Raw genomic sequence first — 72,089 nt, forward strand, 5'->3', positions numbered from 1 at the left:
GCGATACTTTGTTTTGTGATAAAATTTACACATCTTTATATATTTGGAAGATTTTCGCTAAGGAATGATCTGCAGTGACCAAATAGTTTATGAAAATTTTGTATGATTCAATGATACATGTACATGTATAACACCTGGTTATTAGAACCATAAATGAACTCAACCTTTTTTGCAATTTGTTAAGCAAACATAAATAATTAGCAGTGGTATATAAATAACAACAATAATTGTAACGAAATTGTTTATTTTATAATAAACTTAATGTTTAATGTGTTTACATTTTACTGTTTCAAAGCAAGTACTGGCATGTAAGTTTAGTATAACATACTACATTAAGATACATCTTAATACCAAATACAAAAAGAATACTCATAACATCATAAATATCTACAATGATCAAATACACTCCATAGAAAGTATTTCTTTTAAAAAACACATACAAAGTCATGACACATTCATGAAATTAAATAAAGGAATCATGACAAGAAAATATTGTAATTTTGACGTTGTCAAATAATCAATTTTTTAATAGTTGTATTTTTTTGTACGAAGTAAAACAATATGATTACAGATTGTATCCTTATAACTGGATCCAGATTTATAAAATGTGACGCTCTCTTGGTGCAACAATTATTACATTTCTGCAGTAAAATTTTGCTTTCGAATGAACAAACTTACATTTAATTCTGTGGACTGGTATAAATAATGCAGGCCCTTCTTGAACAAATAAGTCTGAAGACCGTATTTCAATCGGTTTACCATAATAGTGCTGTACAGAAGCAGGTAAATTCTTGTACCAATTGACTTTTGCTAAAAAACGTGTCTGTGTTTTTCCATTTACAATAATAATATGGATATACATTTGTACAATTTGTCCTGGATGAGGAGATAAATCGAAATTGTCAGTGTCAATTGTCCCTTCGTTATTACACCAATAAGCTGTAATATAGGATGATCTAACACTTCTGCTCATTTTGCAACCAAGCATTGTTCGATTTAAATACAAGCTTTTGCACACTTTGACTTTGACTCTTCATAAGAAACCAGTTTACTCAGAAGTAAACAACTACAGGTCACTGTACTGTCTTCAATAATTAGCAAAGACCCTACCGCATACTCAGCAATAAAAGGCCTTGAACACGTTGAACAAACAACAAGGCGTTTAAAGTAAAATTAATCACCATATTCAAGGAGACCCCAGTTAAGATTATTCAGATGCAACAATATATTAAAAACTTGCCATTGGACAGGTGATTACGCAAAAGAAACTTAATTCAAATGCTTCATTGAGGGTTAATTCCTGAACACATTAAAACAGGTAAACAAAAATAGTACACACATTTTACTACAGGATAGACCACTGAAGAGGATATAGGAGAATATTGAAGCAGGGAACATTATTAATTGACTAAGATATTAGGTTTGCATTTGTGATATGACTTGACCCCTTAAGACGTGCAGAAGTACAAAACGGCTGCATTCTGGTGACTTTCTTTAAATTCAACACGCTAGAAAGCTAAAAATTAAGGTCTCTTTTATGTCAAGAATTGCTTTGAACTTGCTGTGTTACCCAAACATAGTTTCTCCCTGCATATTTCATCAACAAAAAAGAGGTGCCATGCATATGGAAATCTTGCCTACCATGCAATTCTTTTGTTCAAATTTTATCAATATTTTGTTTCTAAATATAAAATTGTTATTTTTTTATGAAAAAGGTACTCTTTTGAGGATCAAATTTAATCAAAAGTCCAACTTCTGTTTGATATCGACACATTTGGAGTAACTAAAAGTCCATCTTTGATATAACTATTGTCTTCTTTTTTAAATACTAAAAGTTGCCCTTTTATACCCCTTATGACAAAAAAAGTCCATCTTTGATATAACTATTGTCTTCCTTTTTGAAAACTAAAAGTTGCCCTTTTATACACCTTTTGACAAAAATAAAGTGGGCCATTTCAACTGCCTTTTGAATCATCAAAAGATATACAAAATGTCTACCTTTTGTAACTTTTGTTTTTTTTTTAAATGTGAACAAAATTGGATAAAAAGTAATCGAAAGAGGGCCTTTTCTTTATCTTTTAGTCACATCGAAAGCCAAGTTTTGATGCAGTGACAAAAGTTTATAGTTCATCAACACGAACAATACAATACGTTGTATCTAATTTTCAATTCGCTTCCCTTTGTTGTAGATCAGAAAAGTTTTAAGTTCTGTAAATTGACAAATCATTTCCTATAATTTCCTCTTTCTGGTGGTGTTTATCTTATCAAGTGTTAAATCGGAGAGATAAGTATGCGTGCTTGACAGGAGAATGTTATCAAGGAGACACATCCAGTCGTGGTATTTGGAGATCAGATGTTTTAAAACAGTGAATTATTGATTTTTGTGCAAAACAATATCAATATTTTTTGTCACTATCAAAGTTTTGGTCTGGTGAACCATCTTATTTTCATACATTTTTTTTTTCTTTCATTTATTCATTTCTATTCTATTTTGCAGAAACCCAAGAGGATTTATATTTGTTTTACTGTTCTAATCACGAAATTCGCATAAACAACATTCAAAAATCGTCGCGAAATGAGTTGGTTTAAAATATATACTATGCGCATAATCTTGTAAACTAAGCATTCTAAGCGATGTTGACAGTTCACACACTTCCCTTTACTGTACTTAATAATGACTTTCATTTCTTAAATAATGCAAAATATTTTTTTAAGTTTTCTAACTTTTAAAGAATAGTGACAACAGAATTTTTGTTTGTCTGATACTCCGTAAATACGTTGATTATATTGTAAACAGGTTCAGGGTGTATCTTAAAAAAACACTCTGTGCTGGCAATTAACGTGTTAAGGAAAACAATCATTTGATACTGCAAGCCAGATGAAAATGGAAAGCGTCAGACTATCTAATTAAATAATTAACTTTTGTTCTGGTCATGGCAATGGTTTCTAGAGATAACCGATAATCTTTTATTTTGATACGATGTTGTTATTGCCAAAGTGAGTGATAAACTTTATTGTATAAAACAACCTGCATTTTAATTACAATTCTCGTTAAAATGTTGTGTATGCGTGTTCTAATGGTTCTCTACAGATGGTTCTAACTATGTTGTGAATTAGTATGTTCTGACATTTCTGTTTAATTATTGTATTTATGTACATAGGAGTTCTGTAATTGTACAGTAATATACATTATGATTGCATTTATACTTTGTTTTGGACTACTTGGGCATGGATTAGCTTTAAATAAAAATCCAGATACGGAAGTTGAGATGCCGCTTATTAGTAACGATGATGTTCCATTGGTTGCTAAGCTGGATACCAAAAACCTGAATAAGGCAATAAAGACCTACATAAATAAAACTTTGGAAAGGGTAGTTATGGAGAAATTTTCCAAACTAAAATCGGATATATCGTCTAAAATTATGACAGGTAATTTTGAATAGATTTAGTGTTTCAGTATGCTAAAAGTTTAGAACTTCAATGAAGTTTATTTTATTAAAGAGTTGAATGATCAATGTCATCAATATGTTATCAATTGAATATAATAGTCACCATTATTTCCAATGAAAACAATATTGTGATTATCTTAATCTTGTTAATGTATCGCAATTACGTCTCTACCTGAGCCTTACTTTTGCTTTTACTTTTTGGGAGGAATTTTTATGACCTATCTCAACAAATTGTTTCATGTGTGAACAGATCTTAAGGCAGCAAATATTTGTATTCCCGTAGTTCATCAAAATTCAGAAATTCGCATGAAATTTGGCAATGTGAAAGAATGAATTTAACAAATTACGATTTTTTACGGTTTGTATCACATATCTATATCTTCAAAATGTTATATAGAGCTATTAATTGTTTTTGAGAATAATTTTTGTTAGAACTTCACAATGTGTACCTGTTTTTGCACAATGTGTAATAAGAGGTATCGCTTACCAACATCAATAACGACCATGCGCGTCGGACCATATGAGTATAATATTCGTTTGGTTATGAACGGGCCAGACCATATGAGTATTTGGACCATATAGGTTTTTTTAAATTACATTATAAAAATTTCAATAATACAAAAACTTTATCTAAAAAAAGTAATATTGTTAATTACAAAAAAAAAATATCCACATAAATTTATTTTGAAACATTTACCAGGCATGCGCCGGAAAGTAAACATCAGTACGTTGATGGTTTTCTGTAACAAAAGAAGAAAAAGAAGACATGACAATGTATTATTTTCATAATTCAAATACTACGTATACAAATCAAACACAAATGCCATCGTTAGTTTTGTATCGCTAATTACATTCTTACATGTATGCTTGAGTTGACATTTACTTCTACATGGTATCATAGATTTTTTGCACTTCCAAGTCTTGGTTGTCCACGATCCTTTTCATTTACATCTTTTGTATGCGTGTGAAAAGATAGCTTTTTGTAGCTGCGTACAGTGAAACCGAGGTCTTGGGCCATTCCGATATGTCAACGGTGTTTTAAAAAACTCTATAATTCTCAAATATCGTTACATGATTGCAATACACCATTATTCAAGACAACTTAGATAAACTATGTTAGTTTCCAGTGACGTTTTTAGTAGTAGTTCATTAAGAATTTTTTGGAATTTATTTATTTAAGTCGACATAATGCCATTCACTCGTAATATCAAATCGGTAATGACCATCGATCTAAAATATTTTTATTATAGTTTTGACAAGTAAGAACAATTAACTATGTGAAACTTATAATCTTTATTTAGCTAATCTTTTTATAATTAAATAATAATACAATTACCTATATGATAGCGTCTTTTTAATGAACGTTCATACCGTATGAAGACTTTCCAAGTATTAAAAGGAAACTGTAACATATTGTTAATCACCCCGACCATTTCAGTATAAACCCATATGGACATGACCATACGCGTATGGTCATGTCCATATGGAACCGGAACATATACAAATTGTTTGGTTTTTTTTAGCTTCACTTGTAATATACATTTTTTTTAAATGATCCTTTTGTAAATAGTTTTGTTCTGAATAATGACAGTTATAAATGTGTCTTGTCATCGTTTAAAGGCGACTATGCAATATGGATTTTCCTTAGTATTGATATAACAGAACAAGATACAAAGTCCAAATTCCATAGTTGACCATAGCAAATAATATCACAGTTTAGATCTCAATTTTTAATATTTGTTGACACCGCTTCTTTTTAAAATTCATTGTTGAAACAAGTTAACAAAAATTGAAAAGAGATACATTTAGTTAACTTATGTAGCAAGTAATATTTGAACTCATAGTACATATTTTTTTTTCTATGGGAATAGAGTACTGTAATTTCATAATTTATTGAGAGGTCATCATAAATGCGAATAATAGTCGAATATTCATTGATTCAGGTCTGTTATCGATTAGAGATAACTTTTATATCAATTGAAAATAGTTAGGCTCGTCTTAAAATATCAGAAATAAATCATTGTAATTGTATGAAGGTAGTTTTCACGAAATTCCAATACCTAATCTCTCATTTTGATAATCCTTCAAAAAATATCAGTAATAAATGCCCTTAAAACAAATTTGTTTTTACTATATCAAGGCCATACGAAATCTAGTAGTGTACTGATTTTGCCTACAAAATTCAGAAACCCGACTTTACTATCGAATGTGAGAACCCTGCTTGGGTTAATAAAATAGTAGATTTGATGTTAGTTGACTATATATTATTGATTTATAATGATCATATGTATTTCATTCCTTAAAAAGTTAACGAACACTATGAATAAATTGTAGACTGTAACTTAACATATCTTGTGTATTTCTGTGCAGATTATCCCAACTAAGTCAAACTAATAAATTTACAATTCCATCATTCTTATACGAGTTTTATATACTGTGGATTCATTATTATTCGTTGGATACCAATTTTCGTGCGTGTCGTGGTTACAGGTGAACCACGAATTCAAATGTTCATCGAATACACTTATTAAATAGGTTTTGTATACATGGATTGGCAAAACCACGAAATTAAATATCCACGAATATGCAAATTTTCAGCAATTCACGAAAATTGATACCCACGAAAATAAATGAATCCACAGTAATGAGTATCATTTATTACCGGGATTGTACTTGCATGAACAACGACATATGTATGAGAATGTTAAGCGACGACGGGTGCCACATGTGGAGCAGGATCTGCTTACCCTTCCGGAGCTCCTGAAATCACCCCTAGTTTTTTTAGTGGGGTTCGTGTTGTTTATTCTTTAGTTTTCTATGTTGTGTCATGTGTGCTGTTGTTTGTTTGTCTTTTTCATTTTTAGACATGGCCTTGTCAGTTTGTTTTAAATTTATGAGTTTGACTGTCCCTTTTTCTATCTTTCGTCCCTCTTTTATGCTTTTCAGAGAGATTAGTTACTTTATTTAAATATCTATACGTAATTCGGGAATATTGTTAGTGTTGTTTGTTATTCTGTTTAAATTTGGTAGCAACGGTTTTGTAAGGTTTTTTATTTCTCTTTTCTGAAATGAGTACTCTCTGTCAATCTACTACTAATAGTTTTATTTGCTAGTATCTGTTATTAAAGATACGAGTATTTGTTGATTAAAATACGGTTATTGATTGATGGACTGATTAACGAGTGTTGACGCAGCTTTCATCACTTATGTCTTTCCGGTTGTTACCAAATGTTATAGTTGGAGGCAGTTGACGTGATCAGAAAGACCTATAACTGCAAAACTGTCAAACTTTGTCAGTCGAACGCACCTGACAAACAACTCAGTTTGAAGAGGGTGATTATAATGTTGATGAGCCACTCAAAACACCAAACACAAAATAAATATTCCAAGCACAAATACTTATACGTAAATTTGAGATATATGAAGTAACACTAATTGTAAAATGTCATCTACAGATACATATCCAAGGGATTGCGAAGATATCACAGAGTCAACAAGTGGGATATACCGGATATATCCCTCAGATATAAGGGGATTTGAAACATACTGTGAAAAGAACATCGAAGAAGGTGGTTGGTTGGTAAGTTATTTAAGCTGTTTTTACACCACAGGTTCGATGCAACTGCTGTTTGACGTTTCATCCTAGAGAGTATCACCGGCCAAGTAGTCAGCACTTAGGTGTTGACATGAATATCAATTATATGGACATTTTGATTGATTTTTTTTTTAAAGACTAAAGATTTTCCTATCCCATGAAAAGAATACATAAGCCATATTTTGCATAACATTTTGAAACTTTTGGTCCTAAATGCTCTTCAACTGTGTACTTGTTTGGCTTTATAAGTGATCTGAGCGTCACTGATGAGCCTTATATAGACGAAACGAGCGTCTGGCGTATCAAACTTTAATCCTGGTACTTTTGATACTATTTTTTTTTCGACTGAAGTGACATATGTTTCACGCATTTCCAAATGTGTTTACTTTTTTCTGATTTTCTTATTATAACAAAACAGACGTCCATGCCTATTGAAGTAACATTTTTCTAGTCAAAGACCTTATAGGCAACTATAGGTTATGCACACATCTAATTGCTTATCCTTCAAAAAACAATTTCGCGTTACTGTTTGAAATCAAAGGTTGTGATAAGAAAATAACACTATGTAAATATTAGACCAATCTAGGAAGTATTTAGCTTGTTACTGTGTATGCAATTTCGTTATATTTGGATCATGATTTATCTTGTATCTCTTAATCGAGTGTGCCTGCATATCGATAAAAAGATATTAGAGAAACATCTCACCACAAAATATTGTGCAATACGATATTCAACCACTCTTGACAATAACATTTTAAATATTGAAGTTTTAAATTTTGAGTTTGAAAAGTTAACCGTCACGAGTGGATGAATATCCTATAACACTTGATTTAGTGGTGGGATCTAAAAATATATATATATATATATGTGAGAGATCTCACAAACATGTTTAACCCCGCCGCATTTTTGCGCCTGTCCCAAGTCAGGAGCCTCTGGCCTTTGTTAGTCTTGTATTATTTTAATTTTAGTTTTTTATGTACAATTTGGAAATTAGTATGGCGTTCATTATCACTGAAATAGTATATATTTGTTTAGGGGCCAGTTGAAGGACGCCTCCGGGTGCGGGAATTTCTCTCTACATTGGAGACCTGTTGGTGACCTTCTGCTGTTGTTTTTTTCTATGGTCGGGTTGTTGTCTCTTTGGCACATTCCCCATTTCCATTCTCAATTTTATATATATGTAAATTCACTGGTTTGACAATTCAACAATATAGCGTCACTTAATTTTGGCAAAAGCGAATCCCCTCCTCCTTGTATTCCAAAAAAATGGATGATTATATAGGGTATCACTAAATGATGACTGGAATGGGCATCCACTTAGAGTAGAAGGTAGGTCCCCCTTATTAGTATTTCTGAATCCACCAATGTTTGAATTGAGTATAGTTTATAGTGTTATTTTTCTTATTAAATCAACTATGCATTTCAGCACGTTGCTTTTCTGCTTGTTATTCATATTCTATGTCAATCCTTTAAATAAAAAAATGTATCCGTGTCGTGCCAATCACAAAGTTTAAAACAAATGTTCAAAATAATCTTATAGGTTATGTTTATATTCGTGAATCCAAAACAAACTTATAGAAACATATTTCTAAGGAGCGAGAATATTGACAATTCACTTGTTAGTTCTTTCCAGAAAAAATGACCTAATGTCAATTAAAATGTTAAAAGTTAAGAAAGATACAATATGATCGGGCTATTTTTAAAAACCTAACTAAAATTATTCAATTGCTATCTAATATGATTTGCAGGTGTTTCAGCGGAGGCAAGATGGCAGTGTTGACTTCTATCGGAACTGGACGGATTACAAGAACGGATTCGGTGACCTGACAGGAGAGTTCTGGTTAGGTAAGCCATCTTATTATCTGACTTCACATGCTTTACATGAAATAGGCTTTATTGTTTTATAGGTTATATGCCATCTTAGTCAATCAATTTTGGCTTTGCGCCTTCCGCATTAGTAATGAAATATTGGTCATAGAGAATATGCAAATCAAAAACTTGACTTAAACAGTTTTCAATTTCAGACAACTTAAAATATGTGATTTCACAAGTACAATGGTATTTATATGAAACGTAATTACTATACTTATTGTTGTTTAAATTATGACAATCTAACACTTACCTTAAGGTAATTCCAAAATCCATGAAATGACAACAAAAGATGAATATGAACTGTACATACTTATGGAGGATCTTGAAGGAAAACAGAGATATGCGAGGTACAAGACGTTTTATGTTGGAGACGTACAGTCAAAATTTACCCTACAAGTTGGAGGATACAGCGGGAATGCAGGTCGGTACCTTTAGTGTTCTTTTTTTGAAATATTAAAGCAAAACAAAAACACAAAAAAATACAATATATGAATAAATCAGTATGCCTTTTCCTGACATGCAAGCAACTATGACTATAAATAAGTAATCATTGTACTTAATAAATTGATGAGTTGTCTGCATAACAGTTTTCTCATTTTCTGTTATTTATAAAGGGAAACATTATTGTCATTGAGCAAACTATTTTACCTTAAATAATAGAAGAGCAAGGAGTGCGAACATGCAACAAACAATTTATAAAACTGATCTAAGTCCATCTTAAAATAAAACATTCTTGACATTTGCCTTGAATTATTTTCTCCATGTACTTTGGAGGTAAAATTTAACTAATTAAATTCAGATTTTATCATTTGCATATATACATCATTGTTTCGTCTCGATCTGATTGTTGTGGTGGGAAATCAACAAGTCTCACATTTTCCACATTGAAAGAAATACTTTTAGAAATAAACAATATCAAAGCAATGAAAAAAAGTATCTAGAATTAAATACAATCAAAATTTTAAACTGATAATACTTTTTAAATATTAGGATAACTTGATTCTGCATAAATTGAAAATAATGATTTCCAATATCATTAGGAAAACATTCTGAAAACAGGAATTAAGTTAAACTTTTGAATATTTTATCGTGATGTAACTCAAATTTGAAATTAAATTTTTACTGTAAATAAACAAAAAGATAAATCTGTGCTTAAATGTTACACGATTAACATTCATACTCACAATTGGTATACATTTCTCACCATTTCACTTATATGTTGTGTCGTCTAAATTTTATAATACAATTCATCATAATTTAAATTGGGATGTAACGCGTCTTCTGATTGGCTGACGTCGTTTTGTTTATCAGCTTACAGACACAATTTTATCATGTGACCATGACGTGATAAATGTTTTTTTCATAATTTACTCAGGTTTAAAATGGATTTATAAATTAAATTTTAAGAAATGACTGTAATATTTTTTTCTGCATGAAACATGAAAAATGTGGTGCACACTTTAAATAACCCGCTACACGGGTTATTGAGTGTGCACCACATTATTGATGATATTTCATCATAGACAGAACCAAATGTTACAGTCATTCCTCAAAATTATAAGAAAGTCCTAACACCACTAAAACTAATCCATAAATGAATATGTCTAAAAAGGAAGCCACCATGCTACAAACATTGCACTGACGATGATAATTATTCTTGAAAACAACCAGTCAAGAGATCATTAGAGCCTTAAGCAATTTATAATATTCAAGTTTATGATTATCCCTTTATTCATGATAAATAGTCGCTAATACTCGTACGTGTTCATGAAAAAGGGATTATCATTCTTTCACATATACCGTTGAAAACAAACTGACAATGTCAGGACAGAGAACAAAAGATAAAAAAGACAAAGGACAGTGTATAACGCTATACATTCTAAACATAATAGACTGATAGATATAGAAAAATGTATGAGTGCCAATGAGACACTCTCCATCCAAATAACAATTTGTAAACGTAAACCATTATAGGTCAACGTACGGCCTTCAATGCTGAGTCTCGGCTCACATCGAAAAAAAAAGCTATAAAGGGACCCCAAATCACTAGTGTGAAACCATTCAAACTGGAAAACCAACGGTATAATCTATATAAAAAACGAGAAACACCTATAAATAACATAAACAAACGACAACTACTCATACCCAACTATATCAGTCCTATTCAGGACCGATAACTCTGTCGATAGATATTATCGGGTATATAATATTGTTAAAACCAGACCAATCGAATTATACGTCTCTGTTGGAAAGTATACAATAACTCTTTTTTTTTTACACAATTTAAACTTTATACCGATTCATTGCCTGGATTTAGCTTTAAATATTGAATAAAAAAATAAATAACAATAAAATCATATTCAATGATCGAAATTCATTTAGATTAAAATTTGAATCAGAATATTTCTTTGAAATAATTATAGAAACATATAAATATTTGAATGCCTTTTAAGCAAAAAGTATTTTTTTAAAGAAATTTTCATAATATTCATATTTTCCTAAAGTTTATTATGAAACATACTTCTTCTGATTTGACACGGGAAGGAGAAGATATTCATTTGTACATTTATGAAAACTTTTGTATATCACAATATTAAAACTCTGGTAATACATGTATACACACTGAAAGGATGTTAAATGTCACCTGGTTGCTTTTGGTTTGCACGTCTACCTGACAATATATTATGATGTAACATTATTACCCAAGTTAGATTTCACCTGTTCGGTCAAGGAATGAAATTTTAAAGGTATAGAAAATTAATCTATTATAATTGGACATTGTTTTTTTTTTTCTCTTAGGATGAAAACATTTTTTTGTTCTGAAAAGAATGTATAAATATATTTCTAAAGAAAAATAAAATATACAGAAAACTTGAAAAACACCTTTAAAAAAAGAAGAGAATTTTTTTTCTTATAGATATTGTAAACTATTTTCTGGTAACAGTATCTCCTGGATGAATATCTGTCAAAATAAATGTTCCCGTGTCACACTTAAAATATTTTTTTTTATTAAGAAATTTTGAAATCAATGATATCGAAATATCACTAAAGGAAAATGACAGAAACATTAGAGATTCTTTATGAAAAAGTAAATATAATCTAGGAAAGTCTTACTATAGAAATCATTGATTTGATGCAACATTTCCATATGATACATCAGCCGCCATTTTGAAAAATTTCGGAAAATTCCCTTTTTTAAATCGATGTTTGACCGAATTTGCCCTGAAATTAAACTGTTTTAAGTAGTTTTCCTCGCCAGCTTTATGTTTGAATATACTTAATCGATTTGCAAAGTGTGTGTTTTATTTACAGAATTTCTTTATTTGTTGTAAAAGTAGACATGGGTATCGGTAATTTAGCGTTGAGTCAACGGAGAAATGACGAGAAAAAGTGCATGTTTTACGATTCCGATTTGACCGAAATTAATCAAAAATTAAACTGTTAGGACCAACATTGTTTGATAGAAATATGTTTGAATATCAAGGATTGATTTGCAAAAGTAAGAAAACGGATCAGGTTTATGATAAAATTAAACTTTATTGAAGCATATATGCATTTTATATGGGGAAATATAATACAAAATGGCGGCTATTATACGTCACAAAAGTCACGTGATGTCTGACTTAGTTGGATATGGTACATTAGATTCCTGACTTAGGACAGGTGCAAACATTTGCACCAGGATTAAACGTTTTAATGGTACCAAACCTTCTCCCTTTTTTCTGAAACAATGGCATAACATCACAACATAGAAAAACTACACGATAAAATATCAATTTAAAGGCTTAACTCAATCAAAAAAAAAGTAAATTAACACACAATGAACGAATAACTTTGATCTGAGATTAGACGCAATGACACATATCCCTTTGCTGACAATTCCAGATGCATCAACAGGGTTGTCATATCATGCCCTAGATGTAGCATATGTCGATTTGTTTATATATTGATGAATATTTATAATATACAATTAATTACTTTTGATAAGGTTGATATTATGATTTATCAAATTTAGAGATGTGATATTTACCGACGTCAATGGTCGAGTGTGAATATCATATTTCTGGCGTTGATAAATCTTTGTAAAAACTGAGATCAAAAGTTAACAATTGTTTTATTATATGACTTTTTATCTTTACCCATCTTTTTAATATTTGCCAAAGATATTTTCAAAACTGCTCCCTGTTTTTATATTTAACATAGCATAGTTATGTTTTTGAACTTGTTTAGTTAAAGTACTCGTTAAAGTAAACTCAAAAGAAATACACAAAAAAGAAAAAAAGAGAAAAAAAACCACCGAAAATATGAAAAAAAAACCTTGGACTTTTCTTGACGTCCTGAACAGAGGTCATTGGTGTTGCCCTACACTATTTATATTATGGTCGACGGACGCTTTTCCAACTCTTATATTAACCTCTTGGATTTTTTAGCGCGGTAAATATAACGTGTTATCAATAATAATTTACTATGCTTTAAGCCAATAAGAAAACAGAAAGTGTTTGTCCTATAATAATCAGTATTATTCGGTATATGTCATTGCGAAGAAAAGAAAGGGATTGTAGTTATGACAATTGGATCACATGTGTCGTCATATTTGTGAACATTGCGATATTGTAAAATCAGTCTATTTTCGATTTATGAGTTCGTACCACTTCTTCATATACATGCCCAATGACGCAATTTTCGAATTATTGACTATGCATCCATTTTTTCTTCATTTTCACAGATTGAGACAGCTCATGGAAAGGAGAAATTGTATGCAGGCATATACGTATGAACATGTTTTTTTTCCCATTTCCACAGATTTCCACAGCTCATGGGTAGAAGAAATTGTATCCAGGAATATATGTATGAACAGGTTTTTTTTTCATTTCCACAGATTGACACAGCTCATGGGTAGGAGAAATTTCATCCAGGCATATACGTATGAACAGGTTATTTTCATTTTCACTGATTGACACTGCTCATGAATAGGAAATAATGTATCCAGGCATATACGTATGAAAACATAGTTTTAAAACATGTATTCTATAATCATATATGAAAATTACGTATAAGTGTAAAGTTTTATACTTTGTTTTCTTTTTTTATAGGAAATTCGTTGGACACTGGTTCCCACAATGGTCAGCCTTTTTCAACACTAGATAGAGACAGTTCAAGTAATTGTCCAAAACAATTTAAAGGTGCTTGGTGGTATAAAAACTGTCATAACTCTAATTTAAATGGCTTGTACCTTAATGGTTCACATACGTCTTTTGCAGATGGTATTGAATGGCAGCATTGGAAAGGTTACTATTATTCCCTCAAGAAGACACAAATGATGATTCGACGTCGTCGTTGATATGATATCATATGGCATAACTGACGCAAATTACGAATTGCCATAAAAAACAAATAATGCTTCTAGTTATTGGATGGATATATATTTATTTTCTCTTGTTTCCAATAAACAAAATAGAATAATAAATCATAAGAGTACTATATATCCCTCTTAATCTTGTTTTACAAAAACATTTAGCAGTTCCTAGACCAGAGTACATGTATACTATACATTTTGCATTGTCTAGAGCAATGTCGAGTCATCATGTTTTTCTTTTGTTGGTGTACATGAGATTTCAGCTTATTTTGATTAATTCTCATCATCGTAAGTGTTAAAGTTCGTCGCTTGTGATATTTTTGTCAATCAAACAAATAAGTGTATCCTATTTTCCAATAGTGGTACTTCATGAACACACTTTAATTTTGGGGTACTGTTTGTACAAACATAAATTGTGTGCTTTATTTTTTAATTATAATTCAGATACTAGGACTTTGTTTACTGGGTATTCTTAGAGGCAATAGTTATCAAAGGTAACAGGTTTATAACTTATTACGCTAGACGCGCGTTTCGTCTACATTAGACTCATCAGTGACGCTCAGATCAAAATAGTTGTAAAGCCAAACAAGTACAAAATGTACTTCATTGGTTATCAGTAAAATCTATAGAAGATCAGACCTGTGAAAGAATCATAGTAACAAAAAATTTTCACAATTTCATTTTTAAAAAGCATTTTGTTATTAATATCAACTACACACTGTTTTCTGTTTACATCTCTATTGGACTTGCTTGTATGTTTTGTTTAGTTATTTATTTTGGTAAAGCTGTATCATGTGTATATCAGATTTTTTTTTAGCAAGGTTTGATTAATTAGGTAGCTTGTTTTCTGTTTTGAATGGTTCATTCTTTAAGACCCCACGCTCTCCTTGACTAGTGTTACTTTGTACGTAGTTACTACAGTGAATAATTGTCTCATTTTCTACTGTACATGTACATGTACCACATCACACTTGTATATACGATATAATTCCCGTGGTTCTATTATAATATCTTCTAATCATCAAAATTATGCATTAACATATAAATGAATTTCAGATTTCAAGTATTTATCTGTACAACGATTTTCAGTCAAAAAATATTCGGTGTAATTAAACAGATACATCATGTTATGGAGGGGTATTTGTGAAAAATACCAGTCGTTGGACCGAATTTCTCTCGCCCAGCGGCTCAGGAAATTTCACAGTCACTTGACTGGTTTTTTTTTCAAATACCCCTCCATAACATGATATATCTGTTCAAAAACCGTATTTAGAAATGACAGGTATTTTTTTCTGTATATCAAGAAGTATTTTCGAAATATGTGGTACCCTCTGAAAAATGATATTTATCCACTCAAGACAGTTAAATTTTCAAATTTAAAACACAAGGCGTGTCGAGCGATTTAAATATTCATATATCTAACCTAAGATAGTGGATGCATATCGTATTCTACGATATTTGATGGTGAAATATGTTTCTATAATGATTTTAAAACAAGACGTAGGCAAACTTATTCCTTATTATCGAATGATCTGCAAAAAGATGTGTTTTTTCTATGTTACGTCATCAGGCATGGTAGCCTTTTTTCATGCAATTTTAGAGAAAATAAAAAAAATGTCGACGTCACAATCGGATTTAACCAATGAAGAACTGAGATCAATCAACCGACACGTTGATTAATTTTTTTAGACAATGAGTAGAAGAATTTTCGAAGAATAAAAGATAATCATGTATACTATTAAATGTATCAAATAGTGTCTGATTCTTTTAGCGAGTTAGTTTTAAAAAGGATAAAGTAAAACAACAACAATTCCAAGAAAAATTCAGCCTGGAAAGTTCATGATCAAATAACAAAATTTAAGCTATATAAAAACTATTGAACAAGTTCGGTTTAGCGAAGAATTTTAATATACATAATTGAAATTTCCTTTTCATTACAATGTGTAATCTCCGTAAACTCATTTATCATGATTTGAACATAAAATCAAAAAGGGAAAACGTTTATTTAAACCGCAGTTTAACATTTCATGTTACGAAACAAGTAAAATATAATCGACTCACAGTATTCGCATGACTGACAGTTTACTTATTTTGTTTTGATTCAATTTTATCTCAACTATAAGCTTTAAGAAATCAAACTTAGCAAGCAAAGGATAATCGAAGTACGTGAGATTTTTACCATTATAAAACTTATAAAGGTCAATTATGATCTAAAGTTATCAAACATTTAAGCCGTTTAATCGACTTGATTAAGCTAGTAAACATATGTAAAAAGTAGTGCGTTGGATGTATTACAGAGGTTTTTAAAAATAAAATTAAAAACATATATTCAAATTCAGCATTATGGCGCTAGATAATAATATTAACGAAAGTATGTATTTTCAATATATGACGTCAACTAATAAGATGTCAAGTCAAGTCAAATCACATGCACATAGTTACATACTGAATATTTGTACAAATTGAAAACAAACTTCTTTCTTCATTCCCTCCTTGACAATTAAACCACCGCAGTATGTAAACCTTAATTCCAATGTCAATCAATTATGTATCGTTTTCAAATCTATTATTTGTTCAAGTGCACTTGTATTCTAATGGAATCGGCTCTGAAAATGTGAGTAAATTTGATTTTTTACAAGGTACTATCGCAGTTTGATTTACCTATATTTTCCATACTTTTTACGAAAAAATATGTTAGATTTTTTGAATTTTAAGCATGGGGGTCACTTGAATATGCCCCTTTTAAAAACTTGAATTTGGTATTGAAAAATTTCAAGTTACTACATCTTATTAAAACTAAGTTATGTTATAAAATAAAAGAATGCACCGAGTGATTTATAACTGCGGCTTTTGTCTGCTCTTTGTTTGGGTTGTTGTCTCATTCTAAATTAGAATCTTACCTTTACCAGAAGATGTATCAGACGAATCAAAAATAGCATAATCTCTTCAATGAGTATAAATGCCCCATATAACTTTTGGAGTTTTCAAAATGAAGTTGTTCATATTTTAAGCTTATCAGAATTATGATGTTGTTTATGTGTTTTTCGCGTCGCATATTTTATGTAACAGCTTATGTTTGTCAAAATGCACTACCTTAATATTTCATCAAAAATAAAATGTCTTTGTCCACATTACTTCTTTTTCTCCAGTTTCTTTATTTTTAATAGTTTTGTACTTGTTACATCATATATTGAACTCTATAGGTAATAACTGTTAAATCAATAAGATGTTTTATATAACATTTGTTAGTGATTTAGATTTGTACAATTAGTTGTCAAACACTAGCAATGAAGTCTGTGTTAGCAGTGTTGATTCTCACTTGCACAATTCAAGCTTGCAATCCTTACCATAACAGAAAAAGCAAGGTAAGTGTATTAACTGATTGTCTGATTTTTAATTAAAACCTTATTTAGGAATTACTGTATTTTTTTTCTCTGTATATCAAGAAATAACATCAAAATATGTGGTGCCCTCTGAAAAACCCACGAATGTTTTTTTTTTCAAAAAGACAGAACAAATAATACTTTTATTCTTAAACATATTATTTTAAACATCATTTTAATAGGATAATCATAAAAACGTTGACGGCTTCACGGTCACATGAAATAATTATGTCTATGAGCTGAAAAAAGCGCTTAGCAAATCAGAAAATGGTTTTGACTAAACTTAAATCATTTGCAATCATGTGTTTCACTTTTACATTCTACTATCTGTTAATAGAACAAATATTGACAATAACAAATATCTGATGCCGATATACAATTATCTTATAATTCCAGAAAGTCTACAATAATAATAAACTCATATATTCCAATAAATGTACCAATATGTGCATTACCATTGTTTCTAGACATACGAAAACAAAATATAGTTTGCACATGAATCTGACAAAGACGACAACAACGTAAAAACACATGTCAGTGAAATGTTGTTTAAGTGGTTCTCTCGTTTCTCATTTTTTTTTATAAAGATTAGATCGTTGGTTTTCCCGTTGGAATGGTTTTAAACTAGTAATGTTGTGTGGCCCTTTATAGCTTGCTGTTCGATTTGAGGTAAGGCTCCGTGTTGGTGATCGTACTTTGACCTATACTGGTTGAACGTTTGAATTTTTTGACATTTCATTTTAAAAGGATCATGAACCAGTCCGGCATACCCAAGTCGTCGCCACACTTTCGCATTTTTTTTATGCTAGTCTGAAGAACACATATGGACGACAAATTTCCTCAATAAACCTTTGAGGTTTCAAATAAATATTTTAAGTAGTCGAATAACTAGTATTATCCCGTTAAGATAGCAAATGGCTATGCTTTTATCAGGAATTGTTTAGTAACAAAATACGGGTATGAACTGAATCGAGAGAAACACATCAACTATTAGAGGAAAACAACGGCACAACAGTAAAACTTAACTACTGTATGAACTAATCAGTTTTTTTAAAACAACTCTTATGACAACGATCAATTCTGACATTTAAACAATAATAACAAAAATAACTAAAGCTGCTTTACCTTATATCGTATCTAAACTATAGTTCTCTACGTTTTGCTTGTATTTTAAGTTTGATTATAATGTTTAAAATGTTGACACGTAAAACATCAATTCATCGAAATGTAAATAGTAGATAACAAACCAGCTATATATACTGTACTGCTATTTTATAGTACTCGTAAAGTTGTTTATTGGAAGTTCAAGTTAAATATCATAATAAATTAACCGTCATCGTCACATTCAATATTTATTGAGTACCCAAGGTATTGATGACGATATTTAGTTCTTTCATGCATTTCATGGTAAGAAAGTTTTTTGGAAATTTTATAAAAAAGAGAAGACATATTGCAATATTATGCATGGTTATTTTATGTCCATTATCCTGTTGTCTCCGTATACTGTCATACAATATTTAAAAAAAAAAAGAACAGTTGATAACTTTTTTTCAAACTCATTAATTATCTTTTTAAAAAAGATTAGATTATGATACTGTTTTAATTTCATTATGACATGTCTATTTCTAATGATTCAATCGTGATAACACTAAATTAGTCAATCGATTGATTGAATATATTAACCTTGAATGGCGAATACATTGATCAAACTGAGTACTTGACCGAGGAGTTCCAGATGTATAAGGGCGGGAAAGTGATTGTCAATAGTTTAGACTCTTTCGACGTGTGTAGTGCCGTCATTCGAGGCAAATACTATCCAAAATATGACCACCTTTTAACATAATAAGCAGATAGGAATTTTTTGCTTTTACACGAGAATATACATGTCTAGCAGGAGACTTAAGGGGTCGCTCCTTTTGGATGTCCGTGCGATCCTATTCGCTGTTTCAGAAACAAGCAAATCTGGGTAATAATCTAAAATATTATGCTTGGTTTAATAATATGAGGCAGGCATTACCTGTAATGGGGACGAAGTCTGTATGAATTATTTTTTTGTAACTTAAATATTTGTTAAAAAAAGAGAAACGGAAATACCGTAACGTTTCCGATTTTGTTCTGTTGTTAGGGATTTTAGTTGGGACGCTATTTAAGTTATGACGTCATATGCAATGTAAACAAAGAAACACTATCATTAGGTAACATTTTTTCATATCAAGGAATTATTAAAAATGAAATTGATATTGCGTTCCTTCCTATTTTATACTAGACTGATAAATATATGTTTTACTCAAAGTTTCATGTAAACGAGACCGGAAAAGGGAAGTACATTGTAGATTCCTGCGCAGATGCGGGAAATAAAAAAAAAATTGAACGATTTTGAGTTCATTAGTAAAATGAAAATTTCGTGAAAATTTTCCCTATTTTTATTTTTTTTTTTTTATTTTCTACTTTTATTTGGGACTTCGTCACCATATAAACTTAACAATGGAAATTTAACCAATGATGTAACGTTATTTTCATTTTGGTGTACGAACAATAAGATTACTCGTCGTCTTTTAGATTATACAGAGGCAACTTCAAATATCTCTTTAGAAGAAGATAGGATATAAAAGAGGGACGAAAGATACCAAAGGGACAGTCAAACTCATAAATCTAAAACAAACTGACAACGCCATGGCTAAAAATGAAAAAGACAAACAGAAAAACTATAGTACACATGACACAACATAGAAAACTAAAGAATAAACAACACGAACCCCACCAAAAACTAGGGGTGATCTCAGGTGCCTCGGAAGGGTAAGCAGATCCTGCTCCACATGTGGCACCCGTCGTGTTGCTTATGTGATTACAAATCCGGTAAATAGTCTAATTCGGTAGGTCACATTCATGAAAGGGAAGGGGATTGTAGTTACGACGTAAGGAACATATCCGATATCATTTGTGAAACGGTTATTCCATAACGGTCAACCAACTCGTGATGGCGTCCGTAAAATTTACGAAGGGATGATTTCAACTTCACCATTTGGAACTCTTGGTTTAATAGCTTCCTTGTGAGCAGTAACCCTCTATCAAGAAAATCATGATAGGAAATGCAAGCACGGGAATATCGTATCAATTGAGAGATATATACCCCGTATGCAGGTGCTGCTGGAATGTTGCTACTTAGAAATGGAAAGTTCACAATTGGAAAGCTGAAATTATCTCTTTTGTCGTAAAGTTTTGTTTTCAACCGACCCTCATTGTCAATTTCTAGATGTAAGTCAAGATATGAAGCCGACTTAACTGTATCTGTAGTATCCTTCATCTCCAATTCGATGGGATATATGCGTTCCACATAGTCACCAAATTTTGAATTGTTTAGTGAAAGAACGTCATCTATATAGCGGAAAGTAGAGTTAAAGGATATTGCTAACTTCTTATCTTTCTTTCTAAGAAGTTCCTGCATGAAGTCAGCATCATAATAATAAAAAAACAAGTCGGCAAGTAGAGGGGCACAGTTTGTTCCCATTGGGATGCCGACAGTCTGTTGAAAAACACGTCCTCCGAACGTTACAAATATGTTGTCAATCAAGAAATCAAGCATCTTGATAATATCGGTTTCAGAGAATTTTTTGTTTGAATCAGAGTGATTCTTTACAAAGTATGATTTTTCCCTTCCTAAGACAAGATACTTGTATCTACGTTGGCCATTCTTTTTTATGAAGCAAAGTAATACCAACTCTTTCAATTTGTCTTTTAGTTTGGAATGTGGAATACTTGTGTAAAGAGTAGAAACGTCAAATGTTTTAATACTGTTACAAGATGAAAGAGAGTTAGATTGTATGTACTCGTAAAGATCTTTGGAATTTTTAAGTATCCACATCTGATTCACACGACCTCTAGAATAGGCAGTTTCACAATAACTTTGAAGCCCGTCTTTGATTGCTGATAAAATAGATGTTAATAATTTAGAAAGAGGATTCGTGGAGCACTTGGAAGACCCAGCAATATACCGTTGTTTGTAAGGACACTTATGTAGTTTAGGTATCCAATACAGTAATGGAAGATCCAGTTCTTTATCTTTGGTTGAAATACCAAAAGAACAAAGAACAGACCTATGATTATCCAGGATTTCCTCTTTGGTAAGTGTCGTGAGAGTATATGTTGAGTTTCCAAATGAATTGCATTGTCTATACCTAATTCGTTTATCAAGCAATTAATGTAGTGACTTTTACAGACAAAAACGATGTTATTTGGGGCTTTGTCTGCGGGGACAACAACATATTTATCATGGAGGTCGGATAAGTGTTTAGCAACATTTGGGTCTTTAAAGATTGACGTAGCATGGGCATTGATGGACCCATTCAGTTTCTTGATGCTGATTTGTATTAACGACCTCACTACCTTAATCCATTCGGATAGAGTGTCTACATCTTCCTTTTCACGTTTAGCCCATTGCCTGGCATAATCCTCGACTGAGTCCATCAACATTTTAAAGTTGTATTTCCAATTGATGGATTTAGCCTCACGATATTTCGGACCTTTCGATAACACATTTCGTAGAGAAGTGTCATTAACAATGCAAGTTAAGGTCACCGGGAATAACATGGCCAGCAGGATTATATATGCATTGGGAACTAGCACAAGTGCAATCAGGAGGTTTAGACTTGAAGTCGTCAATATCGAGATTCTGTAAAACGCGTTTTTAATTGAAAATTTTTGTTGCAATAGGTTTGGTATAGGTATAAGAAATTATTGGTACAGACTGGTCTTTGACATAAGGAGGTATTTTCGATTGAACTAATTTATGATGAAGGATATTGCCTAGGTTGACGCCATCGAGACCTTTGTTGGCAAAGAAAAGATTTAGAAAAGATCATCTTTTCCAATGCGAACTGGCTTGAAAAGTCTGTGACTTGTAATATCCGAAATTATAGCTTGAAGTTTGTATTGGTTTGAATGAGGGTTTGTAACAGTGGATTTCAAACATAAATTGAACAGAGAATGAAGTTTTGAAAGGGGTAATGAATAAAGTTTCGTGCGAATGTGATGAATACCTAACGGCTTTTGTATGAATGACAGCAGGTCATTAATAGAGACATCATGCAGAGAAGGTGATGTATAATGACGATGACCATAACTGCCTCTACGTCGAGGAGTCGAGTTGAAAATATTCATCACATTCACCGAGTTACACGAAGGACTAGATAGATTACCTATACCATCAATTTTGTCATTGCAGCCATACGGTGTTGCAGTTCCCAATTGTCTAATCCAGTAGTCTTCTTTTTGTCTACGAAGAGTCGTTGAAAGATTAGGATTGTTAGATATAAATAATACTTAGACCTAAATACCATTGTCATTACGTTCAATCATAAGTTTAGCCTTGAAAATCTAAAATACATCGGATCAGCTTTGTATTCCAATAAACCAAATCATTTCGTGTCCGAGTAACTTCTGTTTTCTTTTGTTATCACGTTTAATTACAATAATTCCATAGAAAATAATCTGCTGCTCTAAATTTTGGATAAAAAGCCTATAATTTTTCTCAGCCAATCAAATTGTTTATTACTTTGATAACAGTTATTTAAACATGCTAACGAGGATAGCTTTATAATTGTACAAAATGTTTATAATATTTAGCCATCTGCAATGTCAAAAATTACATGTTTTCTTTTATATATTTATTTCATATTTTAAACAAATTGCCCTCTCTGGGTCTTAACACTTGTAGTATATAAACAATAGTCAACATTCCATGTTAGAGGACAGATGTAGTTTGATGACAGTTCTACATACTGTTCTAGAACAGTTCTCCTGACAGATTCTGACAGAATTTATGAGAAGTTAGAACTGATCTCCACTGTAGGTTTATCTTGTAAAAAAGAATACGCTGAGATAGTGCTGTTGCACTGTAATTACGAAACACCCGAGTCCAACCCGGTTTTGTAGGGAGTTGCTCAGTATTTAGTAATGCTTCTTTATGGTTTTTTGTTATTTTTGTTTATCCTTTTGGTCGTTTTAATCATCAGCCATGGTATCGACTGCTTTTATTGTAACATCATGGTTCAATATATAAACAAAATAAGAGATCAAGTCAAACATGTATAAATTTTGAAATAAATGTTAACGAAAATTCGGTCCAATATGACGACTTCAATATAAAAAATAGTTGCTCCCTTCCGGTATAAATAATTTAAAGAAACAGGTTGACTAAAACAAACCACTTATTCCAAAAGAAGAATCGGAAATCGAAGTTAAGACGTCATTATTAGAACATACATTTAAAAAACACTGAAGTTTTATTTACTTTAATGAAGTCGATTTTATGGTCGATATCATTTCATCGGTTACAATCTGTCAACAATGTCTGTATATTGTTCTTATACCTGTATGAACGATAACAAAAAATGAATGGATGTAGACTCTATTTATAACCCATCCCTTGCATTGTGGGAGAAGATGCAGATGTGCCCAAACCGTTTTAAACCATAATTCAACTACGTATCTCTTTTCCATATTTAATTCATGTAAGCTTGTCCAATTGTTGTTTAAGTGGCAATTGTTTGATTAATATACTAAAAACAAGTGAATTCTTTCATCGTCGTTATTTAAATTGAAAACAATCAATGGTGTTTAAATGATACTAAAATGTCATTGTTATAAGAATTGATTTCCTTTTAAATGTGTCGTTCTTTAAATAATACCAACTGGTTTTATGCAATTCCCCAACGATTCAGCTAGGTTTTCGACCTGTAATGGCTATTAGTTTAGGCAAATGAAATAATGCATTAATCGCTTGGCAGGTAAGAATTTTTAATCTTCACAATGAAGAGCTATGTTATCATTTTTTTTATTAATCTTCATTGAAGAGGAATTGAAGATCGTGTATTTGTATAATCCCTATAGTAAAGATATATACAGATGCTTTCAATGCATCGTGTGAAACAATGCAGTAATCTCCTTTAGACAGTTATATAATTTTAAATTTGGTAAATGTTACACCTTTTTATTATTCTAGAGTAAAGAATATAATTTCAGTGGCGGATCCAGAAATTTTCACAAGAGGGGGCCCACTGAATGCCTAAGAGGGGGCACGATTTATTCATGCTTCAGTGATTCCTTATATAATCAACCAAATTTTTTCTCAAAAGGGGGAGGCAGGCCCCCTGAAAACCCCCTCTGAATCCGCCACTGAATTTTACACGACTTAAAAAGTAAAATCTGCATGCAACCTTCACGTTATGTCAGAATATCAAAACATAAGAGAAAGGCAAGGCAAATCGCCAAATAAAGATATAGGAAAAATCTTCCACAAAAAGATTGTAAAAAAAATCGTGATATTACTATGATGACTGCGAATTGTCTTTTTTGCATCCTACTGTTTTTTGTAGCTATCTACATATAATTATGTTTACTCCACTATTCTATTTTTATATTTATATATGAAAATGAAAACAGATACATGTAGTTGTGTAACAGCTTCTTATTACTTTGTGAAGGTTTTCTCTTTCATGTTGACAATAATCATCACCCTCATAAACAAAAAACAAGCATGCTGGAGACATTTTATCGAATTTCGCAGTTTCAGAATCTAATGCATTCTGGGTAATATTTTCAAAAGCGTACAACAAAGCGTTGTGATTGGTTAAGAACGTTCTAAAACAATGGAAATTCAACCAATGATCTGACGTTATTTTCATTTTGGTGTACGAACAATGAGATTACCCATAGTCTTTTAGATTCTGAAAAGGCGGATACGATATGGGCTTTTCTCATTGTGGAATGCCTGACGGTGACCTATAATTGTAATAGTTGCCTTGAGCTTTGTCATTTGAACTCTGGAACTACGACCAAGTAATCACATAATAAATAAAAAAAACATGAGAAGGCTCTATGGTATACATGTATCAATATACTTTTTGAATGTTAGTTATACATACAGAGTCTTGAGATAACATTAATGTATTTTGTTTATCCCACTCCGACTCATGATTTGGTATTGTGCTTTGTATCTTTTTATCCTTTCTTTGTTCACACTGTACAATACCAACCTTTTATTGCTGAATAAACGGCATTCGTATTGCTCATTGTTAAAGATCGTAAGATAACATATAAATGTAGTTGCTTATACCTCGTCATTGTAACAGTTTTGGATAGTTGTCTGATTGGCAATCATACCAAATCCCCCTATGTTTTTGTAATTTCTACCCAAATTGTAAGTTTAACTGGAGTTCAATTACACGAAAAGACTACATGTATATGAGAACAAACTAAATAAATGAAGACACTTGTTTAACATAAAAAATATCATAAGATCATTATTATCAATATGGATATTATGATTTTTATTATTATTGTGCAATTCTTCCTTAAAAAGGTAGACTGAGGCCGTGTTCACATTGACCTAAATTTGGTGTTGTGTTAGTGTAACTCACACGTAAACTAAACACAATTGCGTTCCCATTGATAAAACTCAATGTTTACATGTAGTTTAAATCATGTTTTACCTACACACAGTCGATAGTCAATGTAGGCCTTGTGTAGGTTAAGTGTACACAAAACTAGGCATTTAGGACATTAGTTTTATCGTGTATATATTTAAGGAGGAAACTATTTTTGAGTAAAATTGATATTTTTGATAATTATAAGTTGTCTAAATTTTTACAGATTTTTTTTGTTAAAAAAAATTAACGTACTTTATTAATCCCTAATCAAGACTCAAAGCAGCATCATTGCCGAACCCATAAGGCAGCAACCAATTGATTTTCGGGGGAGGGGGGGGGGCTATTATAGTTGAGTATAAAACATAAAGGCAAGGGGGGTGGGGGTGGTGAGCTATGGATTTTGTTTTGGAAACTAAAAAAGTTTCCAGTTTTTTACCCTCATCTGCCACTATATATAATGCTAAAATTGATTTCGACTTGTCACCAAAATTTGTCCTGAAAAAATCAATAGCTCACGCCCCCCTCCCCCTCCACAAAAAATGAAGTAAATAATTGTTGCCTAATTCATTTGAAAAGGTCTTCCCGAATTGACTTGACGTACACAGATATATTCGCCACTGGTCATTACTCAAAAAACGATTCACGAATAAATGCATGACTAAAACAAGTGTGAGGTAAATGATATGTTTGTCTAGTATCTCAGATCCATTAAATAACACGTAAAATAAATATAAAAAAAAACGCTACCCTATTCCTTTACCAAATACTCCTTGGAGAAGAAATACCATTTGAAACGAACAGAAAAGATGAAAATGTAGTGATCCCTTATATCTCAATCCTTTTTTTTTCGGCTGTAAGCACGCTGTTGCAGCTAACGTTTTCTAATGCGTTATCGAGACTTCTCTTGTATATTCAAACTACTGCAAATTATAAAAATGGCTTTCTTAAAGTAGCAACCACTTAACTTAAAAAAAGGGGGAGAGTTATTTTTTTTTATCCGAGTCAGATTTTTTTTCGCGCGTACGTTTTTATTCCTTTTTTTTTCGATGCTGGTTTTCAATATTTAACACTATAATGTATGGGGACACTCTTGATTCAGAACATTTTTTTTATCATCTGTATGACCATTTTTTTTTTTTATCAAATTGGAGATCGGAATATTTCCATTCCCATCCTCCGCCCCCCTTTTGAAGTCAATTGGTTGTTCCCTATATTGGTCGAAATTCTGTATATTTGCTCAAAATTCAGATTTGTGTCCGTATTTTCTTTTCGAAACAAAGACATATTTCTTTTTTTAAAAGATAAACACTTATTGTTTTTTTTTTATTATTAAATAATCGGTAAATTTCTGTATTTTATAAGTATCATTAAAATTAAACAATTGTTATCGAGAAATAACTCATATTTATCAAATGTTCATGAATAGAGGAAAACACGTCATTTTTTGCTGCATGTTTATCAAAATTAAAAAAATAGCGCTATTTACAAATTTATAAAATTCGGGTAACATAATCTCCTTGCAAAATGAAGCAAATTGCCGTTTTAAAAAATAGGGGTCCATGCACACGTTTTCAAATTAAATCAGTTTGAATGATAAAACTTGATTTTTTTCTCCAGTAGACATCAGCTATCCCCCCCCCCCTTACACATTGTGCGGACAAAAGTATTGCCGTAGAAATTTGTTTATTAACTTTTCTGTAATGATGGGGCAGGATGGGTAGCAGAGGTCAACTTGAAAAAAATTACAAGGACTCCAATGTGGTTTTTAGCAGAACAATTACCGGAAATCTATGGTAGTTTGCAAAATAATAGTCTTTTTTATAATTTGATATGTACTATGTTGTCAAATAATGAAAGCTCGCATCTTAATTAATAGACATAGAATTAAAGAGAAACCGTATGATAAGCAATAAAAATATCCCAGAGACAAACTAACGTTCATTAAGGCAACTAGTATGATGGTCTGGATTCGGGGTTCTCAATTTCTGTATTGTTTGATATTTTAGGCCATATTTCTCTATTCTTTATACTTTTTGCCAATTATCCTCTTCTCTTTATATTTTATAACACCAATATTCTCGGTATTTTATTTATTTCTTGGTCCATTATTTATAGTTTTTGTCCACTATTCTCAATTCCATAATCCCCCATCAACGCCCTAGCTCTAGTTAAAGTCACCATATAGCCTTCACAAATAAGCAAAACTTATACCGAATAGGCTCCGAATGGCAAAATACTTGAACGCTTATCCCAGTTTGAATTGTGAAATTGCGGAAATTTGTTTTTTAATCTATTGATCAAGGAAAATTGTTCGTAAAATACTGGCCACCAATTCTAATAATCTTAGATCAACCTTTCTAAACTTCAAAGTAAAGTTCACGCAAACTCATTGTTCAAATTGTTAAAGATTTTTGCATTCGTCGACATTTTCTTCGATTATTAAAAGTAGTATTGATCTGACAACCGTTGTGCATGTATACTTTAACGACCGGGCTAGTTTTTTTGTCAGTTTTAATGGTAGTTACCTCCCTTGTTAGTGTGATGTTGTCATCAATCTATTTATTTGTACCATCTTTATATAATATTATATTGTACAATTTAAATGTGTGATTCGTTTAACATTTAAATATAAAAATGTATTCTTTATCAAAGATATAAACAAGGTAATTTGAAAGTCTTTGATTACTTTATCACCGTAGTTCAATTCAGAAGTCATACGGTCTATTTTGTCTACATTATGTTGAAAGAACACCGCGGTGTTTACATTGGCAATATATTTACTATGAATGACCGTGAAACAAGAAAGGAAAACATTTTACATAACAAATCAAGATATAATTGAAATTAAATCAAAAACTCTTCTTTAGTAAAATTAGTAAAATCAAAAACGAAAAACGGAAAGGTCCGTGTATATCTGCGTCCATTCGTTTTTCGTTTTGAAATATCAAAAACCAAAAACGAAAGTGTTTTCATTTTTCGTTTTTGATTTCATAAAAACCAAAATGAAAAACGAAAGTGTTTTCATTTTTCGTTTTTGCTTTCTTATAAACCAAAACGAAAAACGAAAGTGTTTTCATTTTTCGTTTTTGATTTCTTAAAAATTAAAATGAAAAACAAAAGTGTTTTCGTTTTTCGTTTTTGATTTCACAAACAAAAAACGAAAAACAAAAGTATTTTCATTTTTCATTTTTGATTTCACAAAAACAAAAAACGAAAAACGAAAGTGTATTTATGTTATCTTTCCAACACAGTTTAATTGTCATTCAAAAATTGACAATGTTGTCATTTGTCATTCATTTAAAGGTCGTTAAAGTATACATGCATAGCGGTTGTCAGATCAATACTACTTTAATCGAAGATAATGTCGACGGATGCAAAAGTCTTTATCAATCTAAACAATAAGCACGGTGGGTATGGTTGTCCTGCGAGAGAACGTTATGTGCTGATGATTTGGTCCTGTCAGGTGCTGGTGGGTCATGATTCTGTGCTGGTGGGTTTGTTTACATTGTATCAGAACGGCAATAAAACGACTGTTTTGTTGCTTAATTTTTCTCTGATGCGTCATTAGTACCATGCAAATTATATTACAACAATATTATATTTCAAAAGTCGTGCAAGTTCGTTAAACGGAATTGTCCTGACGCTGTGCTGGTGATAAGAAAAACGGTCCTGGTTCTGTGCTCCTATGTCCTGGTTCTGTGCCTTTATATTTTAGATAAAAGTGGCATATATTCAAGATCATTGATGCTGTACTGTTATTGACTAATTAACTGTTGTCTGCTTTCTTGAAATTGACATTGCTGAGAATCTGTTTACTGTTATTATGAGAGAAAAAATACCCCTATCTTTTCTTTTTTTTTTTTTTAAATTAACTGTTATCTTATTTATTGGCCTGTTAATGGAATCCTTCTCGCCCCCTTTTAAGATAAGTCTAAAGAAAATATGTTTACGATTTTCGGGATTACGATCATTTTGCAAGATCACCAAAATACGTTGTCATTTATACAATACTTATATAAAGTAGATGATGTGGTATGTTTGTTGTCAATGGACAAATTTCCATAAGAAACCAAAGGAAGTATGTGTTAACCATACGTCATCGTACGACCTTCAACAGCTTAAAACACATTTGTTTGTGAACAATTTAGTGCTGACTATAAGAATGACAATAGTATTGCGGGTTTGTTTGTTTGTTTTTGGGTTGGTTTTCTTTTTTTTTTTGGGGGGGGGGGATAAGTTAGAGCGAGGTTACAGTCAAAGTTTTAAGCTTGGAATAGTTTCCCGTAAGATTTAAAAGTTGTATTTTAAAAGAAAAATGTATCTTATAGCTATTAAGAATCACTTGCTGTATTTGTAAGATTTTTTCAACATAATTTTTTTGTCTGAACGGTTATCAGGTATTATTTTTCGAAAGTTCGATAGAACACTAAAAAAAATTCTCTATTTTATAAAAGGGCAGACTAGAATATGTCAGAGAATGAAGACGAGATAACCTAGAGAACACTAACAAAACTACCAGTTGCAGCCTTTTGTTTATCTATTAATATATGTATACGGATAAAGTTATGAAAGGCAGCAGGGTCGACAGGGTGAGGAGTCCATCTCATCTGAAATAAATGATAAGCATAGATCTAGAAAGCGACATATAATCATGACATTAAAAAAACTCTCTTCTTTTCGACTTTTTTCGAAAAAATTGACACATAAAATGAATTATATAGTATTGTGGAATTTTTAACTTGTGCTCAATTCATTGATTACACCTTTTACTAGGATAACAATCCTGTAAAGTATGAGCTGGGTAAAATATTTCAGAAAAGAAGATGGAAATGTGAAAGTTTCCGTGCGTCAGGTGCAACAGCATACGAACAGCTAAGATGCCTCGTCAGGGTGGCAGCTAAAAAGTCCACGAAAATTTTATTTAAAACCTTTATTCGTTCCAACAAAGTTATTGAGATTTTGTTGAGGATTTAACCATCTACATCAAGAATTTTTTTTTTAGAATTTACAGCTCTTCTATAAATATATGCAAAGCAAACCATTGATCAAATTGTTTGCTATGATTGTTTGGATGTTTGTAAACGACAGGTAAGTAGTCTGTTTACTATATACTAGAATTTGTTTGGACAATAAACATTAACTTCAATTCCTGTCAGTTTGTATTTGTCCAATCAAATCCCAGTATGTATTGAAACTCCGCCTACCTATTGTTTGAAAACATCCAAGCAAACATAGCAAGCAAGTCAATCAAAGTTTTTTTTGCATGCTTTTATAGAAGAGCTGTACTATATAATGCAAAGAAGCGTTTAAGTCTATCCATTTCTTTTTGTCCTATGTAAACTTCCGTACCATTTCCTTCCACTCATGATCATTAAATTGAACTGTAAAATATTTCTTGGTACCTTCTTAATTCCTTTATAAGTCTTATGTAAACATAATTATGACAATAACTGTTGTGAGCACAAGATTCACTGCACACTTTAAAAGTTCTGCTTCATCAAACATTAAAATATGAACTTAAGTTTTGAGACTTTTTTAATCAACACGATTGGGATTTTTGTATATATGAGATAAAACACAGGACACTTTTAATTTGCAAAACACTCATTTGCAAATCTGCCGCTGCCTCAAATAAGTGCTACAAAGTCGTGTATATAACCAAAATGTGCGTAATTACATGGGATTCAATAATTTCATTGGTTTTCTGCTGTTATTGTTATATATATTTTGTAATTTGATTTAGAAAAACATGGGATTTTCAATATCCCATGGGACAGGTCAAAATCCCATGGGATATACCATTATCCCATGGGATTTTGGTAAAACCCCATGGGATTTTTTTTGGTCCCATGGGATTTTTTGGTCCCATGGGATTTTTTTTTGGTCCCATGGGATTATAGTGGTTCATTATTTAATGTATAGAAACCCATGGAAAGATTGATTTCATGTAAACAATGAAATTTAGTATTTTTTTTGTGTTACAGTTATCAATCTCTTGGAATTTTTTTTGTGTTTTAGTGATCGATCTCTTAGTATTGATTCTATGGTTGATGATTCTTCATAGGTGAATATAATTTTCTCTTTGGATATTTTAATGCAATATGATGTTCTACTACTTGTATAAACTAAACATTTAAATAACAAAGCAGAAAATATTATGTATTAATATGTTTATTCTGGAATTATTAATACTTTTTTAAACACAATTCTTAACAACATTTAAAAGCAATGAAAATATCTATAAATATGATCAACAGTCTTAAACTCTAGCATAAAGTCTCAACTTAACTTTTCATAAATTATTTTTTAACCCCCTCAAACTATTTTGTTTAAGAAATATACCCCACCTAACTATTTTTTCAGGAAAAAATCCCCCTCCCCTCAAAAAAAATATATATAATAAAACAAAATATAGTTTTGTGTAGACATATACTTTAAATTAATAAAGAACTTATATTAACAATAAATAATCAATATGTACAAAACAAAACAAATGTTAATGCATCACTATATCATAGTCTTTGTCACAATTACATCTTCTAGTTGGCTGTCTTTTTAATATCCTTTGGCTTCAGACTACTCTTTACACCGTCAAAAAATCTGACATAATAACCTGAAATAAGAATAGTAATGAAGAATTATTGTGACTAATATTTTTACACTCTAAAGACAAAAGATACAGTATATATATATTTCTTCTGTAAGTATTATAGTAAATCTAGTCAATATTTTTTTCTTTAAAATATTTCTTGAATAAAAGTCATTAGCGTTATGAAAAAAAAATGTTATTTTATTATATAACGAAAAAAAAATAATGGTTTGGACATATATAGTTCAGCAATACTAAAGTATGTATATGTAAATAGACAGTTAAACATCAGATGAAAAGAATTTTGACATCATGTATCTCTAAAGTATCTAGTCTGACAAGTTAAGAATACCTTTTAATTAATTGATAATTGTTGAAGAAGTTTATTCAAAAGCAACACAGCTTATAGCATGTATAGAATATACCAAACAATTCATATGTATTGCATGAGTGTCAAAATGCATCTGGACTCTATTATGACAATACCACAACAAGACCATAATATTACATCTATTCAGTGTACTTACTGTTTTTGTTCACCCTTAATACTACTGCAGGGTACCATCCTGAAATGTTTTTGTCTTCCCAGAATGCTGTTATCTTTTCCCCTTTGCTGAATGTAACCTGCAACAGAAAGAAGCAATGTAAGTAATTTATAAAAAAAAATATCATCAAATGAGTTTTTTTTTATCTTAGATACATTACTAATACTTTTTAAGAAAGAGAATGATTATGTGACTTAAAAACATGAACCAGTAATTAATTGACCAGAAACAACAGCTTTCAAACATGTAACATGGTGCAAAGGAAATAGACAATAATAGACAATGCGTTGACCTATAGTTGTTAATGTTTGTGTCATTTTGGTCTATTGTGGATAGTTGTCTCATTGGCAATCTTTTTTATAATTAATTGCATGTATTTGTTCATGAAGAAAAGAAATAGTTTCGCTTTTACACATTTAAAATGCACTATCTCTGAACTTAGCCCGACTAAGTATTAAGTATTATTACATTGGTTGCAATGAATTAAATTGAAATAAATACCAATAATTTTGCATGTAAAATAAACGTGGTTAAATAATTCATGCCTACCTCATTTGTAACTTCCTGAATATTTTCCACAACTTCATTATCTTCCTCAATTGCTTCTGTTACTTCTGTTGTCTCAGCTTCATCCTAAAATATAAGCATCTTTTATAACTTTATGATTCTTTATGGCTACATGTTTATATACACAGAGGGACTAGCAATTAAACACTCAGCCTCCGTTTCTTGATATTAGTTTTGACTATAAAAACAAAGAGGCAACTCCATTAAACAAAAGGTTAGAACTCTGAGCAGAGCAAAATTATTTCAACTTTCAAATGGAATCCTTCTATTTAGGCAACTAACATTTAATCCTGATTCCTTATAATACTAAAGAGCTGCTACATGGGGATATGCTATGCCTGCAACCTTTTCAAAGATTAAAGTTCCATAACTCCACAATGTCAAATCAGAATTTTATACCCCAAAAAATTAAGGGAGATTATTTAAATAGTTGCAAACTGTATCAAAATCAAATGAGCTTTCATGTAATTAAATATTAACACTTCACAAATGTTTTGTGTTAATTGGTCTAAGAATATTTATCTAGCATGTTGATAACAGATAGGCAGATCAAGATGGAGTGACAGACAGATGGACAGACTTATATAAATGTTTATTTCTTGTAAGTTAATAGTTTGTTTTTTTACAATATACACCAGTATACATTTATGTATAAAAGCAATATGCCAAAGAATATACATGCATTTCTAGTTTATCTATAAGGGTCATTGTATCACTACTAACCTCTCTGATGATTTCATCAATCAGTTCTATATACTGCAAATAAAAAAAAAATATATTGATATTTCATCATGACTCAAACACAATAATATCCATATTCATCAATCATTATGTATGACTCAACTATGTTAGTTAAATATACCAATCTGTATCTGAACCTCAAGTAGGATTTAACTTTTATTTTTAAAATTAGATAGCATGAACCATAAAAAAAACTAGAGCAAGTTAATTGAGAGATGACACTAAACTAGGCCATCACAACTTAATCCTTTATTAAAACAGTCCTTTGCTAAAAGTTGATTTTTTTCATATTGAAACTTTACTTGCAAGGTATTACAAATTTCTAAGGATAAGCATGATAAGTACTGAGCATGACATTTTGTTGAAAAAATTATCAAAAGCAATCTGCATTAGTGATTAACGGACTCTGAAACTCACATTTATCTTTCCAATGTTAACAATTATTTATAAGGTGAAATAAGCCCTTTCTTGTAAAAGTATACCCAATAATCTCATTTTTACTAATCCTTTCCAGTTTTAACATAATCTAATCTTACCCTTTCTTCTTTCTCTTTTTGAATTCTTCTTTTCTTATGAGCTTCCTCCAAATGGACTCCAACTTCAGCAGTAACTTTCCTATTAAATAAATAACATTATATGATTAATTTTCTGAAAATATTCCTTTACATTAAGATCAGTTATCATTTCTCATGATGTTTTTTTCTGAAACATAGGATCAGACAAAATGACTGAAGAACATAAACACAAGCTTACCAATCATTATGTACCTCCTATTAAAAAAGTGGGAGGATATATCATATTTATCCTGTAGAAAGATGCAAAGACAGGATAAAGGAATTTTCATAATAGAAAGTGTTATGAATTTACCTTTTGTATTATGTAGCAAGAAAACAAGTTTTCATTTTCTAAAATAAAAGTCTGTTCTGACAGCTATCTTCTCATGTTTTATTTTTAAATTCTTTGGTGAAGTTTTCTTTTTATCACACAAAATTTGATTTTCCATGCCAAATTTGGACAAAAACTAATTTTTGCACAACTTGGGGTGTGAACAAAATCTGGTGACCCACACTTTTATATTATCTATTGGTACATGTGGTAAAAAGCCTTTTGACAAATAATCAATAAAATTATATGGACTCTCAATCAACTTTAAACATACCTTTGATAGGTCTTTCTGACTGTTGGTTCAGTTTGTTCAAGATCTTCTGCATATTCAAATACATCCTGCAAAAGTAAATGAAAAAGTTTAAAGAAAAAATAAAAACGTAAAAAATATGCTTTTTGAGGAAGCAGCATTTTTTAAAGCAAGTTTTATTGAAGAGGTAATCTAACCTGTTTTTTTCTTTTAAAAAGATCAAAGAAGTTAAAATAAAGGTATCAATACAAAGCCATGTAGAAGAGGTAACCGTCACAGTTTTAAAAAGTATGGATTCACAAAGAGATAAGGCCAATCAAGTAGGCTAAATTATTTCCAACAACCAGCAATCCCATATGTGATGTGGATTAGTATTTCTCTTCTTACTGTGTACCTTAGATATCTTAAAATAAAATTATTTGGGAATGTGTACATGAGATTCAGATGATTCCCTGCTTGCATATCATATAATGTTATAAAAGGACATAACTGAAGAACAGTAAATGTGACGCTACCCAAATTTGTTCGCAGTTTGTGGTTAGAAATATTGTGTAAAAGTTTCATAACAGTAAAAGTGACACCACCAAAATTCAAATCTGATTTACAGTAGTTTTCGTTTTTTTATGTAATATATATGTGTTTCTTGTTTCTTGTTTTTTTATATAGATTAGACCATTGGTTTTCCAATTTGAATGGTTCTACACTAGTTATTTTGGGGCACTATAAAGCTTGCTGTTTTGTGTGAGCCAAGGCTCTGTGTTGAAGGCCATGCATTGACCTATAATGGTTTACTTTCATAAATTGTTATTTGGATGGAGAATTGTCTCATTGGCACTCATACCACATCTTCCTATAATCTATTGATCTGTATTATGTTAAAGTACCTGATGTCTTTTCTGCCTTTTAAGTCTTTCATTTTCTTTCTTTAGTTGTTCATTTTTGTCTCTCAGTCTTTTGTTTTCGGCCTGTAAAAAAGTTTTTACAAGTTAAGTGTTTGTTAATGCTAGTATCTTTTTGAGTGTTTTAGTTTACAGTTAAATTTTGAAATTTTCTATCTAACAGAATCAATTAGCCAATTTTTACAAAAAAAATAAACCTAAAGAAACCGATGAATATATACTCTTAGATTATTATACATAACAACTAAGCCATATTTCTTTAGTGTTTAACCATACATTTTGGGTTTGGGATTAATGACAATATTTTTTACTTATCTAAGTCATATGAAACAAGTGCCTTTTAATTTTTTTTTTATCCAATTCTTAAACCAATGCATGTATAGGTCATAACTTGGTCTTCTGTTATAATTTGACAAATATGGCAGCTCATTAAATGCTGTGTATTGACTCCAAAGTTTACCGATTGTCACCTTATAATTAAAAAATCAACAAAAAGCATGGATATTGAGCACATGTTTCACGTGTACAATCAGAAAATAGTTTATTTCAGTGATAGATCCATGTGGATTGCAACCACCAGATTTTGAGAAGGTTTATGCTAAGGTCACTATGCAAATGGAAAATATTGTCAGCAAATTTCTTCTTAAAAGGAAGCATTTAAAAAAAAGTAAACTTCTTCTAAATGAGGACAAATTAAATAATGAAAACTTTCCATTTTGTTATAAAAAACATATGCATATTTTTTCTTAAATTTGAGGTTACATATTACTTTAAGACAGCTTATTTCAAATGGAGTCTTACCTTTAAATCTTCATCCTTCTGTTGATTTTCCTAAAACAGAAAGATATATTATAGCTATGTATTAATTTCAAATTATGCTGTGTTAATATAAACAGCTGCACCATGAGTACATGATAAGAAGTTTTTGAATAAAGTTCAATCACCTCTCGATGTCAAATCAGAAATTCGTGAAAATTGAAAGGTAGCTTACATCAATAGATATAAACAAATTACCAAAGTTATATTTAAATTGGATAAACCTTTTTTGAGTTTATGTCGGACATGTTGACGACAGACAATACTTTAAAAATGGAAAATAAAAAATATTCCTGTAGTCTGATGTTTGTTGAATCCACCTAATTCTAAAACTGGAATGCTTATAAAACAAATAACATACATGACATACCACTTCTTTCAATATATAAAGTAGTTATACAATATCTGATTTCTTTTAATTTGAAAAAAAAGTTTTTAAAGGGATAATTCGCGATTTTTCACTTTTCATCTTATTATGTTCATAATACCATAAAAAACATATTCACCAAGGTTTTTTTTTATATGAAATCTAATAAAGAAGAAAATTGGGAATTATTATTTTTATTTCTTGAAACTTCCTGACTTATGTGACGTAGTTTAAGTCTTTGATGCATGCCGGGAGTGAAAATATCTCATTTAAGTCTTGTTCGTTAACGATCTAATATCGCGATTTAAAGCGCATCGACGACTTTTGGTGTAGCTATTAACCAACGAAAAATAAGTGATAGCAATGCAACTTTTAAAATTAGATTGTGTGGATATTTTAAAACGAATTTTAATAATAAAATTAATTCATACAATAGAACATTTGTATGATTTTTTTTCTACAAATACTTTAAACAAACATATGAAATTGACATGATCAATAGTGTATTAAAAATACACGTTTGTATTGTGACCTTTTTGCTTCATTCCATCAAACATTTTCACTTGCTTGTACGGTAGAAATAAAATATGTATTGTTTTGTGACACCTAAAGAATGTTGAATGCGTAGGTTAACTCAAGGTAATTAAAAGATTAGCATTATGTAATTCTAATCCTTTGATCCTCATTCAGTGAAATCTAGGCGTCACGGTTTACTGGCATTGCAGGTGTGAACAACCGTTTTCGTATGAGTTGTAAACAAGAGTCATTCAAAGTTTTAGACACAGAAATGTACAAAAAATAATTATAATTAATTAACGGGAATAATAAGGTCGCACAATAACTGAATAGCTGTTGTATATTTTTACATTTTGCATAAGCATGCTAAGATCACTTTTAAATGAATTATGACTTTTGATTAATTCAGTAACGATAAAATACTTAATTATTTTAATTGAAGTATAAATTCATAAATAAAATAGCCTTCTAATCATGAATGTATGAACTAAAAATTGTACTATTTTAGATTAGGATCGGCAGCCTTAAATATTTCAAACAGATCATTAACAATTGCAATTATATAATTTAGTCCATCCAAAGTTATCTTTAATTACCTATTTAGGAGTTAATGTTCTCATATTTCTCATATTTCAAATCTCACAACGCACGAATACTTCAGATATTTGAAAAAAGATGCTTTAAAAAATTGACAGAAATTTAAGAATCATTATCTTTTTGGAATGGAATCGAAATTTACGAACATATTTGCTTTTCAAGTGGAAAAACATCAACAAAATTTATACATAATCGTGAATGTCCTTAACAAAATAGTCTTCGTCTCACACCGTAACTATATCGGGCCGAACGATGTATAATACTTTAGCTTTTTGACCAACGATGTATAAAAAAAACCAGAACGAATTTAATGTCATCTTTCCCTATTGTTTAATGTAATTATAAGTTTGTTTGTGGATACCCGGATGTGTTGTGAGGAGGCTGTACGGAAATTTGCTCTCGTTAAAGATCCAAGTCTTACATGTATGAAGGAGAGTATCATATGAAAAAAATATGTGAACTTAACCAGCATTTCATTCTAAGTCAAAAGGTAAGACTTGTCCAGTCAAACACCGCACCAAAGCCATAATTTTTATAATATTCATTCAGCCTAGACTGTTGGAAAAAACAACGCACCGAATAACGTCGTCATAAAGTGGAACTCGATTGTTCCACTTAGTAACGCTATTGTTCTACAAAATGGAAGCCTAACTACGGCCAACTTTTTTTTTTCTTATTTCCTAAACTGGAAACAAAATAATGAATTCTGATAGCTCAAATGAAGAAGCTACAATTGCAGAACCTACCGTTCTTGTAGAAATATTAAAGACTCTTACTAAAATGGAGGAAAGAATGGGTAAAATTGAGAGGAAATTTGACCAAATAGAACGAATTACCTTCAAGCTAGAAGAAATAGAGAACGAGGTCAAAACTATAAATGAAAGAAACGAACAGACTGAGAACAGTTTTATAGGTTTAAGCACAGTGGTGGATGACGTGATCAACCAATGTACCGGGAATAAACAGGAAATTCAAGAGCTGAAATTGGAAATTGAAAAAATAGGATCGGAAGTGGAAAAATCAAACACCGCAAAAGTCACCGATCAATCTAACGTTATTCAAAAAATGGAAGAAAGTTTAATAGATTTAAAGTGCCGCTCCATGAAAAATAATCTGATATTTTCTGGTCTACAATACCAGAAGGATGAGCATGTTGAAGAAAAACTTAGAAATTTCTTACACAACGAACTTAAAATAAACCATCGAATAGAGTTTGGAAATGCCCATCGGTTTGGAAAACAGGGCTTTAATGGGACGAGGCCAATAGTTGCAAGGTTTTTGTACAGAAAAGATTTAGAGATGGTGCTTTCTAGTGCTTACCACCCTTAGAGGAAAACCTTTTGGGATTAAGGAGCAGTTTCCGTTTGAAATTGAACAAGCGCGGAAAAAGCTTTATCCTATCTTAAAGAAAGCCAAACAGGACGGCAAAATGGCAAGCCTGGTACGGGATAAACTATTTATAAACGGGAAATTATACACAGAAGAGAAAATAAAGACACATTATAAAACACCGGCAAAAATGACACAACAGAAAATTGAGGCAACCAACCAGAGCCCGCCAATTCCACCTAGATCAAAACGAGCTAGGACTGAGTCAGATAACAGCCCTATAAGAAGAAATCTCAGAAACAGTGATTCCATACCTTCTCCATCAACACATGCGAACAACACACAACCAAACCAATATTAGAGTGGCCACGGAGAACAACCAGCTAGACAACATACACAAACGAATATTGAAAATGATTTAAGCAGTAATATATTCTCACTCCCGAATTCAGACATTTATAATGCTTCGACTTCAACCAGTAGCGATACATGTAGCAGTCCTAGAAAAAATATTTCAGCTGGTAGTGATCTAAACATTTTATGCCTGAACTGCTGTGGAATAAAGTCTCGCGTGAATTATCCAGAATTTAAAGACATTATAGATAATCATAAAATAGTATGTCTTGTAGAAACAAAAACCGATGACATTGATGTGATAAATCTTCCCGGTTATGAATTCAAAATGAAAAACAGGAAAAAAGTTACGAAAACGAGATCAGGTGGTATTACAGTTGGCTACAAAGAACATTTGAAGACAATGATAGAAATAATAGACACAGAATGTAAATATGTAATGTGGTTTCAAGTTAACGGTAAAACATTTAATTTAGATAAACCCGTTGTTTTTGGAGTCGTTTACATACCTCCGGAATATACTAGGTATTCCTCAGATGAAGCTGTTAATGAGATTGAACAAGAATTTCTACTCTTTTCGAACACTTCAAATTACATATGCCTCTTAGGGGATTTTAATGCCAGGACAGGTTGTGATGATGATTTTGTAATTATAAATGAAGATGAACATGGTGATAATAACTTGTCTGACTTTATCGAAAACCCCATTAATGCTCTAGAATCTCTGTCTATTCCCACGAAGAGGGAAAGTATGGATAAAGGTAAAAATAGATATGGCAATATGCTGTTAAATTTTTGCAAAGGCAACGTTTTTTTTTATACTAAATGGAAGATTGGGAAGGGATCAAAATATCGGGCGATTCACTTGTCGTAATGCCAGTGTAGTTGATTATTGTATAAGCACTCCTGAACTTTCTAAAACGTTTAAGGACTTTGAAGTTTTAGATTCAAGTAAGTTATTATCAGATGTTCATAACCCACTCTCTATTACTTTTTTCTGTGATAAAAACTTGACAATTGCCCATGCGGAAAATGTCGATTATTTTAGTAAAAAGAATACGTTTACGAAGATAAAAAGATGGAATTCTGAAAAGATAAATGATTTTCAAAATAATATTGATGTAGAAAAAATAGCAGAATTAGAATACAAACTTATAAATACTGATTTTAACTGTAGTGAATAAGAATATGATTAATTCACTTAAAGATGATCTGTGTAATATTTTTGTCAAGTCTGGGCAGACAACTGTTGGTACTTATACTGTTAAACAGAATAAGAAAAGGGGAGATCTTGGAAATAATAATAAACCCTGGTTTAATGAGGAATGTAAATTTGCACGTCAAAATTACAGGAAATTAAAAAGACGTTTCAAGTCCAAAAATCATTCTAAAAACCATTCAGACATGCTAAATGCCGAAAAAGCGTATAAACACATTCTCGATAGCAAATTTAGAAACTTTAGAAAAGATCTTTCAGATAAAATTCAAAATTTGCGTGGCAAAAATCCGAAAGAATATTGGAAAATTTTAAATCAGAATAAAAGAAAGAAACAACCCGATATTGACATTGGAAAATTACACGATTTTTTCAAAAATTTAAACGCTGCACCGGAAGATGAAAAAAATGTGCAACTTCCAGAGATCGATCCCATGCAATGTGAACAGATGAATGAACATATAAATTCGCCTTTTTCAAAAGATGAAATTCTCCAGTCTATTAAACTAGAGGCTCTAAAGAGCCTGTGTCGCTCACCTTGGTCTATGTGAATATTAAACAAAGGAAGCAGATTGAAAATTGACTACAAAGGTCAATAACTCCTAAAGGGGTCAATTGACCATTTCGTTTATGTTGACTTATTTGTAGATCTTACTTTGCTGAAAATTATTGCTGTTTATAGTTTACCTGTATCTATAATAATATTCAATATAATAACCAAAAACAGCAAAATGTCCTTAAAATTACCAATTCAGGGGCCGCAACCCCAAAACAGGTTGTCCAATTCATCTGAAAATTTCAGGGCAGATAGATCTTGACCTGATTAATAATTTTACTTCATGTCAGATTTTCTCTAAATTATTTGGTTTTTGAGTTATAAGCCAAAAACTGCATTTTACCCCTATGTTCTATTTTTAGCCGTGGCGGCCATCTTGGTTTGATGGCCAGGTCACCGGACACATTTTTTAAACAAGAAACCCCAAAGATGATTGTGGCCAAGTTTGGATCAATTTGGCACAGCAGTTTCAGAGAAGAAGATTTTAGTAAAAGATATATAAAATTTACGAAAAATGGTTAAAAATTGACTTTAAAGGGCAATAACTCCTACAGGGGTCAATTGACCATTTTGGTCATGTTGACTTATTTGTAAATCTGACCTTGCTGAACATTATTGCTGTTTACAGTTTACCTATATCTATAATAATATTTAATATAATAACCAAAAACAGCAAAATTTCCTTAAAATTACCAATTCAGGGGCAGCAACCCAAAAACAGGTTGTCCAATTCATCTGAAAATTTCAGGGCAGATAGAATTTCACCTGATTAACAATTTTACCCAATGTCAGATTTGCTCTAAATGCTTTGGTTTTTGAGTTATAAGCCAAAAACTGCATTTTACCCCTATGTTCTATTTATAGCCATGGCGGTCATCTTGGTTAGTTGGCGGGGTCACCGGACACAATTTTTAAACTAAATACCCCAATGATGATTGTGGCCAAGTTTGGATCAATTTGGCACAGCAGTTTCAGAGAAGAAGATTTTAGTAAAAGATATATAAAATTTACGAAAAATGGTTAAAAATTGACTTTAAAGGGCAATAACTCCTACAGGGATCAATTGACCATTTTGGTCATGTTGACTTATTTGTAAATCTGACCTTGCTGAACATTATTGCTGTTTACAGTTTACCTATATCTATAATAATATTCAATATAATAACCAAAAACAGCAAAATTTCCTTAAAATTACCAATTCAGGGGCCGCAACCCAAAAACAGGTTGTCCAATTCATCTGAAAATTTCAGGGCAGATCGATCTTCACCTGATTAACAATTTTGCCCATGTCAGATTTTCTCTAAATGCTTTGGTTTTTGAGTTATAAGCCAAAAACTGCATTTTACCCCTATGTTCTATTTATAGCCATGGCGGTCATCTTGGTTAGTTGGCGGGGTCATAGGACACAATTTTTAAACTAGATACCCCAATGATGATTGTGGCCAAGTTTCAAATAATTTGGCCCAGCAGTTTCAGAGGAGAAGATTTTTCTAAAAGATTACTAAGATTTACGAAAAATGGTTAAAAATTGACTATAAAGGGCAATAACTCCTAAAGTGGTGAACTGATCCACTTGGTCATGTTGACTTATTTGTAGATCTTACTTTGCTGAACATTATTGCTTTTTCCAGTTTATCTCTCTCTAAAATAATATTCAAGATAATAACCAAAAACAACAAAATTTCCTTAAAATTACCAATTCAGGGGCAGCAACCTAACAACGGAATGTCAGATTCATCTGAAAATTTCAGAGCAGATAGATCTTAACCTGATTAACAATATTACTCCATGTCAGATTTGCCCTAAATGCTTTGGTTTTTGAGTTATAAGCCAAAAACTGCATTTTACCCCCTATGTTCTATTTATAGCCATGGCGGCCATCTTGGTTAGTTGGCGGGGTCACCGGACACAATTTTTAAACTAGATACCCCAATGATGATTGTGGCCAAGTTTGGTTAAATTTGGCCTAGTAGTTTCAGAGGAGAAGATTTTTGTAAAAGTTAACGCAGGACGACGACGACGGACGACGACGACGGACGCCGGACGCCGGACGCCAAGTGATGAGAAAAGCTCACTTGGCCCTTTGGGCCAGGTGAGCTAAAAACTGAGGAATGACAAAGCTTGTGGTGAAGACGAAATTATAAACGAATACATAAAATCCACATCAAACCAGTTTTTATGCATTTATGAGAAACTTTTTAATATCATATTTGATAAAGGTCTTATTCCACATAGCTGGCTTATAGGTACAATTAAACCAATTTATAAAAACAAAGGAAACTCCAAAGATCCAAAGAATTATAGACCAGTTACTATCGTTAGCTGTCTGGGAAAATTATTTACAGCAGTTTTGAATAAAAGACTTAATGATTTTTCAGAAGAGTTTACCTTAATAAAGAAAATCAAAGTGGTTTTCGTCAAAAGTATTCTACTACAGATAATATTTTTACCTTGTATTCTTTTTTTGAATTATTGAAATGTAGGAAAAAGAAATTATATTGTGCCTTTATAGATTTTGAGAAGGCTTTTGACACTGTATGGCGAGATGGTTTGTTTTATAAAATGTTGTTAAATAATATAAATGGTAAGATGTATAAGGTTATATCTAATATGTACTGTGATACTAAATCTCGTATATCATACAATAATTGTAATTCAGAATACTTTGCTTGTGACAACGGCGTACGACAAGGAGAAAACTTATCACCTTTCCTATTTTCTTTATTTTTAAACGATCTAGAAGATTTCTTGGTTAGTAAAAATATTACAGGACTTAAAACCTTATCAGAAGATCTTGAAAGAGAATTAGAAATACATCTAAAACTTTTTATCATATTATACGCAGATGACACAGTGCTGTTGGCCGAAACAGCACAGGATCTGCAGACGCAACTCAATGCCTTTCATGACTATTGTAGGGTTTGGAAACTGAAAGTAAACGTTGACAAAACTAAAACCCTAGTATTTGGTTTAGGACGTTTGCCAAAAAATCTCCAATTTACTTATAATGGCATAAACATTGAGTTAGTAAAGCAGTTCAACTATTTGGGTATTGTGTTTACTAAAACAGGAAACTTTAATATGACTAAAAAATATTTGTCCGATAAGGCCTTAAAAGCCATGTACGAAGTCCTGAAAATAGGAAGGATGTATCAGTTTTCTGTTAAATGTCAGCTTGACCTTTTTGACAAACTGATCAAGCCCATTCTATTGTATGGGTGCGAAGTATGGGGCTTTGGTAATAATGATATACTGGAAAAGATTCATTTAAAATTTTGTAAAATTCTTTTAAACTTGAAATCCTCAACGCCAAATTATATGGTTTACGGGGAACTAGGTCGTCATCCGATCGAAATAGATATTAAAGTTCGAACAGTACTATTCTGGGCAAATTTGATATCCGGTAAACAAGCAAAGTTTTCCTTCATATTATATCAACTTTCTCGTCATATGAACGATCACCATAATAACCAGATAAAATGGATCCTGTTTATACAAAAAATATTTCAAGATTGTGGTTTCTCATACATATGGGAGTCACAAAATTTCGTAAATAAAAAATGGTTAAAAACTGTTATAAAGCAGAGATTGCTAGATCAATATATTCAGAACTGGAATTCCCTCATTCAAAATTCACCAAAAGGTATAAACTACAAAATTTTTAAGAAAAACTTGGAATTCGAAGAATATTTTAATATTTTGGACTTCAAAGACGCTATTGTTTTATGTCGATTTAGAACGACTAATACTAAGCTGCCGATTGAAACAGGAAGATGGCAAAACGTGATCAGAGAAAACCGCTTTTGCAGTCTATGTAACAATCGACAAATAGGTGACGAATATCATTTTATATTTGAATGCAATTTTTTCCATCAAAAACGAAAAGAGTTTTTGACTGCATATTTTTCAAAACGGCAAAATACAGTTAAATTCTCTGAACATATGTCAAGTACAAAAAAAAACAGTTCTGAAGAAGCTTTGTTCTTTTATAAAAAATATAAATACTAGTGTTTGTACTCCTGGCTTGTAACTTTTGTAACCTCTCTCGCTTGTTTTGTACATATTGTAAATATTTATTGTTGTATGTGTTATCTCTGTACCGATGTAATACATTGGCTTTATGAGAATAAAGATATATATAAACTGGCAAGAATTCCACTAAAGCGGACAAGCAGTTTGTTCTTTAAATTGCTGTCATTGAATATCAAGAAAGAAAATAAATCCTGAAATTGATTTGAAACTTTGATACTCTATACTTTTCCTAGAAAATATTCACATCCCTAAGGGATTATTAGTGTACGTCCAGTTGCGTACATATTACATGCATGTCGGAACAATTGTGATGATGACGAATTTCTTCCTTTATTCGAGAACAATCTAATTGATATATAAATGTCCATAACTTCGATGAGCCAAAAAAAGTTATATATCTACCTGTATTTAAATCTCTTCTTCTTCTTCTTCTTCTTCTTCTTTTGGTATACAATAGTCTTTCGACATTTGATGATTACATACTGTTGGCATCCGTGGACTAGTCTATTAACAAAACTTTTACCCCAATTTACACAAAATGTATGTTTCTTTCTTATGTACAATGTATACATGTATATATTTGAATTTGCGCTATAGTTCCGTAACTTATTATCCATGCAGGCGTATATACGAATGGTCGACAAGTGCGCACATTTTTTTAAATCAATTTTTCTGGTATGGTCCGATCTGTCCTTCACTATTGACAACGAGTATTAATTACATTTTTTCCAAATTAACACTTGGAAAAAATATGTATATAGATTTTTATTTCATCAAATCTGTTGTTTATTTTTACGTATTATTTATATTTTTTATAAATAAATTTCTTTACACCAGAAATGTTATTCATAAACAAGCGTATGAGTTTAGTAATGACAAGTGTATTATATCACTTTCGGACACGCAATATAGAGATGCATATCATACACCTAATAGTTCAAAATGTAAAGTTTTAAGTTATCGGCCGTGTACACTGATCAACACCCTAAGAAGTGAAACGATGCAAGCTTGAATACCTGGACGTGTCACCTCACACCCCCTGCAATACCTTTGGGAGTAATACCTTTAGCCATGCGGGTGATCAGTGGAGCGAAGATCCTAATTTATTTGAATAAAGTTTATTAAATAAAAGAATTATGAACTAATTAGATTTCCGAAAACAATTCAAGTTTCACGGAACACTTATTTATGATTTGAAATTTTTACTTTTTTAAAACTAAATCCAATATTATCATTATTGTTATAGTTAACAGATCATGACGGCGATCATAGTTATCAGAAAAAAAATATAAGAACATTTTCCGTATCAACTTAATTAACTAGTCGGATAAAACAACCGTACGATTGACAAGATATCGACACGCAATTACGACTACATCGGGTTACTGTAGTTTTGGTCCTTAGACATATCTTGGGTGCATATCGGAGACGGTCACAAAATGGCGACCGTAGAGAATTGATACTCTAAATTTAAAATCGATGGTGATCTCTTATCTAGCAGAATAAAACTATAATATCTATGAATTTGAGCATTTTTATACAGAATGAACATAATATCAATTTTTGATTTTTTTGCGAAGTTTCCCTTTAAGCTTTAACCCTGAAATTAATGGAAAAAGAATAAAAGGGCTATATTATTGAGGATCTATTTGAAAGCTGTTATTCCTATATGAGTCTTTCAAGGTGGTACCTAACACTTTAACTAAAATTAATTTGGCTCGTTTAATTTTCCAAAAATTTTTACAAAGTATTTACTTTGACCCTTTGACAAAAATATAAGAATTTAAAGAAATTTGAACCAACCGTTTAATCAGAAAAATTACACTGGTTATATTGCAGTTTGACAAACAAATTTTTTATCATTGAGAAGCTTTATATTCCTTTATGAACACAATGTCATTAAAACGTTCTGCTGATTTTACAGAGTTATCTCCCTGTAGTGTTAGGTACCACCTTAACAAGTAAGGGGACAAAAGTAAGAAAACTAATTACCTTTAATTCCTTTTAAGCTGATCTAAATTGCTCCATAGTAATAACACCTGTTGAAAATCTTCCAAGGAGACGATGGACTCTTGGTTCATCTCTGCAACCGACAAAGAACCTGAAGAGACCAGCTGGTATCTCTTTATACTGTTTGGTGGAAAGTATCAAGCCATCTCTGAAATGCTGGAAGATGTTGAGGAGCTCTTCATAACAACAACCTGGTAAACATGCACAGTATATATGTTCTCTGTATTTTCCACCAAATGTTGCCTATACAGAAATAAAAGATGACTATAAGCCACTGTTGTAAAACCTCACAACCTCTCTCATTTGAATGAATTTTTATAGACGTGCAATGGCATAATTAACAACATATATTACGAAATAAAAAACATAAATAGACAACAGAGCAGACTTGGGGTAATTGTAATTGTAATCGTTAATCAGCTGTAATTGATTACAATTTTTCAAGTAATCAGTGTAATCATTAATCAGCCAAAAATCTGATTACATGTAATTTAATTTAATCAATTACTCTTCAAAATACCCTGTAATCATGATTACTTTTTGATTACATTGTGATTACAATGAAAAAAATCTAAAATGTGTTTTTGGTCATTAAATGAACCTCTTTGTTCATATTTGATAAATTTTTAACATACTAAAATGGTTTGGTTACTTTAAGCTTGTCTACTTCAGTTAAAAATAAACTGTTACAGTATTGAAAAGTCATCATTAGCCTAAGCAGAGACATATAATACAATAAGAAGTGATTATCTCCCTTGTTGTATGGCAGTTTGTTTACACCGGCTCCTTAAAAAATGTAGACAGTAACTATTGTAGAAGACTCTGAGCGGTATTATGGTATTTAAATGGTTTGTTAGTCCCAAATGGCTTCACCACAAGAGTCCTGTCAACCAAAGAAAAAGAAATCACGAACTAAAAGCAAGGATAAACACGAGCCAAACCTGGGTGTGTTTGATTTGTCCGCCATTACATACTCACAACAAACATTTCCAATGAACAATAACATGTCCAGCCAGCCTTACATGAATAATATGAACAATATGACTAGTAACTATCAAAACATGCCTATGCAAATGATGGCTTCTCCTTTTGTTACTTCACCAACCCAGCAATCGCAGATGGTACCCCCCTTTTTTCCATGCCATACACCAGCACCGGTAGTTAGCCCTCCATTATGGGCAACTGATTTAATGTCTAAATTTGATGCGTTATCAGTAAAAATGAACAGTATTGATGACATTAAAAGCTATGTAACTAATATTGACCGAAAAGTGACCGATATGAAAAGTGATATGGTTCATCTCTCCAAGCGTGTAAATGAGGTAGAAAATAGTCAATCTTTCATTTCGAAATCATTTGAAGAGAACATAAAAATGCACGAAAAAACAAACAAAAAAGTGGAATCAGATTTGAAGAAACTTACCTACGACTGTGCGTCACTACGTAAAGAATTTAATTCCATGAAAACCGAATCAAAAAATCTAGTTGAATCCAAAGAAAACTTAAATAAAATTGCCAAAGCAAATGAAAGGTTAAACAGTGATTTAGAAACAATCCAGCGCAAATCAATGCGTGACAATTTATTATTTCACGGTATAAAAGAGGTGACAGAGGAAAATTGCGCTGATCTCGTTAAACATGTGTGTGAATTTAACCTGGCGATCCATGATGATCTTTGTATAAAAGCTGCATTTCGACTTGGAAAGAAGGCTGAACCGTCAAATGAACATGATATTGGGCAGGAGCGTTCGAGGCCAATTCTGGTAAAATTTAACGATAGGCAAAAACGTGATGGTATTCGAAAGAATAGTTACAAATTAAAGGGGGAGTCTATTTCAATAACAGATCAGTACCCAAAGTCAGTGGTGGATAAAAGAAAATCCCTTATTCCGTTGTTAAAAAAAGCTAGAGAGGCTGATGTTAAGGCAGTGTTAATTCGTGATAAATTAGTTATTGGAGATGTATTTTATTCAGGTGGGCCAATTGAAGTGGCCATTGAAAATGCTAAAAAGAGGAAATTGAAAAAACAAACAAGTGAGTCTGTAAATATTGAAAATGATACCGTTGCCGCCGGTAGTGAAATTCATAGTGATATGATCACGGCATAGGATCCGTCGGAAATTTCAGTTACAAATATCAAATGTTTATCATGGAATGTGAATGGTGGGTTTGAGGCGAAAATTAAAGATGTAAAATTTAAAAATTTTGTATGCACTTATGATATTGTGTTTTTAGAAGAATGTTGGATAAATAATACATGTGATGTGGAAATTGATGAGTTTATTTGTAAAGCAATCCCATTGTCAAAAAAGAAATATAAACAAGGTTGTGGTCTCTTTGTAATGATTAAAAAATCTATTGCTTCATATGTGAAAATAATTGAAATATCGTATGAAACATTTGTATGGGTTAAAATATCTAAAGAACTAACTGGTACTGAAAATGACTATATAATTTGTAATGTATATTTACCACCATATAGATCTTCGTTTTTCAAGGTACATGATGTGGACTTATTCTATGAACTGGAAGCACAAATCATCAAGTACTCTGATGAATGTCCGAATATTTTTGTTTTTGGTGACTTTAATGCAAGAACTGCTCATTTAAATGATTTTGTAGAAAATGATTTATTACATGATAGTATTTTAGATAGGGTTGGTGAATTGTTTGCTTATGTTGCTGACGAGACTTTGCCAGACCGGAGTAATCCTGATCCTGGAACTAATGACTATGGAACAAAACTCATCAACCTTTGTAAATGTAGTGGTCTCCGAATTCTTAACGGCCGCCATGAAGGTAGTCTCGCTAATGATTATACATACAGTGGTCCAAAAGGTATGAGCGTAATAGACTATTTATTAACTAGATCAAGTAATTTCGACATTGTGTCAAAATTCATAACTTGTAATTTTACTACATACAGTGACCATGCACCCTTGCATATTCAATTCAAGACTATTTTTTCTATTAAATGTAATGGTGTCCAGTCTAATTTTGTGGATGCTGAAGCATCCAAATTTTTTCGATGGAATGAGGAATATAAGGATATGTGTCGTAATGCACTTTTAATAAACTCTGACAATATAAAATCGACACTCCAGAATATAGAAGCTGAGTCTCAGGATGAAATGGATTCATGTGTGAACGATTTTACCCATCAATTCATTGACATTATGGCGCCATTTTTTCAACAAAGTCAGAAAAGTGGTACTGAAATGAAACGAAATCATAAACAGAACTATAAGCATATTGATAAGCCTTGGTTTGATATACAGTGTAAAGAACGTTATGTTAATTACTGCAAAACTTTATCTATATTTAATGGAAATAAATCAAAGAAAAACCATATTGAATTAAATCGTGTGAAGAAGACGTATAAAGATTATGAACGTAAACGTAGACGTATATATATGCGACAAGAAGGTGAAACCCTTTGTAAGTTAAGGAAGAACAATCCTAAGAAATTTTATTCTGTATTCAAAAAAAGGAGAAAGGTCAACAGTGATCTAACAGTAACTGATTTTTTTAAATATTTCAAAACTCTAGTATCTGATAGTAAAGAGCACAACAGTAGACCAGAAATGCCAGATAATGTGTGTATTTTTGAAGAACTGGATATGGATATAACCATTGATGAACTTATTAAAGCTATACATGACTTAAAACGCGAGAAAAGCCATGGTCCAGATGGTTTGTTAAACGAATTTTTCATTGAGTTTAAGGACCTTGTGCTGCCTTATATATGTACTATTTTCAATGCCGTTTTGAGCTCTGGATATTTTCCGTCCACTTGGTCTGATGCTATTCTAGTGCCAGTATTTAAATCCGGGGATGCGAACGACCCAGCAAATTACCGTGGTATAAGTCTTGTCAGCAATCTAGGTAAACTATTCACTACTATTTTGAATAGTAGATTATTAAAATGGGCATCAATGAACGATATTTTATCTGATGCACAATTTGGTTTCCGTAATGGTTATAGTACAGTAGATGCTGTGTTTTGTTTATATTCTGTCATACAAAATTCTTTTTGTAAAGGTAATAGATTATACTGTTGCTTTGTTGACTTTTTAAAAGCGTTTGATACAGTTGATCGTCTATGTTTGTGGTACAAGATTTCTAAATTAGGAATCAGAGGGAAATTGCTTAATATTTTAAAATCAATGTATAACAATGTAAGATCTTGTATTAGATTTGATGGATTTAATTCAAAATACTTTTCTAATAATCTTGGCTTAATGCAAGGGGAAGTTCTTTCCCCTATTTTATTTTCATTTTATGTCAATGACTTTGAGAATGAATTTATTAATAATGGTAACTGTGGACTTGAATTTCAGGACATAACACTTTTTTTTATTAATGTATGCTGATGATATGATTTTGATGTCAGAATCAATCCAAGGCTTACAAAATATGTTAAATACTTTATCTGGTTATACTGAGAAATGGGGTCTTTTAGTTAACACCAAAAAAACAAAGATAGTAGTTTTTCGTAAAGGTGGGAAAATTAGTCTTACTGAGACATGGATTTATAATGGTAAACCATTAGATATTGTAGATCATTTTTGTTATCTGGGTGTGTTATTTCATTATAATTGTAAATTTTATATTACTCAAAACCACTGTGCTGAACAAGGCAGGAAAGCTATGTTTAGTATGAGGAAAAAGGCATTATCCTTATACCTGAACACTGTTACTTCTATAAGTTTATTTGACACTTATGTATGTAGTATTTTAATGTATGGTTGTGAAGTTTGGGGTGTTCATAGAGCACCAAATGTAGAAAAAGTTCATTTGGACTATTGTAAAACATTACTAGGTGTCAAGAGATCCACTTCTAATGTAATGGTATATTATGAATTAGGAAGACTTCCATTGTTATATGAGCGAAATTTTAGGATGCTCAAATTATGGACTAAAATTCACGGTAGTGAAAATTGTATTATAAAGTCTTGTTACAAAGAACTAGTAGCAAATAGCAATAAATGTAAAAACTGGGCCACTTGTATTAAAACAATTTTATATGATCTTGGTATGAATTATTATTGGGACAACCAATGGGTACTTTGTTTGGATAGTTCATTTTTACAATTAACCAAACAACGAATATATGATCAAGCTAAACAAGAGTTGCATTTTACGCTTTAAACATCACCAAAGTGTAGATTATATAAGTTTATTGTGTCAAATGTAGAATTACAATTTTATTTACAAAAATGTATTCCTGTAATAGCTCGTAAATGGATAACGAGAATTCGCCTGTCCTCACATAATCTATGCATTGAAACTGGTCGTTTTTATGGAATAAGTATAAATAGTAGAATGTGTATTGTGTGTGATAAAAATGTAGTAGAGGATGAATTTCATTTTATTTTACAATGTACAAATTATAATGATATACGTAAAAAGTTTATCAAGAAATATTATTGGACTATACCGCCAACTTATAAATTAGTACAATTGCTTTCTGTTGAAAACACTAAGGAACTCTGTAATTTAGGAAAGTACTTACTCTATGCATTTAAGTGCAGGAATAATATTTAAGATCTATATGTTTATTATATGTAGTATGAAACTCACAAACTGTATAATATGTAACTGATATTTCTGACGTTTGTTATTTATGTGTATGTTAACGCTATACAACTTGTAAACTGTATATTTATGCATATTATACTGATAAACTGCATTGTTTAAAGTAAATAAAGAATTGAATATACCTTTTATCTTGGTAAAAGATATTGTACATACATGTATATTCATCGTTTTATAATGATCTTCATATTAATATTTGATAATAACTGTTATATATTCAAGTAATACTTTTCTTTAACCCTGAATTATAATCTTTTGTTAATTTTTGTGATTTTTGGCAACTTTGAATTGACAGGTAGGAGACTAATTAAGGTTTGTTTTTATTGCAATTACCAATTGAGTATAGCTGTAGGGAAATATATATGATAAAAGATAAATCAGACATGAAAATTTATCTAATTAGAACAAACTAAATTAAAAGTTGGACAAATATGTTGTTTAAACTTTTTTTTTGTATTTGGACTGGATGTGTAAAATGCAATGGTTTTTAGTACTTTAATACATATTGTATACAATTTGATTAAACATTTCTATTAAAATTTAACATAGTTTTAACTGGTACAAATGTAACTTTATTTCATCCATATTTAAACTTCCATAAACTGCAACTTGGAATAAATAAATTATGAAAGAGGTCAGAAGACAAACAAAAAAACTCTTGATTATGATATATCTTTATTAAATTTAATTCAAAATAATTTAGACATCATTGGTGATAAAGTGTAATGTATATATATGTAGTGAAATTTGGTGTTTATTTAAATAGATGACGTTTAATTTGAAGTTATCATTATATAATTGAACCAAATAAAATATGTTCTCAAAAATGCTATAGTTATATTAAACATTTATTCATCCACATCATTCAAAATGTTTTGTTTTTAAATTCATTGTAATCAGATATGTAATCATGATTACTTTGCCAATGTAATCATTAATTTAATCAGATACTTTCAGAAATGATGTAATCATTAATTTAATTTAATCGTACAAATGACAAAGTAATTGTAATTTAATCAATTACACTGAAAGTAATCGGACCTATCTCTGCAACAGAAAACAATAGTGTTATACAATGGCATATAATATTATCGGACTATATTAGATCGTATATTCCATGCAGCTTTTTCAAATAACACAATCAAGTTTGTTTGTGAAAAAATCATTCTGGTCACAGTTTACATTTATGGTCTTAAAGTGGGTGGTGGAGGAAACGACAAAGAAATGCTTTAAAATGGTTGTGATAAAAACTCTTTGTAGTTATTCATAGGCCATAGTTTCAACAAGTCATAAAAGGTCCTTATCTAAATATTGAAGTTAAGAAGGCTCGAGGGTAAAACATTTTCATAAAAAAAAACTTTTATTTTACAGTACAAATTGATTTAATTACCTTTAGAAGTTGTTACTTTATCATATGGTACAAAATCAATTTCAAAAAATCAATTCGTGTTGACCCCAGGTGACTTTTACAATGTCGATATCATTGAAAACGTTCTAAATTATCTTCCTTTGGTGCAAAAATGCAATTTTTTGGCATTAAAATTGAAATATCTTATTTAACTCATCAGTGACCTATATTTTTATTCTTGTTTTTGAAAAAGCTGTACATTAACTAAATAATTGTAAAAGTAAATTTTGTAATTTAGTTCTTTTTTTATTTTGATATTAACACTATTTATCCTATTAGTTCAACAGAAAAAAATATCAAAAACAAAAATGTATGCTTCTTTCGAAGGCAGATTGTGAGCATAAATGAACGGTGACTCATTTTTTTTATTTTATTTTTCTATTAAGGATAAGATAAAGTTCATTTATAGAAAAATCCTATATTTAATAAAAAAAAATCATTTAGACCTGTGAGCCCCCTTAAATGCCTAATTATAGAAAATGTAATGCCTCAAGGGTAAATACAGTATTTCTTTTTTCAATTTTGTTTTCAATTTTGTTTTTAATTATGTTTTCAATTTTGTTTTGAACTGGTCTAAAAAATCTATGAATTAAATGGTCACTGGTCATTGTGGACCTCTTCTGCATCAATAAAAGTATTGCAATAATCTAAAGTACATATTTGTTTTTTGTTCATTTTTTTGTACACTAAGGCTGTTAGTTTTCTTGTTTGAATTGTTTTACATTGTAATATCAGGGCATTTTATAGCTGACTATGTAGTATGGGCTTTGCCCTTTGTTGAAGGCTGTACGGTGACCTATAGTTGTTAACGTCTGTGTCATTTTGGTCTCTTGTTGATAGTTGTCTAATTGACAATCATACCACATCTTTTTTTTTAAATACATTTGGTTTGTATGGCATAGTCTTATTGGCAATCACACCACATCATCTTTTTTCATATTTACAATTACTTCTATATTTTCTATTTCAATCATATTTTTTTAAAAGCTTTCCGTACATGTATGAAATGATCAATCATAAACTCATTTAAATTTATACTCACCCTGTCAATACATCCAAAAAAGGTAACACATGCTTGGCGCCATGCTCTGTTCGAGGAATCTATGAATTCTCCTAGCTTGTCAGGGTCATTGTTCTCAGGATGGAGGTTACGCATCATCTACAAAAAAATTTAAATTACATTTATCCTGTCTTTCAGTAATAAGAATAAAGAAATTTTAATTCAATGATTATTAGGCTTCTTACATTACAATTGATGTGACTGAGCTATTTCACTTTGTCTTTGTATTTATCAAATTGCTGTTTTATTTTTTTGTTCTTCTGGTAAGATAAATGGTTATTGGTTGTTATTAATCACATAACTAACAGCTTAAATAATGTACTTGAACTAAAATTATAATCAGTTTCTTTTAATAAACATTTGAATCTGAACAATAGATTTGTAATGAAAAGCTTCATTAAGTCAACAGTATAAAAAACAACTTCTTCAGAAAAGTATTTGTATAGCGTTTTCTTTAAGATAAGTATTATGCTTAACACATATATTAAGACACCAATCATATGACATCATAAATACAAAGATTGTCTAGTATCCATTAATTGGGTGATCTTGAACCTTTCAGGCTTACATATATTTTAATGTTTTTTGTATTGTATCAAGGCATTTCAACTGATATTTTAAACAAAATTCAGAATGAAAATGGGAATGAGTCAAAGAGACAACAACCATGACAACCCAACCATAGAACAGACAACTTTTCAGCAGAAGGTCACAAAAAGGTCTTTAATTCAGAGAAAAATTCCCGCACTCAGAAGCGTAAGGTTTGCTTCGTATAGTGCAATGCTACACTATTTCCTCTGGTTAGGGTAAAAATTGGCACCCGTTAATATGTTTAGACATACTGCATTTGGATGCATCAATCTTAAGTCAAGAGTCTGTTGTTCAGTGGTTGTCATTTGAAAACACAAATAGTAAATACCTGCACTTCTTCTCTAAAACCTCTCTTCTTTGATGCACCACTCGAAGATAATTGGTCAGCTGTAGCTTCTGAAAGAAAATGTTACAGAAATTTGTCAAGACTACTTATATATTAACATAACTTTGAAAAATGTCAACTGTTCTACCCCTGGCAAATACAAATAGGGCAAAGATTGTAAAATGATTAATCAAACCATATTTAGTTGACTTTGCCATTCGCTGTATAGACAATTCATCAACTTACTTGTATATGTGTGTAAATGATATTGATTATGTCAAAGTCAATGTTATTCGCTACCTTGAAGTTAACCAGAAAGTCAGAACATGTCTCTAAGTCATTTTAAAATTCAAATTACAGTCACTTCATTGCTGAGGCTAATGATGACAGCTATAATATTTATCTACAAAGACATGTTAAACCCTACACACCCCAGCCCATTAATACATGTAATATCAGAGATAAAATGCTGACCCAGACCAATACATACATTTTTCTTGTATCAACAAATTGAATGTATTCAACTTCATAAAATTTTGACGTATGACTTATGATAAGACAGTGAGTATTCCCTTTTGCTTTGATTTACCGAGTTTTCATGAATTTTTCTTGAACATTAATGTCAGAAGTGGGTGTAGCCCCCCTTCTTATCTGAGGCAGTTATTGGATCTACCTGTGATCTCTATATTTAAAACATAAATAATTGGTTCAATAATTTACCAGCTAAACATAATGAGCAGTACTTGAATTTAAACTTTCACTCAAGGAACACAGTTTTTCCAATCTGTCACAAAATTTCCGTCTTGATGAGACATCTTGCAGATGGTTGAATCTTATTTCTTTGACTTGGAACTTGGATATGTGAACCTTAAACTAAAATATTGTCAAAATTAGAATAAAATCCTCCTCTAAAAAGTTAAAGTATAATTTTCCATAATACAAAATTTGATTGAAAAAAAAACAACAGCATTAACCATGTTAACACTGATGTTTTTTTTTTATATATATACTATTAAACATGTTAAATAAAAGACCTATTTTTTGTGTTGCTTCTCTTTCTTTCATAATAAGTTAACCATCATGCCTTTGTACCTTTTAGTCTTACAGGTACCATCTTTAATGACTTTGTCAAACTCGCATATGATTATATAAAAAAGAAGATATGGTATGAATGCCTATGAGACAATTATCCACAAAAGACCAAAATGACACAGACATTAACAACTATAGGTCACTGTACGGCCTTCAACAATGAGATAAGCCCATACCGCATAGCCAGCTATAAAAGGCCCTGATATGACAATGTAAAACAATTCAAACGAGAAAACTAACGGCCTTATTTAGGTAAAAAAATCAACAAAAAGCAAATATGTAACACATAAACAAACGACAACCACTGAATTACAGGCTCCTGACTTAGGATAGACACATACATAAATAATGTGGCAGGGTTAATTATGTTAGCGGGATCCCAACCCTCCCCTAACCTGGAACAGTGGTATAACCGTACAACATAAGAAAGAACTTTAAAAATCACATGAAAAAGGCTTTACTCATCAGATGGACAAATATACAAGTGGACGTGGCTGGGTACTTATACATCCCAACACAAAAAGACACAATGAACAGATCTAAGAGAACTGGCAGTTATCTGACAACTAGTTCAAAGCCACTAACTAATAAAATATTCATGCATCTAAGACTAAACAATCAATCCGTACACATCCAACATCCAATGGATTTAGTGTAAAGACGTCATAAACAGCCAGACAAAAAAAATGACCTTGTGCAATGCCAAGTTACAGGTATCGACAGATTGTAGATTCATGGATATGTATATGTATATAACATACTGGTAATATTTAGTTAGCTTTTAATTTACTGATAACAAAATCAATTTTTATACCAATATTCTCCTTGAGTTATTATCATGATTATTAACAAAAATAAGGGCATCCTGATATTGTTTTCATCACCAGACAAGACTTTTAGATAAAAGACAATACTTCCTATTAATACTTTTTACACACATTGACACAGAATTTTGCATAGGACAATATTTTTTTTATCTAAAGATTTTATAAATTTTTCGCTTCAACATAGTACAAAGACATGGTTAATAAAATCACAGTTACTAAACTGGAGTCTTATTACTATACTATATATAAAAATATTAATTTTCGCGAACCATTTAGGTCACGGAAATTCCAAAATATGGCATCAGTAAGGAGAGTTGTGCAAATAATGTGAATACACAGAACCCCCATCCAAATTATCTCCAGCTAAAAGTATTCATCTTTTTCTATTTTATATGTACTAACAATGTTCCATTTTTCTATAATTTCGATTAAAATATTCCAAAATCTGAGTAAAATTAGATAGAATGCCCCAAATAAACATTGTCTGATTGGTTGAAGTACTGTGGCGTCGATGCTTAGCATAATAAGCCTCGATGTAAAGCACACGCTTCACAGGAAGAAGGAGAGTTTTACAAATAATGTGAATACACAGATCCTCCATCCTATTTTTATTTTGATGGAAATGTTGCAGTGTTCATCATTTCTGTTTTGATTCTGCTCACAAAATTCCATTTTTTCTATAATTCCGATTTAGATATGTGGAACCCGCAATAAAAATAGATGGCCTCAATCACGTGGTTTCAATGATTTAATAGCAACGCAAAAAATTCCATTAATCATGTTGTACTTTGTTACCAATTGGAACTACTCGGTCTTTCTGGTTGCACGAAGTGAATAGCCGAGTAGTTCCGATTGACGATTGTTACATAAGCCGAATCACACATACGATCTTTGCGCTCAAATGTAGTTCTTGGTGAAGTATACAGGTAACTTCGTTTACGAAAATTTATACACACTTTTTCATTAACATATTATCAGACTTTTGCATATTCACGTTTTTTTTATGCTGAACTGTAGTCGAATTGAATTCTATACATTTTTTTTTACGTGAAGCAGTAGGAGTAAGAATATTTTTTCGCGCCAATTTAAGCAGTTTCATCACGAAGAACAAAATTATTTATTGTTATTTTCGTGAAATTTTAGTCATATAGTTTATCAATTAGAGAATTTTTTGTAAGTATTACTTATTCATGTTAAGGTTCTACTGATGTGCTTCTCTAGACCTTTTTGACGGTCCGTTTTATCCCATTTATCTCCGATGACAGAAATGTCGAAAGTGAAAATCCATCTATTTGATGAAATAATTTTTTCTTCAACGGTTCATGCATTATTTTTGTATTATTTGATAACCAATCACATTCACGTTGCATGTTTGAATGAAAATGGTTATGTATTGGTGAATTGTAAGGGCGATGCAACATGCGAGGTCAGTGCGCGATCACGTGACATTATTATTTGTAAACAAACATGCTCCCCGTGTAACACGTGTCTGGATTATCCTTTCAAAGTGTTGTGAATTTTTCAATCACTATTTTATGATACATTTCTTTTTGTTTTTAGGTTTGCATATTAGTAGTCCAAGTGAATTAGACATAGTTCTGAGTCGAGTGTGTTTTTTTTTTTATTGAATTAGAAGGTAAGACTGTCACGGAATAGAAGTTCCTTCATAATATAAGTTCCAAAAGGAAGAAATATTCTGGAATATTATTTCCACAGGAATAAATATTACAGTATATGTTCCTAACGGAATAAATGGTATAGAATATTTTTTCCAACAGGAATAGGTATTATGACATTGTTTATAACAAAGTTTCCAGTGGAACTTCTGTTAGGCGGAACAAATATACGTTGACAAGTCTACATAAGTTATATTTAACTTAAGTTTAAAAAGATGACTCCACTTTCACTCTATATTTAAAACCTGCATACTAATTTAAACAGCATTTGCTCTGCTTGAATGTTAATTTGCCCCTTCCCTGTCATTTCCCAGTGACGGATCCAGGAATTTTCATATGTGAGTGCCCACTGACTGACCTAAGAGGGGGCCCGCTCCAGTCACGCTTCAGTGATTCCTTATATAAGCAACCAAATTTTTTCCCAAAAAGGGGGGGCCTGGCCCCCCTCTAAATCCGCCTCTGTTTCCCTTTTAAATTTGCGCAAAAGTCATACTTTCAGTCCATTTCGTTAACGGCTGATTTGTGATTTTACCATCTTAACTGCAATTTTCATATTGAACACATTTGACCATTCAGTATGAGTTCCCAAGTTTTTGACTTATATGAAGGAGGCTTTAGGTCATGTTTTCCTAAACACCTTATTGCTATTTGTCTGTCTGGATTGTTATACCCATAAAATCAGATAGTGATGAATATGCAAGTTTTCAACAATCCCAGAAAATACACCTTATTGCTATTTAGTCCAATCTGGCAAAACCAGTCACATGTAAAACTTCCTGTTTGGGTCATGCGGCTGAAAATAGAGGTTTTTCAGTAGAGAGCTGAGGGAGGAAAAACTTTAGAAAGCGATTATCAAGAAACTTTAATATAGTATGATCCACTTTTTTCAAAATTAAATTGAAGTAAAAATCATTTTGTTTTAAGTATTTACGGTAAGTTAAAAGGGTTTTCATTAAAAAGTATTGTGCATGGTGAATTGTTTCAACGGCCCCCAGATAGCTTCAACTGGATGAAAAAGTTGTGTAATGTTAGAACTTATCCGGTATGGAATAAATAGCGATTAGGTGTATTGACATCCACGGAAAAAAATAGGAAGTAAGGTGCATGTACACATGTATCTCCCCTTTAGGTTTTGATAAATATTGGATATGACATTAAGAAGTTATAAAACTGTATTCTTTGAATATGTTTCTAGCGTAACATGCACGCTTAGTACTGCTTTTTATCAGATATTTTATAACTTATGTCTTAAAATTCGGGTTTTATCCATTCCAATAGGTGGATTTAAGTTAATGAGAAAAATGCTCTGTTCACTAACTCAGCAATGCTTTAACTGTTGTGAATGTGAGCTCCCTTTTGCTATTATTAGAATCTAGATTTACATCATTCATTTTCAACTTACGAGTTCTCCTTTCATTCAAAAGGTAGATTTCAATGTCTGCTGGTCACTTGACAAGAAAATGCACTCAATGATATTATTTGCCTCAATTTACACCTGGAATGCAGATTTTTCACTAAAATAAATGTCGTTTACTTAGTAATAAATAGTTTTGTATATTACTATCATATTCATGTTTTCATTTGACATTACGAAAGTGCTTTTGAGATACAGGATTCTGACTTGAATAAACAGTGTTTGTAACACACATGGTTTCAACCGTTTCTTTCCCTTCCCTTAAAAGTATCTTTCATTAACATACTATATAGTAAAAAATCATTTCTGTTGATCACCGAAAGGGGAAGTGGTCTAGAACACAGTATTATTTTATTTAGGGGGTTCACTATACACGCAAATTTTTATTAGTCTTCACTTCAAGGTTAATCGAAGGTTAATCGAGCAAATTTTATTAAATAAGGCTTTTTACAGTTTTTTTACTTTACTACGGGCTCATAAGGATTTTAAATCTGATATTATTGCTGTGTCCACAATAGACACAGCAATACTATTCTACGTATTTCACCTGTATCGGTTTGGACAATTCCATGGACTATTCCATACAAACACCATTATGCTTAAGGGGTTTTCATATGTCATGTCAAGATGATATAGGCTATTTACCGTTGTTTGCCACAAAAAAAAAATCTGGTAAAGTCACTTTTCTGAAAAACCAATATAAATATAGTTAACCTATTTATATATTTAATCTAACTGTGTTCATTGACCCAAATGTTTTAATGACAACACACACCGAAAATTCGTGTTGGTCTATTCCATGACATTTGCGCGGGAAATATTCATCAGAGACTTAATTTTAATGGACGTTCATTTGGAAAATTTTACTATCTATTTTATGTGAACAATTGTCATATGTGTTTGTGTTTCGTACATTTAAAGGATCAACGTTATTTAAATTCCGTATATCTTCATTTAACATCAGGTTTGTACGCATTTAGTCTCTTCTCTAGTCTAGCAATTAGGCGAATTTCCCCTATAATCTAAACTGAAGGCCGGGAAGGGACACATGTCATGATGACACGTGCTGCACAATCCCACACATTTCAACGAACAAAAACGTTACTATTGAATAGACTTTATCGGCTGTTTATAGTCCTCTATATGCATTTCATCCCCTAATGTCCGTCATGATAACACTGGCATTAACAGCGGAAACCGTGTATTCGCGAATTCTGTCTTTCGCCTGGACAATTCCATACAACATTGTATATTAGGGGTTTACATTATGGACGATTCCATATAACATTGTAGTTCAGGGGTTGTTTACATGTTTAGTCGTATCTGGTATCTATTTATAATGAAAACGATGTACATTATTTCTACATATTTGTATATGTTGAAGGAAACAGCTCAATTTCATGATAATTTGGTATACAGAAACATGACATAAGTTTTTTGTACAATTTTGGTGTGTATAAATGACCTACATTACAGCCCTGAAATTCTTGGTGCATTTAATGAGGGGAGATAGGAGGGGTTTACTCTTTAACGGATTTACTGTATGCATGTAAATACTGGTGGAGGATATTCAGTGTGTTTTTATACACCGTACTCAGCTGGGTTTGCCTTGATTGGAAGAATATATTTACAGACAGCTATAGTATAGATGAAGCAGCTGTATTTAGACTTGGCATTTACCTGGGAATTCCCAAAATACAATGCTGACATGGAATTTACCATCAATTTGGAATAAGCATGATAGTCATACTGTCATACACATCAATATATTTTTTTTTAAACCAATATTTATTTATAAATGCAGTGGCGGATCCAGGAATTTCCATAAGTGGGGGCCCACTGACTGACATAAGAGGGGGCCCGCTCCAGTCACGCTTCAGTGATTCCCTATATAAGCAACCAAATTTTTTCCCAAAAAGGGGGGGCCGGGCTCCCTCCCCCCCCCTTAATCCGCCTCTGAAATGCATAGAGTATGAAATGTATAGTTGAGCAATGATTGTGTATATCCCTCCTGTAAATGTGCTTTAAATTTTGGTGTATCTATTTGGTATTATTCATTTATTTAAAAACATGATTTTATCATAATTTACAGAAACGTATCCTACAATTGTCATTTTTTTTGTTTATCTGTCTGTTTTGGTGTGATAAAATGGCAGTTCATAAATTGCCATGTTCAGTCATGCAGGGGAAATAAGTAATTTTTAAATCACTTTTTTTAGTAGAAAATTCAATTTGCAAGGTTTAGTCACAAATTGGGATTTTGTAGTTTTTCAAAACTTAAAACAAATAGATTTAAATGATATCTTTTATTTAGTACATGTACATTTAAAAAAAACCAACACTTTTTGCTACTTTTAAAGTAGCAAGGTGTATGCCTTTGATGCTATCATTTAGCTGAAAATTCTATTTTAGTTGAAAAAATGCTATAATAATGGCTTTATAATATATTGAACTGATACTTTTTTAAATGATTTTTCCCAGCAATGGCAGTATTTTTCCTGTGAAGTTCAAGGTTTCATCTTTCAGATTATGTAATAAAATTCTACTGTTTGCGATAAAAATATTCACTGTTTATGGGTGTTGAAATTAGGTCTTACATAGTTGATGCGTATCCGATCTGTGATTTGTATATATTTCAATGGTGCTCTCGGTAAGGCCAAAAAAATATATGTTTGTTTACGGGTACCTGACCCATCCTATTTTGAGAACCCACCCTAAGCCATTTTATTGCCGTCGTAAGAAATAATCCAATCATTATAAATAGGGGAACTGAGTCTCGCCCCATGGACAACTCAGACCATGCTAGACGGACCACACAATTCAAAATCATGGCGCAAAAAATAATAAAAAGAAAATACCAACCTACCTACCTACCCTACATATTTTGATGATGTAACCTTAAACAAACATGTTAGTTTTCTCGTTTGAATTGTTTTACATTGACTTATCAGGGCCTTTTATAGCTGACTGCGGTATGGGCTTTGCTCATTGTAACATGTACAACAATCAAACATCAACCCACACTAAACTGAATGTAATTGAAAGACATCTAGAGGTTGATATCAGAGACGGATTTAGGGGGGGCGGGCCCCTGCTATTTGAGAAAAAATTTGGTTGCTTATATAGGGAATCACTGAATCGTGACTGGAGCGAGCCCCCTCTTAGGTCAGTCAGTGGGCCCCCACTTTAGAAAATTTCTGGATCCGCCACTGGATATACAGTATCGAACAGAAGATAAAAAAGGGAACAATGTGGTGAATTTTAGAAATTAATATTATTTCATATACATGCATTTGAAATATTTAAGATATATTGTTTCGATTTTTTTAGTTCTAGGTTCCACGGTGACCTAGCTTCCATTTTCGAAAACTGTGATTTAAATGCTAGTCTATTAGAGGGATATTTCCTTTTCATTGGTTGTAGATATGGAATCTTATTTTACCATGAAGTCAGATTTGAAAATGACTTTGGGAATGAAGATATCTTAAAGACTGAATGTCAGTTTTAGTCTTATATATGTACTTTATAATTTTAGTCTTGCATGTACATAATTATGTGTACATATATCACTGATTCAGTGGCAATGGTAAATAGACACTGACAAGTCTTAGATAATATTTTATAGTTTTGAATGTTTTGTCCGTTGACTAAAATTAGGTGGAGGTTTGTGTGTTCTTATTTCCAACAGAGGTAAACTCAACACATATCAATATGTTCATGAAGCAAATTGATAGTTGCTAGATACGGAATGATTGTACCACAAGAAAGTTTTAACCTGTGTATATATACTTAAAATATGATAAAAAAAATCATGTCTTTTTCAGGACTTCTGAATCCAACCATGTAGTATGGAATGTTTTTGAGATGTGGTTTTGGTCGATGGCTGTTAATGAAGGACCTGTAGTACAAAGTATATCACTGAATTTAGCTCTTTGTCTAAGTGTATTATTGAATACTTTGCTTTGAGCTCAGTTCATTGTTATGCAAATCATTCTTTGTGAAATAAAGATTTGACAGAAAACTCTCATGTACAAGAATTTGTCAAAGTAGTATCACCTCTATTTACAATGTAAGTATTAGGGAGATAAAAGCATTCTATTTTGATTTGAACCAAACATATTATAAAAAAAAGAACAAATTTACTCGAGAATGCTACTACCACTACTAGCAATATGATGCTAGGTTGTTTTAATACATCTGTACTAGCTGCCTACTGATGACTCGGTTCTGAGTGTAAATGGTCCTTCAACTATGCGGGAAAAAATTATAAGGCATATCTAGGCTTATCAATTTCTAAAACAATATTTCATTGTACATGTTTGAAATTTTTAAACAACCACAGAAATTTTTGCAGTTGAAATACATGTAGGTATCATCGTCTTCCCAAGACGGATGGTTTCCAGATAATAACTTCAGTATAAGTAAAAAGGAAGCCTTAAAATTATAACATACTGTGGATTCATTTATTTTCGTGGGTACCAATTTTCGTGGATTAAAGAAAATTTGCATTTTCGTGGATATTTAATTTCGTGGTTTTGCCGAAGTCTGCATACAAGCCTATAGAAAATGTGTTAATCGTTGAACATTTAATTTCGTGGTTAGACTCTACCCACGAAAGCCATGAAAATTGGTATCCAAAGAATAATTATGAATCCACAGTAATATTTATAATCATAAAAGGAAGCTTGGGATTGTTTTGGGGGGGTTATATATATAGTCCCTAAGGTTTAGGAATAAGGGTTCCAAAGGTGACCAAAACAAGCATTAATCTAGTGTCCGTACAAAAAGTCATGTATAAGTATTTCAATTGTTCTGAAATTGTACCATAATATTGAATACCATAAGTAGAAGGTTGAGGTCTATTTTGTGGGTTATGGGCCAAAAACAAACATTTTTGTAAATTCCAGACAATAAATTGGAGTTATTTCTTTGTCCAGAATGGTTGTTGAATTACCTAAAACCAATGCTTTATGAAATCTTCTTTAAAAATTGGAGTTTAGATTTCTCTGTCCAGAATAGTAGTTGAATCAACTTAAAATAATGCTATACATGTATATACAATATACAATGCAAAATTCACTTTACTACCGAACTGATAAATTTAAGCAGTCTTTAATAGCCATTCAGTGATTACAAGCACTTTGATTATCATTCTAGGGTTATGCCCTTTCACAAATGGAAAAATTTCTCAAGTTTGTCTCAACTAAATTTAGTGAAATATGTATATAATGCTTCATCTTCGCTAGCCAAGGGTTACGATCCACTCTCGTTCTCTTCACCCTTGGCAGATTAAGCCAACATTTGTGAAAACAATGTTGCGCCATCTATCGGAAGATTAAAGTCACGCCCATTCTGAATACATTATTCTTGACCAATGGTAGCACTTGAACTCTTCAATTTGGAGGTAAAAACACGGTAGCGTCTAGATTCTACACGGAAACGAAAATATACGTCAACATTCATGCATTTGTGCATGAAACATACACAGGAACTTCTATTAATTGATTAAAAACATTCAAGTTGTCACTAAATATAGTTGTATGTTTAAAGAATTTAGAGACTTGTTGCACAATAAACACGTGGCAATTGTTTACAAACACTTTCTATATTTACACGTGATCATGTTATAGGCGCTTTTTGATTGGATGCAGCGAGTTCCGACTGCAACCAATAAAAATCCTTACCTTGTGTCTCCGAAATTTTATCTCAATCCGCCAAGGGTGAAGAGAACGAGAGTGGATCGTAACCTTTGGCTAGCGAAGATGATAATGCTTATTACCTCTAAACTCTGTTTAAGTTCAAATTTTGGGCAGCTTCACTTTATGTACCTTTTTAACGTTATATGCTAGCGGGGGCATCATCACCATGACTGTATGACATTTATATTTTAATACTTTATGTTTTATTAAAATGAGTAGTCGAATAATTATTGTTGCAAACTCCATTAGATTTGAGATCATTTTTATACGACCGCAAAAATTGAAAACTTTTTGATAGTACATTGGTATCACGTTGGCGTCATCGTCTTCATCCAAAGACATTTGGTTTTCGCACTCTAACTTAAGTAAAAGTCAATAGAAATATATGAAATTTAGACACAAGGTTTATGACCATGAAAGGAAGGCTGGGATTGATTTTGGGTATTTTGGTCTCAACAGTTTAGGAATAAGGACCCAAATTAGCATTGTTCATGGTTTTTGCTCTATAACTCAAGTATTAGTAAACAGAAATCTATGATATTTTAACATAAGGTCTATGGCCACACAAGGAGGGTTGGAATAGATTTTGGTAGTTTTAGTCCCAACAGTATAGGATTTAGGAACCAAAAACAGGTCCCAAATAAGCATTTTTCTTGGTTTTTTTAACAATACCTTTAGCATAAGTTAATAGAAATCTTTAAAGGTTTATGACCACAAAAGGAAGGTTTGGATTATTTTTGGGAGTTTTGGTCCCAAGGAATAAGGGGCCAAAATTAAACTTTGTTTGCTTTCATCAAAAAAATGAATTATTGTGCTTCTTTGATATGCCAAATCTAACCGTGTTAAGATTCTTAATTTTTGGTCCTGTTTTTAAAGTGATCTACATTAAGGTCCAAAGGGTCCAAAATTAAACTTAGTTTGATTTTAACAAAAATTGAATTGTTGGGGTTCTTTGATATATGGTGAGTCTTAACATGTACTTAGATTTTTGATTATGGTCCCAGTTTTCAAGTTGGTCCCAATCGGGGTCAAAAATTATTATACCACGTATTGTGCAATAGCAAGAAATTTTCAATTGCACAGTATTCTGCAATAGCAAGAAATCTTTAATTGCACAGTATTGTTCAATAGCAAGAAATGTTCAATTGCACAGTATTGCACAATAGCATGAAATCTCCAATTGCACAGTATTGTGCAATAGCAAGAAATTTTTAATTGCATTGTATTGCACAATAGCAAGAAATATCTAATTGCACAATATTGCGCAATAGCAAGAAATTTTCAATTGCACAGTATTGCCAATAGCCAGGAATATTCAATTGCACAGTATTGTCCCGTTTTCAAATTGGTCTACATTAAGATCCAAAGGGACAAAAATTGAACTTTGTTTCATTTCAACAAAAATTGAATATATGGGGTTCTTCAATATGCTGAATCTAACCGTGTATTTAGATTTTTAATATTTGGGCCCGGTTATCAAATTGGTCCACATGGAGGTCTAAAGGGTCTAAAATTAAACATTATTTGATTTCATCAAAAATTGAAATCTTCGGGTTCTATGATATTCTGAATTTAACCATGTATTTAGATTTTGGATATTGGACCAACATAGGTAAATCTCCAATTTAAAATTTTTAAGTTGAAGTTCTTTAATAGACCACATTCAATCTGTGTCAGAAACCTATGTTGTGTCAACTATTTAACCACAATCCAAATTCAGAGCTGTATCCAGCTTGAATGTTGTGTCCATACTAGCCCCAACCGTTCAGGTTTCCACTTCTGCAGTCGTATAAAGCTGTGGAGTATCTGTCCCATTCATTTGTTATTTCTTAATTTGTGTGAATTAACATTGTTACAGTAAATGTTAATTACTACACTTGCATACCACAACAAATACTGTATTGGTACATGTATCACTTATATTTGTATCCATATAACAAAACAAAAAATGAAAAGGAATAATTTTGCAATACCTTTTGAGTACTAAATAGCTTTTTAGGTATTTAGACATATTAAGACTTATTAAGTAGATGTTGATGATATCTGCTTGACATGCTTCAAATTCGATCAGATTACTTTTGGAGCAGTTATGAGTCTTTGAAGCATGCTCACAAAGGTTCTTTTGGTGAAATCATTTTTATATTGGTCAAAATTTGTCTTTGCTTCGACCAGCTTTGGAGGAGATATAAAGAATTGATATAAATCAGCACAGAGGTTTACTTCCTATCTTATTTAGCCCCAATAATCATGTCAGACATAAGCCATTGTCATTACTTAAAACCAATAAATGTATTCTAATCTGAGGAAGAAATTCGACATTTTAACAAAGAAATTTACTAATGATACTGACGATCCACCACAAAGTAATGTAAATAGAACCATACCAATAGTAAGCAAATACATATAAAAAAAGATGAGGTATGATTGCCAATGAGACAATTCTCCACAAGAGACCAAATCGACACAGAAATTAACAATTGCTCTCCCAGCTACAAAATGTATCCAAAACCAAAGATGTAGAACATGTTCTATCATAATCATTTGGTAACTAATGTAATTACTGTCTCCCCATGTCTGTATTGAACATAAAAAAATATCAAATAAATAACACTCCTAATGCTCAGATCGGTTGTCACCGTGCAACACAGTTATTAACACCATATAGGAAAAACATAGAGCTTTATTGTCATTAGACACTGTCAAACATCCAAACATACTATCCACACTCATCTGTGTCCACACTTGTACTATTACAAAATAAATTGTTTTCTCTGAACTTTTTATTATAAAAACTAAGGCACTGTAGCAATACACAATGTTTAACTTAAGCACTGTTTTTCTCTTTGTTGTATTTTTAATTGTAGTTTTATATATTACCCTGTCCCCCACCCCTTATGGAATATTCTGTTTGCAAATTACCTATTTCATTCTGTTATTGCATGCTTTTTAAACAAATTACTTCACTTGTCAATTGTAGACTGGTTCCATAAAACTAGACAACAAGAAGATTAAAAAAAATCAGTACGAATCGACCCTGGGAGAACATGTATCAGGGTGAACAGGTACTAGGCACCCTATTTGGAAAGTGCATTGGACGCAAACATACCTAATAGTGAATACCTACATTGACTTTTCTACTCTACATAACTTTCATGTTTATAGCAAGTCCAAATAATTATGAGGTCTGGCAAGGCTATTATATTATTTTCTGGGACGCCCACATCATAATTATTTGGACTAGTTTTTAGCAAATGAATGTTTTAGCCATCATTGCCACATGTAAAGTGCATCACCCCTTGTGTATCAATCATAGAAATAAATTGGGGTAATGTTCCTTTTGCTTAAATCTTTCATTTTCTTTAGCATGTTTAGTGTAATTTAACTGTTTTAGGAATATTTGCTTGTCATATAGAAAAATTTTGGAATCCTCTGGTTTGATCCATTTGAATCTCTTAAAAAAATTACCCATGGACCCCAGCCCCCCCCCCCCTTTCTACTTCTAAATTTTTTACATGTATAATAATCATAAGCTATTTGTAAAGGTCTTTTTAAAAAATTTCCTATCAATATATACTAGTGTTATGGAAGGCTATTTATTTTTGAAACTGTGCAGAGATATTCATTAACTTTAAATTATATGATGAGACGGGGTTGGTAACTCCCTGGTAGAACTTGAAACATGTGACACACTGACCTGAGTATTGTTAGGTGTACATACAGTAGTTGCTAAAACTATACCCTTTGGAGGAATATACAAGAAACTGAACTGAACTGTCTGTTTATTTTTTAGCCATGGCGTTGTCAGTTGATTTTCGATACATGAGTCTAAATGCCCTTTTGTATCTTTCGGCCCTTTTTTATGTCAGTATGATAGTATTGCGTATTTACCCAATTTTAAAGTTGTAATAGCAGCTCCGACAACTTTTACGGAAATGGTAAAATCCAACGAAAATAAAAGCTTTGACGGTAAACATAGAAAATCCGGTTTATTTTTAAAAGACGACACAAAAATGTATTTCGTATGTTCTGGGTGTAACTCTGATTTACAC

The 72,089-nt window shown here is 31.5% G+C and overlaps 2 protein-coding genes across 2 annotated transcripts; one reads left to right on the plus strand and one right to left on the minus strand.

Moving 5' to 3' along the window:
• Positions 1-3,057: 3,057 nt before the first annotated feature.
• Positions 3,058-14,399, plus strand: LOC143058878 (microfibril-associated glycoprotein 4-like). Its single transcript, XM_076232350.1, has 5 exons — positions 3,058-3,429; positions 6,905-7,029; positions 8,793-8,889; positions 9,173-9,337; positions 14,010-14,399. Exons 1-5 carry the CDS (start codon positions 3,192-3,194, stop codon positions 14,255-14,257), a joined length of 873 nt encoding a protein of 290 aa, XP_076088465.1. The 5' UTR covers positions 3,058-3,191; the 3' UTR covers positions 14,258-14,399.
• Positions 14,400-32,234: 17,835 nt separating this feature from the next.
• On the minus strand, positions 32,235-38,460 carry LOC143058096 (uncharacterized). Its single transcript, XM_076231559.1, has 9 exons — positions 38,455-38,460; positions 37,359-37,388; positions 36,543-36,623; positions 35,683-35,747; positions 35,060-35,138; positions 34,506-34,538; positions 33,765-33,848; positions 33,198-33,294; positions 32,235-32,694 (listed from the first exon to the last, which is right to left on the minus strand). Exons 1-9 carry the CDS (start codon positions 38,458-38,460, stop codon positions 32,621-32,623), a joined length of 549 nt encoding a protein of 182 aa, XP_076087674.1. The 3' UTR covers positions 32,235-32,620.
• Positions 38,461-72,089: the final 33,629 nt, after the last annotated feature.

This window comes from Mytilus galloprovincialis, chromosome 14, assembly GCF_965363235.1.
Source record: "Mytilus galloprovincialis chromosome 14, xbMytGall1.hap1.1, whole genome shotgun sequence".
NCBI classification, from domain to species: domain Eukaryota; kingdom Metazoa; phylum Mollusca; class Bivalvia; order Mytilida; family Mytilidae; genus Mytilus; species Mytilus galloprovincialis.

Excerpts from the sequence above, each read along its gene's own strand:
- LOC143058096 (XM_076231559.1), bottom strand. Across the intron at positions 35,748-36,542 it reads AAAGGCAGAAAAGACATCAG|GATGTATTTGAATATGCAGA; the intron begins GTACTTTAACAT and ends TTACTTTTGCAG. Across the intron at positions 32,695-33,197 it reads ATTAAGGGTGAACAAAAACA|GTTATTATGTCAGATTTTTT; the intron begins GTAAGTACACTG and ends TTCTTATTTCAG.
- LOC143058878 (XM_076232350.1), top strand. The coding sequence starts at position 3,192 with ATGATTGCATTTATACTTTGTTTTGGACTACTTGGGCATGGATTAGCT. Across the intron at positions 3,430-6,904 it reads ATCGTCTAAAATTATGACAG|ATACATATCCAAGGGATTGC; the intron begins GTAATTTTGAAT and ends TGTCATCTACAG. Across the intron at positions 9,338-14,009 it reads AGGATACAGCGGGAATGCAG|GAAATTCGTTGGACACTGGT; the intron begins GTCGGTACCTTT and ends CTTTTTTTATAG.